Source organism: Sphaerodactylus townsendi, linkage group LG06 (assembly GCF_021028975.2).
Source record: "Sphaerodactylus townsendi isolate TG3544 linkage group LG06, MPM_Stown_v2.3, whole genome shotgun sequence".
Classification (NCBI taxonomy): Eukaryota; Metazoa; Chordata; class Lepidosauria; order Squamata; family Sphaerodactylidae; genus Sphaerodactylus; species Sphaerodactylus townsendi.
In genome coordinates, this window is record NC_059430.1 from 110,257,417 (window position 1) to 110,329,505 (window position 72,089).

Consider the following 72,089-nt stretch of genomic DNA (forward strand, 5'->3'; position numbering starts at 1 on the left):
CACATTCTCCCTTTAAATCCATGCTGAAGGGGGTGGATTTAAAAGGAGAATCTGGGGAAATTTGGGGGGTGCCTGCTGTCCAGGAGATTTTGGGGTGCAATTGTTAAGATAGCAGCACCAAAATTTCAGAGTATCTTTAGGAGACTCTCCTGATGATATCTCCCAGGTTAGGTGAAGTTTGGTTCAGGGGGTCCAAAGTTATGAACCCTCAAGGATGTAGCCCCCATCTTCTATTTGCTTCCATTGGAAACAATGGGGATGGGGGCACCCCCTTTGGGAGTCCGTAGCTTTGGACCCCCTGGACCGAACTTCACCAATCTGGGTGGTATCAGTAAGAGACTCTCCTAATGACATCACCGAGGTTTGGTGAGGTTTAGTCCAAGAGATCCAAAGTTATGGACCCTCAAAGGTGTAGCCCCTATCTTCGATTAGCTCCCATTGGAAACAATGGGGGATGGGGCACCCCTTTTGGGAGTCCATAACTTTGGACCCCCTGAACCAAACCTCACCAAACCAGGGTGGTATCATCAGGAGAGTCTCCCAAACACTCCCTGAAAGTTTAGTGCTGCTAGCCTAAAAACTGAGCCCCTTGCAGGCCAAAAACTGAAAAACACTAAAAATACAAAACAACTCCACAAACAGAGGGCGGAGCTTTGGACATGCAATGGGGGTGTGTGTGTTTTGAACCTGAGAACCCCCCCTTATCTATGTCCTTGGCCCAGCCACTGAGTCACAGTCCCTTCCCAAGTAGCTTCTTCAAATATTCTGAGTGGTTTGTTTTCATAGCTTATTGTTTCAGTTGTGAGTCACCTTGAGGAGGACCCTGCAGAGGTGGAATTAAAAAACCCCACTGAATAAATAAATGTTACTGCCATGGCCTCTCTGGCTACTCTCTGACTGAAATCCCTCTTCTTTCTCTGAAGTTCATAAAATAACAGGCTGTACTTTGCACAGGGTTTAACGGGAATAATCAACCTCTCTGGTTTCCAAACTCTTTCGGGTTCAAATCAAGGTTCAGCCAACTTCTGGCAACCCCGTGTGGTTTTCAAGGCAAGAGAAGTTCAGAGACGGTTTGCCATTGTCTGCCTCTTTGTAGCAACTTCTTAGGGAGTCTCCCATCCAAAAACTAACCAGGGCCAACTCTGCTTAGTTTCCAAGATCTAACAAGAACAGGCCAGCCTGGACCATCCAGGACAGAGTTTCACCAACTAGATTAGAGATGCTCAACCTTTTGGAGCCTGTGGGCACATCTTGAATTCTGACATGGCCTGGTGGGCACAGCAACAAAATGGCTGCTACAGGAAGCCACCAAATGATTGCCACAGCTTAATTCCAGTGACACAATGGAGATCCTTGTGCTGTGGCCAGAAGCTGCTGTCAAAGCAACTTTTAAAAGCACGTGCACAGCCAATCAGAAGTCTTGCTTGGAAAACCTGGCCAGAAGGTGCCAGAAAAGGTGTTGGGGGCACCATATTGGAAACTCCAGAGGTAGATGTCCTCTATGGGCAAGGATTGCATAGGTGATGAGAATGCCCAAGAGCTGAAACCTAGTCTGAATTGCTAGGCTTTCTCCCTTTTATGTGCAACAGACCTCTCTCTGTGATACACCTCTGAAGATGCCAGCCACAGGTGCAGGCGAAACGTGAGGAACAAGATCTACCAGACCATGGCCACACCGCCCGGAAAACCCACCCCAACCAATTATCAGCTTGAGAACTCTCTCAGTCGCACCAACCTCACAAGGTGTCGTGGGGAGGGGAAGGTGATTGCAAAGGTATAAAAATCAACTCTTCTTCTTCTGAACTAAAAACTCCAAACTGTTTAGCCTTTCTTGGCAGGGGAGGAAGAGGACGATGCCCACTGAAGCCAGCTGGTGAGCTTAGATTAAAAGGAAATTCCACACAGTCAGTTAAGTGACTCAAGTTCTTGGCAGCAGAGAGGGTATCATTTAATATCCCTGTTTGGTTGTACATACCTCGTGATTCTCTAAAAGCCCTGGAATGGAAGACTCACCACTTTTCAGGATTTTGCCTAAAAATATCCCACTTTCTCCGAACCCCGATAACAGATTGAGAAGAATACACTTTTTAAAAAACCTCTTAAAAATCTTGCTCCTCAACATGGCGGGGGAAAACCCACAAACACTGACTGTAAAAGTTTAGAAAGACTCCATTTACAAAATATATAATCTCACAATTTTCAAAAATCCATTCTCGGTACCTTGGGAAGCACTAGATACTCATTAAGATACTCATTAAGATACTCATCCATCAGTCCCCAGGAATAGTTACCCAGTCGCAGCCCTATCAATGAGGTTGCAGAGGGGACTGAACTCTTGATGAGCAGTTCTCAACCGATATCCCTGCTCAAAAAAGTAGAACTTTTTCCCATTTCTTTACCAAGGATGTTCACAGGCAGAGAAAGGGAGAAAGGTTGAAGGAGGTTCTTATAAGGCAAGAAGAAAACAGGCCCTGGAGAAACATCGATCCGTTAAGTGGCCTCTGACCCATGTCTTCTTGGCTGGTCTATGCTTGGCATTGCAAACTGGCTGAGCATTCATCACTGCTAAGTCAGTTTCAAAATAGATGTATATTTATACACGCTCACACACTTACATCCCCTCTCAACCATACCCAAGATGACCCAGCGGACCACATAGAAGAAATCACCATCAAATATGATTCCCCTGCCGCAAAATCAGACCTTGGAACCTGCTTCCATTATAACCTCCGGCAAATTCTGTCCACTCTCACCCCTGCTAAAATCCCTGGCTGCTTCCAAAAGCCGGTCAGAGGATTCGCCTCTGCTTCCCAGCTTCGTACAGTTGACTAAGCCAATCTGGTCAAGCCTCGGCCAGCTCCTGTGTTTCCTCTCTTTGACCGGGGCCACTGAGCGCACCCCTGGCTGGCCAAGATCCAGGGATCTGGAGTGACCTGGCAAAGGGATCTGAGTGTCTGAGCCGAATCTTCTCTTCGTGCATTCAGCATGCAGGAGTTTTTCAAACGAGTCGGCAGCGGGAGATCCGTTATCCATCTCAATCATGACATGGCTGCCACGGAGGTTGTCTCTGCTGGAAGCAACGCTGCCACAACCGGGTAAGACGGTCCACGAGAGCCTCAGCACTTCCTCTCTCTCCTCTGGCAACTGGATGGAATAGCCCTCTGAGTCCTGGATGGGGGAGACACCCTGGTTCTCAAGAAGACAGTTGTTGAGTTTAATGAGAGGCAGCGACAGGGCGTTGACTGCTGAGGAGATGACGGGCTCTCCTCCACAAGCAAAGGACAGGCTGGGGTTCCGGCTGAGGTTCCCTTGTGCGGAGTTACCAGAGTCTGAGCGGATGCTAACAAGGGAGGCAGAAGGTGAAACTTGGTGAAGAAACTGAGCTGTAGTCTGAAGTCTACTGGATCTGTAAGCGTTAGCCCACTTCTTCATCGGGCTGGGACAGGACTGGAAGCCATCTGAGGAGAGGTCCACTTCATAACAGCTTTCCACACACTTGGTGTCGGCCTCAAAGGTGGATGGGGTAAGCCTCTGCTGGAAGTAACTGCTAACGGGGCTAGTATCCTGAGGGAGACCCAGGGTCATGGAATAGAGTTCCCTCTGCATCAACAGACGGGTCTCCATATCCCTGTTCTCATACAGCATGGTGTTGGCACAGATGAAGATGAAGAGACCAATGCCCATAATAACAGGCCCAATAAGCTTTAGCTTCTCGCTGTACAGGAAGAGGCGGGGATGGGGAGAGATTTTAACTTCCTTCTTGAGATCGTCTGCAGTGCTGGAGTTCCCCGGCCTACTTCCAGATCGCGTCCCGGGTGGGCCACGGTGAGGCCAGTACCCGATCACAGCTATGGTCATGCCCACAAGGACTACTGAGATGCCCACCATCACAAAGGCCCCCGATGGGGAGCGCATCCGCAGTTGTCCCTTTACAGTCACCTCAGAGGGAACCTTGCGCCTGAATCTGCGCCGGTGCCATCGGGAAGGTCCCCCTGACTTCTTTGCAGGGTTATCGTTCTTCATGGCTCTTGAAGCTTCACCGCCTCTTGCTGCCTTTGGGTCATCCGCAGGCCATCTTTCAACAGTTGGAAGAGAAGAGAAAGAATTAGTGCAAGACAAAAAAAAAGCTGATGATTATATTTATTTATTTAGATTAGGGTCCCCAATCTTATTGAGCCTGTGGGCAGTTTTGGAATCTGGACACACTGTGGTGGGCATAGCCACAAAATGGCTGCCACAAAACAGCGAATGCAGGAGGCACAGTCAGCCACAAAATGGCTGCCACACATCACCTGTAGGCACACAGTGAAGATCCTGGTGCTGTTGTGAATAAGGCTGCGCATCCGAACAAAGCTGAATTGAAAATAAACCTGAAAAAAAGTGGTTTCTGCTTTTTTCGGCTTTATTTTAGGTTGAAAAAATTGTGGTAATTTCAGGAAGCTGAAAAGTGGATCCTGAAAAATGCCAAATTTTTCCAGTTGTTTTTGGCTGTTTTGGCACCACTGCCATTAAAAAATGGGGGGGAGCCCTCCTCCCCCACCTCTCTTTCTCACTTACTTGCTAAACAGCACCTCTGAAGTCCACCTGGGCTCAGAGGTGGCAGGCAGCAGAGAGCCGAATGATTAGCTTGGCCTGGCTGGGCCCAGCATTTCGCTCAGCACCACTGCCTCTGAAATCCACTTGGACTTTGGCGACGAAGGAGGCTCTAAGCTTCATGAATAATGAATGCCAGGTTTGGCTCAACTCTGCAGCTCGGAATTTTTGAGGATCAGGTTTCAAAGGACCTGAACGTTTTGGGAAAGCTGAAAAAATCAGGAGAAACAAAAACATATTGATATGGGGTTCCACTTTTTTTTAGTTTTTCCAAAAAAAATCTGGGTTTTTTAAACCTGCACCTGAAAATACTGAAAAAATGGTGCACATTCCTTGGGGCATTGCATCCTACCTGAAAGATCTACCTGTAGAATGGATGCGTGCAGGTTTCCAAGCTCCACCCACCAGCCTACATAAGAGTCCTGCTGAATCAGGTTCACAGTTGTCTCTCCCTCCCCTCCCCACACCTGCCCTCCCTTTCCTTTTATTATTACACCCCTCTGACTAAGGGCCTTGGACAATGTCAAAAAGAAACAGAAGATAAAATACAAAACAGTAGATATTAAAATACAACGTGACAAATTAAAACCCATCTCTGTAAAGGAATACAAAACCCACAAGTGCTATTTGGTAGCAGAACGCAATATTTCCAGATTGGTGTTTGCTAGTAAAAAAGAGTTTATGTAGAATATAACGGGCATTTCCCTCGTAAACTTCTAAAAGAAACGTATCTTGGTCAATGTAAAGCCCCCTGTCCTGGCCTGAGTATTGAGCACTGAAAAGAGAGACTTCAGTTTAAAGCTGAAGCCCTTATCCAGACCCTGGACTACAATGAAGTCTGTACAAATTCAACACAGCGTGAATCTGGTGTAACAAATGAACAGTCATTAGTGACACACACACACACACACACACACACACCCCGCACACCAGTCTGATCAAAGCACCAAAGACAATTTTTCCAAAGGAAAACTATTTTCTGCTGAAAGAAAGAAAAATGGCACAGGTGGTCTCTCAAGAAAGGAAGAACTCTCCGCCGCCAGGAGCCATCTTCGCTTGATTGTTCTGCTTTCCCCAAACCTAAGAAAGCTTCGGATACAATAAGGAAAGGAGATCCACCTTTGGCACCCCTGAGTTGTTTGGAGGAAGGATGAGCGGAAATTACACAAAACCTTTTGAACGTTATTGTAAAGGCTTGCCTTGTACAGTGGGAAAGGTAGTATGTGCGTTTGTGCATGCACACACAGAAACAAACAGTTGAGCACAATCAGCAGGACGTTTTGTAGAAGGATGACCAAGACAGATATTTGTAAACAAAGCCTGCTGCTTTTAAAAAAAATGTTTTGATTAAGCTGCCATGCTCCTCACGGTCATGGTTAGGGTGGCATTTTTTTTTTTAAAGAGCATATCTTGCCTACAACATTCTTGGTACTCCTTATTAAGACAAAGAGCTGTACTGTGTGACGAGGACTGTAATAATGCCTGAAGTTAATGTTATTTATCAATAGATTTTATAATGGATTTTACAATTTATATTATATTTTTGTATAAATGGAATGCTATGTATTCACATGTATTCTGATCTTAAACTATTGGCTGGCCTAAAGGCTGTAATAAATATCTAACTTGGTACTCCAAAGCAATTGGCATATATGATAAGGGGATTCAGTCCAAAATGCTGGCATTGTGGGGGAAAAGATGCAATTTACATGCATATGTGGTTGGAATGTAAGGAGGTAGTGCAATTTTGGGAACAGGTATTGAGGTATATAGAGAAATTTATGAAAGTTAAAATAGCGTTAAATAAAGACTAATTGTTCATGGGTATTTTGGAGGATAGTAGAGTAGAAATAATACAACAATAATGTATGAAATAATGATAAGAGCTGTACATGCAGTTATAGCGTTGGGCTGGAAAGACAAGAAAATATGGACAATACAGAAATGGCTAGAATACGTTTGGAAACAAGTGCAGTTAGAAATATTTGAAATAATGTCTAGAAATCAATTATGGAAAGATAGACAGACTGATAGGATGAAGATATGGACTGGCTATGAGGACTGGATGAGAGAAGTCGGAGTCACTGAAGGAAGACGGGTGAAGAGACTGGAAAGAATGAACCTGCTGCTGCTAAGTTAAGAAAAGAAGAAGAATTCAACTTTTGGGGGGGAGGGGATAAAAAGGGGGGAAAGGATGGTTTGGACATAACACAAAGTATTGTATATGTATGGATGGAATTATTCCAGCTATATAATAAAACATTTTAAAAGTACAACATTCTTGGTTTATCAGGAGTGGGGAAGCGCTGCACAGCTGCTGCAGAGTTCACACTGCCGGAAAGGGAAGTGTCAATTTTGCGGAGGGGGTGTGAGTGCGTGTGTGGCTGGGATGGCTCTTGACTCTCAGAGCTGCCGGCAAAGGAACACCTGCCAAGCCGGCATTCTGAAACTCCTCCCTTGCCATTTTCTTGGTTTTAAAGGTATTATTAGTCTCCCGCAGAGAAAAAATGAAATGTAAAAACTCACTTATGAAAAGTGTGGGCCTGAGCCAGACTGCTAGGCGATGACAATTTCAGGAGGAAGATTAAAGGGAAGGAATTTTATTTTTTTTAAGATGACATTTCAAAGAAGTCTGGGGAAAACTCCGCTAATCCTTTTGTAAGGTACGTCCGCAGTCGTGCCTGACGATGGAACCACCCCTGAAGCCGGCCTTTTGTGTCCTCCAGGTGCCACTGAACAAAAAAAGGCTGTGTTTTAAACTCCCCCCCCCCCCTGGTGCATTCAAGCTTGTTTTCTCCCCTTCTTTTCAGTTTGCAATTGCTTGTCCCCCAGATCTCTGCTGAGAAGGACTTGGCCTTAATTGCTATCTGAGATGTGACCTCCCTTATCAACTGGTATTAAAGCGGTCTAGTCTCCTGCTGGGATGTGGGTGGTCCCAGCCCACTGGCATTTTTTTTAACAACAATCTGCTATGTGTGTGTATATGTGGCGAGGGGGTCGTAAGGGACAGGGAGCACTCTTAGAACTCATTTCTTTTGATGGGATTCATGACCACTGCACACTGATCCTTACCAAATAACCTACACAGCAGCCTCGCTTCTGGTTTGCAGCCACTGCAGGACAATATTCTCTCTAGTTCACACTGTGCCACCCATTGAGGGATCAGGAGGATCTGGGAGACCGGGTTTGGATTTTCACTCTGCTGTGGAAGTTTGCTGTGTGTGACTTTGGGCCAGTCACACAGCGCAAGCCTGACCTACCTCACAGGGATGTTGTGAGGAGACAGTGGAGAAGAAGGTGCTCTGGGTCCCTACTGGGGGGAAAGTTGAGGCATAAATAGTTTGGTTGTTGTTGGTTTTCCGGGCTGTGAGGCAGTGGTCTGGTAGACGGTCTGGTAGACGGCCACACAGCCTGGAATCCGGCCGTGAAAGCCTCCCACAGTACATAAATAGCTTATTTATCTGTGACTGATCCTCCGGCGATGGCAGCTAGCTGCTTAAAGGGGCAATTCTTTGGGCCCCTCAAGAACCCCAAACCCTGAATTTTACAGCAACTGCCATCTGAAGGACGGTCATGTCAATTTTATTAGTATTTTTCACTAATCCATTGACAATAATCTAACAGGTCACAGTTCCCATGTGCCGCTATGGAAAATAGAGTGATTTCTTTACTTCACTTACATACCGCTTTTCTCCCCAGTGAGAGGACCCAAAGGAGCTTAAGTCCTTCTCCTCGGCTCCATTTTATCCTCAAAACAACCCTATCAGGTAGGTCGGGCTGACAGAATGTGATCGGTCCAACAGCACTCATCAAGCTTCCATGGCAGATTGGGGATTCAAACTTCAATCTCCCAGATCCTAGGCTGACACTACAACCATTACACCACACTGGAGAAAGCCAAGCTGTCTTATGGACAGGGGGCCGCTAATCCATCCTTGGACTCCAACTGACAGGAACCTCTACTGCAAAACCTTCATTTAAAAAGAACAGGAACTACCAGCAACCTGACGCTCTTTCACAAGGCCTTGCATTCAGATGAGCTGCTTCCGAGTCAGTGCTCTTGCACAGCTCCCATTCAATCAGGATTCAGCGGTATTTACGCAGGGGAACTTTCTACCAGTCGGGGGACAGAGCAGCAAGAAGGCCTCCTGCACAGGCCCATTTAAAAGCACTGGAGGGGTGTTTCAATTGGTGCTCTTGTGCACATATTCTTTCAATGAAGCGTGAATGGGAGACCTTAACGCTGGACCACTTCCCATAGCGATAACTGCTCAGAAGTTATAAATCATCACCACTCTTTGTTCCGAAGATAAGCCTTTAATTCTAGAGCTGACGTTTTCCCTGCAAGGTGGCATGGGATCCTCCCTGATCTCTGCTTTTCATTACAACCTGACTCAATGTCGCATTCGACCTAGCAGCGTTTAGGCACACAAATCTTATCCCTTGAGATGAAGGAGGCCAACTCCACTGCCTTCCCAGACTGCCTTACAGGAAACGGAAGTGTCCAACAGGAAACGCAGCTCCTGATTGCCTTGTACGGTCCACTGCAACAAACTACTTTGGTCCTACTTGTGGGAAAGGCTTCTGGCAGAATTCAAACTATGTGAAAACTGGATTAAATTCAAGCTATGTGAAAAAGTCTGGAATTTAAGCTGTCTGTTCTATGCAGGAGCCGGACTCTTTTAGTTACCTGGGTGCAGCTCATCTTGCAGGCAGAAGGTTTGATCTCTGGCATCTCCATTAAAAGAATCAAGAGTCAGGACACATATAAAGGGAAGGAGTTCTGCCTAGACTCTGGAGAACCACAGCCAACTTCAGTATACACAACGCTTACCTCAATACTTATTTAAGATTTTTTAGAGAAAGACAGTATCGTGTAGCAGTTAAAGAGTCAGATTAGGATCTGGGAAACCCAGGTTTGAATTCCCACTCTGTCATGGAAGCTTGTTTGGTGACCTGCAGCCAGTTACATATTCTCAAACTCGCAGGGTTGTTGTGATGATAAAACAGAGGATGGTAAGCTGCTTTGGATCCTCGCTGGGGATAAAGGCTGGATATAGACAAAGTAAATAAAGTAAATAAAGGTCTGTGCTACTTCATCAGAATCTTATTCAAGGCAGCTTACAATTATTTATTTACATCATTTGCTCCCCTCCTTCTCCCCAAAGAAGAAAAAGAGGAGGGGTTTGGATTTATACCCAACCTTTCTATCCTGTGAGGAGACTCAAGGTGGCTTAAAAGCTCCTTTCCTTCCTCTCCCTACAACAGACACCTGGTGAGGTAGTGGGGCTGAGAGAGTTCCAAAGAACTGTGAATAGCCCAAGATCACTCAGCAGGAATATAGGCATGCCGAAACACATCTGGTTCACCAGATAAGCCTCTGCCTCTCAGGTGGAGGAGTGGGGAATCAAACCTGGTTCTCCAGATTAGAATCCACCTGCTCTTAACCACTACACATGGGAACACAAAGCACCTTACATCATTGTCCAGCTTTTCCACTTCACTTTGGCAAGGCCCCTGTGTGTACCTGGCCCAGTTTGCCAGTGAAGAGGTCCCTGCCAGCACACAAATTGCTGTGTGATTGTCCCAGAAGTCCTCTTCCACTCCCCCCACACACCAGGAGTTGATGGAAACAGCTATCAGCATTTACTCGTTAATCTACTTCCCCATAATGATTAAACTGCATAGAAAACAGGGCTGGAAAGCTTCACGTATCGGCCTGTCAAAGGCCAGATACAACTATCTAGGAATGTAAAACATTTCTTCTGCTCTGCAGAATCTCTGCTTCGGGCTGGACATCCAAAGAAGGGGCCAGTCCATACAGGCATACCTTCCCACAACCACTCTGCAACGGAACTATTAATCTAGTTTGAACTGGGTTAAAGCAGGTTGACTTTTAATCTGGCTTCAAGGGGTATGCCAGAAGATTTGCCTGGAATGAACGCAACGTCACATGCACATTTCACATTAGCTCAGGGACTTCTGGCTTTCTGTGCTGGAAAAAAAACCCATGTGGAAACAGTGTTTGTTTCTTCAAGTCGGAACCACTAAGGGCGGGGAGAGAGTGCAAAACTAAAGTCTGCCTTCCCTCCTTCTGAATCATTTCAAGAGGATTCATTTCTCCTCTATCTGAAGCACTGCAGTATGACTTTATAGAGAAAGTGAACATAAAGGGATGGTATCAAGGTCATGCTTGGGAGAGGGAGGATGTCCCAGCAAGATTGCAGCTTCCCCTGTGCTTTGATGTGTGCGTGGCAGGGGAACAGGGGCAGCAAGAGGTAAAGGAGAGTGCAGACACTGGCTGATTCCACATAGGCAACTTGGGTTCATGGAACCTGTTTCTGTTGCCTGTGCCTCTGTTTGCACAACGGCTGCAGGAGCCAGCAGAGATCGCTGGGATCACAGGAGGCAGGAGGCAGCATGGTTCACAACTGTGCAGCCGAGAATCTCCCCAGCTGAGAACCCCCCCCACCCGAGAATCCCCCCACCTACCTGAATGGCATGGCAGCCGCCCATTAAAGTATCCACTCTAATGGTAACCACCTGAGGAATCCACCACAATGGTGGATGAAAGGGGGCGTGGATTGTGAGGTAGGTGGGGCTGAGAAAGTTCCAAAGAACTGTGACTAGCCCAAGATTACCCGGCAGTAATGTAGGAGTGCAGAAACACATTTGGTTCACCAGATAAGTCTCCGCCACTCAGGTGGAGGAGTGGGGAATCAAACCCGGTTCTCCAGCTTAGAATACACCGGCTCTTAACCACTACACCACGCTGGGTCCTGTAAGAGGTGGTTTCATCTGGCTTGATGGCAAAGCATAAGAACATAAGAACTAGCCTGCTGGATCAGACCAGAGTCCATCTAGTCCAGCATTCTGCTACTCGCAGTGGCCCCCCAGGTGCCTTTGGGAGCTCACATGCAGGATGTGAAAGCAATGGCCTTCTGCTGCTGCTGCTCCCAAGCACCTGGTCTGCTAAGGCATTTGCAATCTGAGATCCAGGAGGATCAAGATTGGTAGCCATAGATCGACTTCTCCTCCATAAATCTGTCCAAGCCCTTTTTAAAGCTATATGGGTTAGTGGCCATCACCACCTCCTGTGGCAGCATATTCCAAACACCAATCACACATTGTGTGAAGAAGTGTTTCCTTTTATTAGTCCTAATTCTTCCCCCCAGCATTTTCAATGAATGCCCCCTGGTTCTAGTAGGTCTCTCGTTCAAATCCCAGCATCTAGGTCTCTCGTTCAAATCCCAGCATTGCCAGTTACAAGGATCAGGTAGTCGGTGATTTGAGACTCTGGACAGCGGCTCCCTGAGTAGACAATACTGACTTTGATACACCAGGGGTCTGACTCAGTAGAAAGCTATTTCTTGTATCCGTGTGTGACTCCTCCAGGCGCTTGGAAGTAACAAAAATACATCTTTTTAGAAATGAGAAGCGGAAAGTAAGTGAGCGCTGAGCTCCGGAAGGCTGTTCTTTGTATGAAGCTCAAGATTACTTTATTATTAGAATTCCCAAGAAAGGTTACATAATTTTTTTTTTTAAATCTAACATTAACTTCTAGGTCTCATTGACATTGTCACTCAAGCTAATTGATTAATTCCATATTTTAGTGCAGTACGTTCAACCTTGCTCAATACGAAGTCAGTGGGTGAGGCTGTTCTCTGTTGCCGTAGTTTGCCATTCATTCCCAGGGGCAGTTTCTTCACAAGCAGAATCTATCTGGCCTACAGAAGAGAAGAACAAGAGTTTGGATTTATTCCCTCCCTTTCTCTCCTGTGAGGAAACTCAAAGGGGCTTGCTGCGAACGCCTTTCTTTCTTCTGCCCACACAGACATCTTGTGAGGTAGGTGTGCTGAGAGAGTTCTGAGAGAATTGTGACTAGCCAAAGGTCACCCAGCAGGCTTCATGTGTAGGAGCAGAGAAACAAATCCGGTTCACCAGATAAGACTCCTCTGCTCATGTGGAGGAGTGGGGAATCAAACCCAGTTTTCCAGATTAGAGTCTACCTGCTCTTCATCACTACACCTCGCTGGCTCTTTGCTTTGTGCAGCCTCATACCTGTATTTTCATTCCTTTGGTGCCCAAATGTAAATGCTCTTAACATCAGGAAATAAGAGAAAAGCTGCTTCTTCTTGGCAGAATTGATGCTTTCAGGCTTTGCAAGAAATGCTATCTGTTAAAAAAAAAACACAGCAGAATATTTCCCTAATGCAGAGCATCCAAGTTTTGATGGATTTATCTGCATCATCCTATATTTTTTTTAAGAAATCCCTTTGATTTGTATATTACACTAGAGAGGATTTCACATGGAACTTGTAAGAATGGCATATGAACACAGGTGAGAAATTTAATACCTTGCTCACTCATCTTTTATCTAAAAAAAAGGCAAAACATTTTTAATAATAGTGCCCCTGTATATATTGTTCCCAAGGCAATAAAGGTGCTTAAAGCCAGCATGGTATAGCCCAGGTAGACTCTAATCTGGAGAATTACGTTTGATTCCCCACTCCTCCAGTGGCGTAGGAGATTAAGAGATCGTGTATCTAATCTGGAGGAACCAGGTTTGATTCCCAGCTCTGCCGCCTGAGCTGTGGAGGCTTATCTGGGGAATTCAGATTAGCCTGTACATTCCCACACACGCCAGCTGGGTGACCTTGGGCTAGTCACAGCTTCTCGGAGCTCTCTCAGCCCCACCTACCTCACAGGGTGTTTGTTGTGAGGGGGAAAGGGCAAGGAGATTGTAAGCCCCTTTGAGTCTCCTGCAGGAGAGAAAGGGGGGATATAAATCCAAACTCTTCTTCTTCTTCTTCCTCCACATAGGCGGATTCTTATCTGGTGAATTAGGTTTTTTTCCCTGGCTATTCTCCACATAAGTGGCAAACTCTAATCTGAAAAACCAGATTTGTTTCTCTACTCCTCCAATGAAGTCTGCTGTGTAAACTTGGCCTACTCATAATTCTCTCAGAAATCTCTCAGTCTCACCTACCTCCCAAGGTGTCTGTTGCGGGATGAGGAAAGGAAAGCCCCTTTGAGTCTCCAAACAGGAGAGAAAGGGAGGGGGTATAAGTCCAAACTCTCCTCTTTTTTTGCTAAAGGTGCAACCTTGCAAATGGGTAAGATTGACACTTGCATTCTCAGTGGTGGAATGGCCTACCTGAGGACCTTGTGGAATGGCCTACCTGAGCAGGCCGGGAAGGCTCCTGTAGTTTTGTCATTCCACAGACTGTGCCAAAACCATAAAGCTCAAGAGGGCATTTATTTATTTTTTAAACCCTAAATTTACAGCAGTCAGAGAATTAACAGTCCAGGAAGGCACCTTTAAAATGGAATAGTCCATTGTAATGATTATTGTAGGCATCACCGGCTTTTACTGCATTGTCTTTACCTTGCAATCCACTTACTGTATTGCTTATAGTTTACTTTCTTCAGATAGTTTGTGGTCTGCATTGTTTCCTAATTCTGCGATCCTAGCTCATCACTTGTTTTATGCAGTCTGATTGCACAGTTTATCTATAATCCATGCTGAGTCCCAGCACGAAAGGTGGACTGTGGTGGTGGAAAAAGCTGTCAAGTCACAGCTGACTTATGGCAACCCCTGATTGGGGTTTCAAGGAAAGAGACCTTGGGGGTAGTTTGCCATTGCAGAGGTGTGGGGGGGGGGAGAATGGCACCTGGGGCAATACCTGCTCCAGGGGCCCCCCGTGCTACACACCCCCCGCACCACACTTACCTTAGCCAGCGGGAGCCTGATGCAGGCCAAGGAGCACCCAGCGGCGGCCTAGCCAGGCTGCTCCTTCGGCTGGTGGAGGCTCCACTGGCAGGGCCGGGCCAAAGGGAGGGGGGTGGGGGTGATTCTCTGCCCCCCCCCCACATGACCAGCTGGCGTGTGCCTGGGGACATGTGACCCAACATGTTCCTGTGAGCGCTCCACCTCTGCAGCTAAGGAATGTGAATTCTGTCAGCTAAAGTTACTGACTATAAGCACATGCACTGATATCATAGAAACCACCAGGAGCAAACAGTTTACTTGTCATATTATCACAGCATCAGTATGGGTATATAGGTAAGCACATGACTATGGAAATGGAGGGGCTGGGATAACCAGGTTGGACAGTGCTTATGGCATCAGTGGGACTTAATCCAGCCCTGCCGATGGGGGACAGAGTATTTGATCTGCAGAGTTGTGGTTTCCCACCTTAATCTCTCATGAAACAGGTGCTCCCTCCCCTCTTCTTGGCATACACACAGACATGGATTTCACAATGCAAGCATTGCAGAAATCATCTCTTCTGGTTCCATCTGTTAGCCTAGATGATTCCCAAGTAGCAGCTAATTCCCTTCTATCCAGGTACTGTTGTCTACAGTAAATGAACCAGATTTAGGGGAAAGGATGTGGTTGCGGAGCAGAGCATTTTGAAATCAGAAGAGACACCAAACAAACATCGTTATAATGATCTTGTCTCTGCCCAAGAGCACTGAGATTTTACCACAGAGGTGAAGGCATGGCTGAATCAAGCCCTAGTTTCCCATTCATCCTAAACAAATTATTCCCTTGACCCCAGAGAAAAATCTGGAATCCTCTGGATTACCCTCGGTAAGTCATTAAGCAAACATTTATTTGATAGCTTGCACGAGAAGATCTGTGACGTCCACTGTCTTTTAGAATAAAAATACTGGCTTTAGAAAATAGGGTACCTAAAGAAAGAAACGGCCTGATTTTCCCTTCCGGAGAAATTCTGGCCCAGAACTCAAGACTGGTGATGCTTAAATATCCATCTCTACCTGCAGCTGTTTCCCAGCTGGTTGGGAGAGTCCATGACAGAGGTTGACCCAATAAGATATCTTGATATCCCACAATTCCATTCCTGCTCATTGGCCAGATTGCCCACAGCAAAGGAGCAGAGGATATGAACACAGACTGTTGTTCTACTGAAGGCAGTATGGTCCACACCAGTGGTAGCTCTACTGAAGACAGTATTGTCTACTCCAGTGGTACTCACCCTGGAGCTCAGAGACAACTACTGTACATTTGCCATTATTATCAACTTCAAGTGTCACATTTACTTCCATCTTTGGCATGAAGTCTGTACATGAAGTCTGGCTGAGTCTCCCAGCTTACTTATTCTTCCAGCAACAGCTGTTCCAAAGTGGAAACTACTTACAAACCATAAGCCCCATCAGGCAAGATTCTTGCCCACTTTCTCAAAACACAGGGGATGGGTGACCTGAGGAACAGTGCTCAGCAGTCCCACAAGTGGAAATGTGGCTCCTTAAAAAAAAATACCCCTACAGAAAAATGATGGGGGATTATTGTCAGTTTCAAGTCTACGCTTTCTGGATGCTACACCTGAACAACTCCTAGTCATCTTGGACAACTCTTCTGCTCTGGACCCTTTTCCATCCGCTTTCAGGCTGGGCTATAGGATATATGGCTTTGGTTGATAATCTCTGTCTGAACAGAGGCAAAGGCCACATGTCTTTATTGCTCCTACTTTATGTCTTTATTGCAGCAGTGGCGTAGTGGCTAAGAGCAGTGGCACTCTGATCTGGAGGAACCGGGTTTGATTCCCAGCTCTGCCACTTGAGTTGTGGAGGCTTATCTGGGGAATTCAGATTAGCCTATGCACTCCCACACACGCCAGCTGGGTGACCTCGGGCTAGTCACAGCTTTCCGGAGCTCTCTCAGCCCCACCCACCTCACAGGGTGTTTGTTGTGAGGGGGGAAGGGCAAGGAGATTGTAAGCCCCTTTGAGTCTCCTACAGGAGAGAAAGGGGGGATATAAATCCAAACTCTTCTTCTTCTTCTACTGGACATATCTGCACTCCATGACACAGTGGACCACACCATCTTGTTAAGGTATTTAGAGGCAGAAGCAGGCATCAGGAGACATGTTCTGGACTGGTTCAACTCATTCCTCATAGACTGCACTCAAAGGATTGCCATCAGAAACCAGCTGTCATCAGCGTGGTAGCTGTCCTGTGGGGTGCCACAGGGCATAGTCTCATCCCCTTTACCTCTATGTAAAGCCCTGAGCATCACAATCTGTGGGTTGGCTGTCATCAATATGTTGATGACCCCCCTCCACCTCTTTGCCTCTATATCCCAGTCACCAGGTAGAGTTTCTGAATTTTCACCTCCCTGCTGTAGCTCAATGTAGTTAGATAGCTAGGACTGATGTAGTTAAATGGCTTGTGATTGTGTGATTGTGTGATTGTGATTGTGAGTAGTTAAATGGCTAGGAGTGAACAAGTAAATCCTGCCAAGAAAGAGGTAATGCTGGTTGGAAAGATGGTGGTCTTGAAGGACCTTTGATGTAGCTCAGCTTCCTGTCTCAATCAAGAGTTTGGGGGTTATTCTGGATCCAACGATATGAACAAGTTAATGCAGCTGCAGAAAATGCCTCTGTCAAGACCCCAAGACCCCATGGAGTCCAGGAGCCTGTAGCACCAAGCCATTCTTGCTTCTGCTTGCGGTTGCTTGTTTAGAGTTTAGTTGTTTTCCCTAGCCAGACAGCACCTGGCTCTTATCGGGCTTCTGATCTTGGAGAATCTGCACAGGCGGAGAACGGTTTCACTTGTTGGAAAAAACCGTTAGAGACGTTCAGCACGGAATATAGGCTGAGAATGTTAAATCTAGCAAAGAATCTCTGAAGTGAACCTGTTTGTTTACTCTGATGCAATAAACTGATTTCCGTGAGCCTGAGTCTGATTACTGGGAGGTTGGTGGGCACAACAGCTTGCTTCCAACGTCATTTAGCCAGAATGGAGGCCTCCTATCTAGATTTGACCACCTGGATCCAAGCCACAGTGATATTAAGGTTGATTCGGTTGAGGCCCTTTTTAAAAGTGGGAGGGACATTCTCCCCGAACACTTCTAACCCATTATATTTGCCAGAACCCGGGTTAATTGAAAGTCGTTAAATTAGTGACTTTTCCCCTTTAACCCGGGTTTCAAATGCTTCCTGCTTGCCTGTGAAGCATTTTCTAATAGGCGGCCGCCATGCCGTGCCAGTAGGTGGGAGGGTGGATTCTCAGGTGGGAGTGGATTCTCGAGGGGTGGATTCTTGGGTGGGGGGATTCTAAGTTGATGTAAACCCAACAAAAAAGAGCATGATTTCCCTACAATAACTCTTATTTTAGGCAATTTTCCTATTCCTTGGAAACCAGACTTTCTCCTGCGTGGTCGCCCCCCAAGAGAAACAATCTGGGGAAGGAACTACTTTGGCTTGTAGTGGAAGACCATTTGGCTGGCTGAAGTGCCTTTTATGGCGCGCGCACACACAGACACACACACACACACCAAAAACCCCACAGCAACTATAGAGGCAGGACAAGCCACGCCAATAGCTGCCAGCTCATTGTCAAGAGTCACCTCCCAGTGAGGAGAGACAAGTGTCATAATCATAGCCTGCTCTGAGACAGGGCATTTAAAAATAGTTCCTTTCCGACGTCACATCCATATGCCACCCACATGGAGTGAGCAAGGGGGTGGCACTTAAAGCTCCACTGCCAAATTGGCAGCTTTGTTAGGCAGGCCAATAATTCACTTTTTGATGCTTCCAGGTCACAAAGCTTGTCCACAGGAAAACACCGGGGGTGGGGGGGGGGTGTGTGTGTGTGTGGGTGTGTGTGGGTGTGTTAGATCTGCAATTATCCTGACGGACATGTAAATGGAAAGATGGGATGCGGTTTTTTTTTCTTTTTGCTAAGCGACCAGCATGGTATAGCGATTAAAGTTTTGGACTAGGATCTGGGAAACCCAGATTCGAATCCCTACTTGGCTAAGGAAACTTTGCTAGGTGACCTAGGGCCAGACACACAGTCTAACCTACCTCACAGGGTTGTAGGGAAGATAAAACGTTGGAGAAAAGAATGATGTAAACTATTTTGGGTAAACTATTTTGCGGAGAAAGGCAGGATATAAGTAAAAGTTTTAAATACAAATAAATTCAAGGCCGGGTTATTTTTCACTTAAGTTTGTAAGCATCCGGAGAAACAATTATCTACAAAAGCGTGTGCATGTGTATAAAAGGCCATCAAGTCACAGTCAGTTTATGGCAACCACAGAGGGCTTTCAAGGGAAGGGATGAATAGGGAAGTCCAGGATTGCTATGCAGAGGCAGGCAATGGCAAACTACCTCTGTTCATCTCTTGCCTTAGAACAGGGGTCTTCAAACTATGGCCCTCCAGTTGTTCATGGACTACAATTCCCATCAGCCCCTGCCAGCATGGCCAAATGGTAGGGCTCATGGGAATTGTAGTCTATGAACATCTGGAGGGCCATAGTTTGAAGACCCCTGCCTTAGAAGAACTAAACTAGGGCATATTCTGATTAGCTCCTGAGAATTAGTGAGATTGGGCTAGCCTGGCCCAGTTGAAGTATTTCCAAATGAAAGGCCAAAATGAAAAAAACAGAAAGAGAATACCTTTTTAAATGTTATCTTTCAATTAGATAATACCTAATTGCTTCATCCTATCCACTGGGTTATAAAAATGAGCCAATTGTACAGGGGCCAGCTAGTGAAACCCAGTTTTATAGCTGCCATCTTCCTGCACACAGTCCGGCACGTGTTTTTCTGAACTCTGGGCTGCAAACCAATGGAAGTTTTTTTTAAAATTGATTAGCTGTCTGGCTCTTGAACAATTAAATCAATGCATTTAACAAGCAGGTTTAAATACATTTATGTTTCATAAATACCTGAGCAAAGCATTCTCCCTAGGATAGTTTCCCACAAGTACCTGCCAGATAGACACCAAAGGGGATAAATCTTTTTGAAGTAACTTGTCGGAGGGAAAATCTAAAGATCTGGTGCAACAGCGCAGCCCTTTGAGAGCCACCGTTCCGGAGTATTACTTGCTTTACATCCATATTGATTAACAGAGAGGCCAAGTTTACCTGTATATACTCGTGTATAAGTTGACCTTCATATAAGTCGAGGCACCTAATTTTATTACAAAAAACTGGGAAAACTTATTGACATGCGTATAAGTCGAGGGTGAGAAATGCAGCAGCTACTGGTAAATTTCAAAAATAGAAATAGATACCAATAAAATTACATTAATTGAGGCATCAGTAGGTTAAATGTTTTTGAATATTTATTTCAAAGAAAAACAGTAAACTAGCTCCGTAAGTGGAAAAGGGGGTCAACAAGAACAATATGGTGTCAACAATAACTTTAAAAGTACAAAAACCTTCGCTTTTTTGTAAGGAAGGGTTTTAAACAATGGATCTTACAATAAAAACTGGAATGAGCATGCCTGTTCACTGTGACTCAAAACTATCCTGCTTTTTAAAAGAATAGTTCATTATTTTTAGTGTACATATTTTTAAAATTGCACATGGCAGGTGTCATTTTAGAAGGGACATTCACACAACCTGTGTCAGAGGAGGAATATTTGATGTTGTAACTTGGTATCAACATTTCCAAGGTATCCTTAGGAGCCTCTCACAGTGATACCACCCTGGTTTGGTTGAAGTTTGGTTTAGGGGGGGGTCCAAGAGATTCACTGGACCCTCAAAAGGGTAGCCCCATCTACTAATAGCTTCCATTGGAAACAATGGGGGATGGGAGAACCCACTTTGGGGGTCCATAACTTTGGACCCCCTAAACCAAACATCACCAAACCTGGCTGGTATCAGCAAGAGATTATTCTGATGATACGACCCAGGTTTGGTGAAATTTGGTTCAAGGGGTCCAAAGTTATGGACCCTCAAAATGTAGCCCCATCTACTATTAGCTCCCATTGGAAACAATGGGGGATGGGGCACCTCCTTTGGGGATCCATAACTTTGGACCCCCTGAACCAAACTTTACCAAACTTGGCTGGTGACACTCCTGATGATATTCTGAAATTTAGGTGCCGCTAGCCTAAAAACTGTGCCCCTGGCAGCCAACAAAGTAAAAACCCTAAAATATTTTTTTAAATACAGCTGACTCATGTAGAAGTCAAGGGGGGCTTTTTCAGCACAAAAAATGTGCTGAAAAACTCAACTTATACACGAGTATATATGGTAATCTTTAATCAAAACAACTGATTAATTGCAATAATGTAACAATTGTTCACCTCTGCTCTTTGCCAAGAAGTCATTTATTCACCCGTCTTTAAACGAAAATCAGAGTGGTATTTGACTCCCCCCATTTTTATTTTCACAACAATCCTGCAATGTGGGTAAGGCTGACAGAGGGTTCTCCAAAGTGACTTCCCCTAGCTAGAGGGGCTTGTGTTGCAGGAAAAAAACCACTTGTAATTTGGAGGAAGGCTCTGTAGGATGGAAAAAGGCTGAGTGAAATGGGAGCAGATGGGTAGGATCCACACCAATTGATAACCCTGACTAGGGTTCACAACCTCCAGGTCAGGCCTGGAGATCTCCAGGAATTATGAAGGACCACAGAGACCAGTTCCCCCAGAGAAAATGGCTGCTCCAAAGGGTCTTTATACTCCACCATGATCCCCCCCTGCCTAAACCCCACTCTCCCCAAGTTCCATCCCCATGACTTCCTCAATAAACTTCATAGCAAAATAGGGACTTGAAGAGAATCAGTGAAGCATAGTAGTTAGAGAGTCCAACAATGCCAAGAGATCCAGTTCCAAACACTGTTTTGGAACTCAGTGGGTGGCCTTGGGTCACACACATACTCTTGACGCCCCTCTCTCAACCTAGCTTACCTTACAGGGCTGTTGATTAACATAACATGGAAGGGAAGGGAAAGATGCACATCCCTCTAAGCCACAGGTGTCAAATTCGTGGCCCTCCAGATGTTATGGACTACAGTTCCCATCATCCCCTGCCAAGATCATGCTGGCAGGGGATGATGGGAGCTGTAGTCCATAACATCTGGAGGGCTGCGAGTTTGACACCTATGCTCTAAGCACTCTGGAAGAAGGATGGGAGGGGTTTTTTTTAAAAAAGAAAGATGCTCTAAATAAATAAATAATGAGAGCCAGAGTGGTGTAGTGGCCAAGAGCAGGTAGAGTCTAATCTGGTGAACCAGGTTTGATTCCCTGCTCCTCCACATGGGCTGCAGACTCTTATACGGTGAACTAGATTGGTTTCCCCACTCCTACATTCCTGCTGGGTGACCTTGGTTTAATCACAGTTCTCTCAGAGCTCTCTCAGCCCCACTGACTTCACAAGGGAAAGGAGGAAGGGAAAGGAGTTTATAAGTCGCTTCAAGACTCATTGCAGGAGAGAAAGGCAAGGTATAAATCCAAACTCCTCTTATTCTTATCTCATACTGCCTCATGACCCATTTTAGGGTATAACTATTGGTCCTTTGGCCATTCATTGTGTGTTTGTGTGTGTGTGTGTGCGCGAGCACATGCTGGCTCTGTGCAAGTCGCCACATTTATGTGCGGGCTCTTCTTTTTACTCCTGGAAACACTGGTTGTCTTCCTCTTCAGCCCTGCTATTCCTGGACATCCCTTCAAGATTGGTAACTATCACCCATCGCTGAAACTCTATCCAATTTCCTCCCTTTTCACTTAGTCAGCTCCTGTATATACGCTGTGTGCATATGTTCATTGCTTGGAATATATTTCTATATATATTGGAATATATTGGAATATATTCTTTAATAAAAACCACTTTTTAATTATATAACTGCCTGCCCATTGGAGAGTTTTTACCTAGGACTATGGCAATATACATAGGCTATCAATCCCAGTTACCCCCTGTCACTCTCTGTCTCTGGCTAATTGCCCCTCCTAAAGTAGAGACAATCTACTTAGAGGAGGGGTGTCCAACTCTGGCGCTTCAGATGCTCGTGGACTACAATTCCCATCAGCCCCTGCCAGCATGGCCAATTGGCTCCAACACTCCAATTGGCCATGCCGGCAGGGGATGATGGGAATTGCAGTCCATGAACATCTGAAGCGCCAGGGTTGGACACCCCTGACTTAGGGTAACAACCCTACCAGGGTAACAACCCTACCAGGGAATCCTGCACACTGCACACTCCTTCAACCCCACTGTTCTTGAGGAAATGCTTTTGGACAAGAAATTACACTCACCTTGCAAAACTGTTTTAATATTACAGACACTTGGATTTTGGTAGACTGTTTCAAAAAATCATATCCTTTACAAGAGACAGACTCCTGTGAAGGGCAGATCCAATGCACGAAGTCTTTCAAAAAAGATCTGCTTTCCTCCCCAATAGGGACCCCAAAGTAGTTTACAACAACATTCCCCTTCCCTTCATTTTATCCTTGCAACAACCACCCCGTGACGTAGATTATGCTGAGAGAGACTATGTGATTCTCCCACTATGTGAAACTTGATTCTCCCAGATCCTAGTCTAATACACTAATCACTGCACAGCACTGGCTCTCATAAGGCCTTATCTGGGGAACAAAATGAGATTCACAGCTGAAAGGGGATCCCAACACATCAAGCTATTCCTCAGCAAACAAACCAACCTGCTGTTCCTGACCCTCACTTGAAACTCTAGTCAATACCCCATACTGACTCATATTCATTTGCCATTTTAATACTGTTTCTACACCGTTGATACACGATCAACCACTTTAATGCTCTTTATACGGAAAAAACAAGTGTCCGTTTTCACTGCTATCAGATTTCATTAACTGGCTTGGGAAGAAAAAGACAGTGGCACAGAGAACCTGTTTCTGAACAAGGAGATTTCACACCAAAACAACCTGCATGCAGAACCTGGTAACATCCCCAGCTGTGTTCAAGGTACACACCTGGGACTGCCACAAGGAGGACTAACAGCAGCACACGAAGCCAGAGTGGTTTATGGTTGAAACAGGGGGTCTTAACATGTCCCCAATGGATACCACGGTGCCCGTTGACACTTTTCCTGATAGTGGGCAGGCCCCTGTCAGGCTTTGGCTCAGCAAAGCTGCTGACTGGGCATGGGAGATTTAATTGCCTGGACAGATTTCTTAAAACAGTGTTTTGGCAGCAGCTGCTACCACTGCAGAAGGGTCTTCATTGTGTGACTGAAGGCAAGCTGAAGAAGCCACGGCTTCATCTACTGCAATGGTCACTGTGTGGTGGCCATTTTGTGGCTCAGCCCACCATGCCATGCTGTGTAAGAATTCCAAGAGTGCCCACAGGTTGAAAGAGGTTGGGAGCCCCAAGTCTGGGACACTCAGGTTTGACTCCCCACCCCCTCCGTTATGGAAGGCAGTGGCAAACCACCTCTGTTAGTCTCTTGCCCTGGATGGTCATAAGCTGACTGCAAGTTGATGGCACTTTACACACACACACACACGCAGCACTTTACCACACACACACAGCACTTTACACGCACGCACGCAGGCACGCACACACACAGAACTTTACACACACACACACAGAACTTTACACACACACACACACACACACACACACACACACACACACACACACGCACACACACACACACCCCTTGCCACGGGAACTAGCTTGGTGACGCCAGCTCAGTCACCCTCTCTTCCAGTCTAGTCTACCTTGCATTTTTAACTCTCAAAAGCTTAAACCCTGGAGATCTTTAAAGTCTCTTGCTCATTAAACCCTGGAGATCTTTAAAGTGTCTGGGTCTTTAAAGTGCCACTGGACTCAAATTTAGCCCTTCTACTGTACAGGGTTGTTGTGAGAATAAAATGGAAAAGAGAAGACTGGTGTCAATCGCCTCCAGCCTCCGCTGGGGAGAATGGCAGGGCATAATTAAAGCAAATAAGGTAATAAATACTGGGTCACACAGAAAACAGTCAGAGAATTATGCCTTCTGTGGGCTCCTATTATGCAAAAGAAAAATAATAAAGGCTTTATTTTTAGCACCCATAATGGGCAGGCAACCTCAGCAAACACCCACAGCCTTGCAGCGGGAGATAGGAGTTCAAGCGAGTTGCAATGAGACAGGGGATATTGGGGGGCGGGTGGATTGAACCAGTTTGTAGAGGCTGCCGCAGAAACTACTCCATTCAGTGGATGTGTTTCTGTTTCTTTCTCAGGTTACCAAAACGCCCCAGCCACGTGCTGGCGGGACGGGGGAGGCCGCTGAAAAGGAGAGAGCTAAGAACTGCTAAGGAAATAAAAACCGTAGCCCACTTTCTCGCCGCTGGCACCCAAATCCCCAGCTTTGATCCCCAGCCCAGATTTGTCTGAATCTGCAACTCTGTCTACTTAGTATTCCTGATGCTTTGGAGGCCTCTGCACACTCAGCACCATTCTAGCTCGCCCACAAGGGGCATCTTCAGGCTGTGCCACCCTAGGAAAACAAGCCCTGTTTCAAACAAGATTTGAGTAGAAAGTCCAAAGCACCAGCGGGAACCACGGCAGTTCTGCTCTGAGCTCTCCTGCTGCTCAACCGAACACCCCCCACTGGCTTCAAAGAGATCGTCTGCAGTGGGGGGACGGGGGGGGGGGGGACAGCGTCAGTTACTGACACCTGCATTTAGACTATTTTCAGAGTCAGTTTTTCTCCTGCTCGGTCTTCAAGGCACTCAAGAAATGCACCGTTTCCCCCAGCTTCCCAATTTTCCTCACAACAACCCTGTAAGGTAGGTTTGGGTTAGAGTGACTGGTCTCCGGTGCCTTCCATGAAGATAATTTCAGAGGGTAGCCTAGTGGTGGGATTCAGCAGGTTCGCACCACTTCGGCAGAACCGTTTGTTAAAATGGTGCTTGTAAGCAAACAGTTGTTAAATTATTTGAATCCCACCACTGGGGCAGCCGTGTTGGTCTGCAGTAGAAGAGCTCATCAGAGGTGCTATGGGGTCTCCTATCTGGCTGGTCTGAGTCATTGCAGGGGGCTGGGGCTTTCAGCTGGGTCTGCAGACCAACACTCGGCCTGCTTTTCCAAACAACAACAGGAACCTGCCTCTCCAAAAAGATCTCGCCTGAAGCAGCCAACAACAAAAGCAACACACAAAACAGTGAGTTGAAACTGTAAACCAATTTAAAATAACAGCTGATAAAATGCTTAGCAGCAAAACAATAGCCATTGAAGCCAGTGCTTTAAAATTCTATGTTTGTTTGTTTGCTTTATGGATCGCCTTTCCTCCCAAGACTCAAGATGGATTACAAACCAAAAACAATAGCATCGGTCAGCATAAGACATTCAATAAACAATGCCCTGGGACAGGGATTATTATTATTATTATTATTATTATTATTATTATTATTATTATTATTATTATTATTATTATTATTTTATTCGATTTTTATACCGCCCATCCCCATTAGAAAACGAGGTCAACAAAATACTGTTTTAAGACAGGGGTGGCCAACCTATGGCGCTCCAGATGTTCATGGACTACAATTCCCATCAGCCTCTGCCAGCATGGCCACCCCTGGTCTAAGACATGGCACACCAGAAACCAGGGCGCAGCATTCATTTGTTACAAGGTTCAGATATGACATAAATGTAACTTCATTGGGCAACCTGGGGAGATGGCTGCCTCAGTTGTAAGCCCCCCCCCCCCCCAATAGGCTCACCAGTCCAAATCGGCACATGGGGGTGGGGAATGGCTGCCTTGGCTTTTGAGCCACCAGTGGGCTCACCAGCCTGAAATGGCACTGCAGGGGGTGGTCAGTGTGGGGTGGGGAGGGGGTGGCTGTCCCAGCTTGTGAGCCCACAGCAGCCTCGCCAGCCCAAATCAGGACTCAGGGAGGTGGTTGCTACAGGGAGGGGTGGCTGCCTCAGTTTGGTGGGTGCTTGGACACTGCAGGCCAGATCAAGAATGATGGAGGTGTGCTTAGTTGGCTTGTGGGTCTGATAAGTCCTGTCAAGAGGCCTGATCTGGCACCAAGCCCGAATGTCTGACACCTTTGCCACAGAACAAAGAGGGTCCGGCATGTTCTGTGGCGGAGGAATATACAACCTTACTGACATCTTTTTCTGAAACTCACTCTGGACTTAACTGAGTTGGAAAAAAAGTGTTTGTGCGGCTGCATTACCTTGTTTCTTGCGTAGTATTGTTGGCTGTAGTATAACCTCCAGGCACCTACCAGAGCCAGAAAGGGACAGCTGAACTGAACCCCACTGAAGATGGGAAGGAGAATGTTCTTCAAGATCTCCCAACCAGCATTACCTCTTTCTTATCAGGTTTTCGTTTCGATTTGTTCACTCTTAACTCCTTAACTACAGCAGACAGCCACAAAGTAACTCAGGACCTCTAGAGCAACACCAGATTTAGATGAATAAGAACAACCCCCCTCCCCTTTAATTTAATGCACGACAAGATATGCTCTAATGTTCCAGCACACAGAATGCGCCATTTTCTTATTTTGGAGATCTTCAGGTGACAAACCTAAGCCTGGCCCACAGCCCAGTCCAACCTGAAGAAAGCTACACAGAAAGACGATGCTTCCAAAAACCAATTAGGATGCGGGTCCACCTTCTCAGGAACTGCTACAAAGAGAGCTGGCAGGGCTACTTGATTTGCGTAAATGCCCTTTACTAAGCGGTACAACAGTTTGCTTTCCTCCCAGGGAGTTGTCAGTGATACTGATCTTTTATGCAGCTGGAACTTGGCCACAACTCACGACACCACAGCAACCAGCTTGGGGTGGGGGAGTACAGAGTGTCATTCCCCCCCAAACAGCCAGGATTTCCTGGGCTCCGTTCCCTGTTTCATTGTGCCTTTACTTGGAGACTCGCAATGAGATTTGTTATGTGGCCTTCTTCCGAGAGCCTACCCAGAGAGCCTGAACACGTAAAACTCATTCAAAAGGCTGATGGAATCCCATAGGCCTCCCGATGCCAGTTTTCGCATTTACGACCCTGCTCTTTTGCAGGGCTTTTTAAACAACGAAAAGCCTGCAGTGAAGCGAAGGGGGCTGCTTCCTTCAACCCATACTTGAAATTCAAAGGCTCACCACAGCCCCCTGCTTCTGGACCCTCTGTTGCTATAGTCACACTGCCCCAGTGGCACAAACATTCCCCCTTCTCATATGAGTCTGGCAACCCTCTACTCCGGGGAAGGTTGTCTATTTGTTACAAGGGCTGGATAGGATATAAATGTGACCTGGTCAGACCAGGCAGTGTGTGGGGGGTGTGTGTGTGTGTGTGTGTGTGTGTGCCTCAACTGGTGAGCTCACAGCAGGCTCACCAGTCCAGATTGGTGCATGGAGATGGAATGCCAGAACAGATCCAGAGTTGGGGGAGTTGCCTCACGGGCCTGATAAGCTCTCTCAAGGGACTGGATCTAGACCCTGGGCCACATATTTGACACCCCTGCTCTACTCCCTCAACTCCAGCATCCCTTGGATGTTGTGGGTTTTCCGGGTTGTATGGCCATGTTCCAGTAGTGCCACTCGAAAAACCCACAACATCCTAGTGATTCCAGCGATGAAAGCCTTCGACAATCCAACACCCCTTGTTGTTCTTTTTTTTTTCATTTTGCCCCACTTCTTAAAGCACCATTTTTAAAGAATCCATCTTAAAGCGTCACCTTCCCTCGAGCACACTGAGTAGCTCTTGAAATTTATTTAATCTATTTGTACCCCGCCTTTCTCCACAGTGGGGGCTCAAAATGGCTAACAATTGTTCCCTTCTCCTCCATTTTATCGTATCAACTACCCTGCGGGACAGGTTAGGATAAGAATGCATGACTGGCCCAAGTTCCCCCAGCAAGCTTTCACACTGCAAGTGGGGACTTGAACCCGAGTCTCCAAAATACTAGTTCAACAAAGGTTGCAACCCTGTGTGTGTGTGTGTGTCCTGTGGCTTTCAGCAGGACTTGTGTGCGCAAAACATAATGCAAGGTGGCAGGTGAAATGATCAGTGTGTCATCTATTCTGTGCTGCACTTGAGGTAATAAGGCCTCTGATGGGCTGAGCTGATGCCACTGCGGACGGTTCAGTTGCTCAAGGAGAGAAGTGGGCTTTGGTCCAGCAGTCAAGATTCTTCAGAGCTGCCTTTGCCCAGAGCTTCTGGCGTATCTGCCACAGGGACATGGGGGTGTCAATTGACCCCAGGTGCCACCCATTAGATCATGTGGGGGGCCTGCAGCAAGCTCCTGGCCCGGCCCTGCCAGGATGCCCAAGACCGCCACTGCCCTCCTCTGCCAGCTAAGGTAAGTGGGGCACGTGGGGGGGAGGCATGGGGGCCGCCCTGAGCAGGTGTTGCCCCAGGTGCAATTTCCCCCTGGTACCTGTCTCAGTCTCCTCTGTCCCCTTTTCTCAAGCCTCTTTCCCCGCCTACAGATTTTGCTTTCTCTACCACTTTCCACCCTATCTCCAACCTGCTTGCCTTCCATCTTCCCAGCTTCTGATCCGCCTCTTCCCAGCCCCTGCCCTGCTCCTGCGCGAGGTTTTAATCTCCGACAAACAGACAGTGGTCCTTCCCCTCCCAGGAGATGGACCACAAACTGCTTCTCTCCTGGAGCAGCTGAACATTCGGCAACATCATCAGTTCAGGCTTCGCTGCCTCAAGCACAACACAATACAGACGGAACGCTAATAATTTTGCCTGCCATCTTGCATTACGTTGTGTGTACACAAGTCCTGCTGAAAGCCACAGAGGTGCGCTACACACAGTGAACTGGGTGCAGGGCTACAACCTTTGTCTTCACAATGAAGGGACCAGCAAGAGCTGCCTGTGTCTTTGTAGTATGTCTAGATGGTAATGTATATCCACACACCTTCGCTCTCTGGCCCACACATGCAGAATAATGCACTTTCAATCCATTTTGCAGCTGGATTTTGCTGCGCAGAACAGCAATATCCACTTGCAAACAACTGTGAAAGTGAGTTGAAAGTGCATTATTTTGCATGTGCGGAAGGGGCCTATGTTGCGCTACCCCCTTCCCATTGAGTGACAGACCTCTGAGGAGGACAAAATTCCAACATGCATGCCCACAATCAACAGATTTCCACTGCCTTACATGTCATTCCACAGTGTTGATATGACCAAATGGTACAGGTGCTATTTCAACAGCCCTGGATGTGTCTGGTTGCTACAGATAAGGTGTTATTTAGGATATAAATGGCACACAACAAAAAGACTAGGGGGTGATTTAATTAACTCTAAATCGAGAAAAGAAAAACCTGTGCACAGAGGAAGACTGTTTGCCAGTGGGAAATAACTCTTTGCAGGAAGCGATCCCCAAAGATTGGGGGAATGAGGAGCCCCGGATTTCCACCAAATGGAACTCTGCCCAAATTTCCCTAACGGAAAGAAGGCTCTGGGACCTGTCTGGCGCATTCTTTTTAGTCTCGGGGCCAGCAGGCTGAACCATCCAGCCCTTTGCTAATTGCAAAACCGGCTCGTCCCCAACTGTCACACCACTAATTAAACTCATCTCTCCAGCTGGGAGATGCAGCTATTGCTTCTCATAAGCACGAGGTCACCTAAACCGTTAATTTGGGGCGATCCAATTTGTACCGAGAGTTCACAAACACCCTAAAGCACATTCTCAGTGTGTTAAAAAAAACAAAACCAATAGACATTCGCTGCTCAATTCCTCTGAGAAGCGTGCACACAAATAGTTTACGTAGGATGTGCAGCCCGATTCTCAAAGCTTTAGCCTAAACTTACTTGTAGCAAATTCTGGATGGGTTTTAAGTTGGAGGAAGGATTACAGAGAGTGTCAGAAAGCCATCCTTCAGTGTTACAGTGTTCTGAGTCCTGCGCTGTCACTCATAACTTACTAAAGAGAACCTGGTAAGGAACCATATAATGAAACTCATTGTAGTATAGCAGTTAAACTCTTTAATTGGGAAAAGGAAGGGCTAAATGTTATTAAATATTAAAATATTACATTTTATTACATTTTCGTAAATATTAAATATTAACTGGGTCATCCACAGCTTGTCATTTTCTCTCTCAGCCTACCTACTCAACAAGGTTGTTGTAAAAGTAAAATGCACAAAGGAAGAGTTGTATATGCTATGACAACTTCCTTCAGAACAGAATGGGATAAAAATATAACAGCTGTATCTCTCTCCATAATACTACAGCTACACGAAGCCTACAATCCTCAAGCTACCTTTCCCAATAGTTACACTAGACATATGATCTCTCACCTACTTCTCCCAATAGCTACACAAAGCACACAATCCTCTGGCTACTTTTCCCAACCGTTTCACAAGGCACACCGTTCTCCATCTACTCTTCCCAACAGTTACACGAGGCGTAGAATCCTCCACCTACATCTCCCAACAGCTTCACCAGGCTTACAGAAGGCATACAATCTCCCGGCTACTTTACCTGCAGGTTTCAGAGCCGATGGGCTGGGACGATGCAGAGTTATAAAATTAAACTTGTTTGAGATGACTGGATTACAACAGCAGCATATAAATCTCCCAGAAAGACCAGAAAGACCACTATCTGAGTGCTGGCCTCTGGGTCGGCAGGAAGGTTGGCTCTGTCTTGCAAGCGATTGCAGCACGGAGGTAGTAAAACGTCACCTTTGTGCACTGACAGTATTTCCAGAGAGTCAAATCTTTCTTTTCTCCTCCCCCGAGCTTTCTGCTGATGGTGGTTTTACAGTCCCTGATCTTTTCTGTTCCACCAGCCTGAACCTACTCAGTTGATTTTCTTCCCTGTGACTGTCCTACTTCTGTTTGTGGATGGCTTGCTGGTTTGGAGATTTTTTCTCCCCTGAATCTGTTACCAGGTTTAAGATACGTGCTGGCTTTATTTGAATGCTGCTGTGGTGGTAGTGATTTTAACGTGGGGTTTTAAATCCTATTTTTGCCGCTATGATGACTTGTGCTGATTTTATTATTTTGACTTTTTTTCCAGGGTTTGAGACTATTTCTCTTAAACCAGGGGTTTTCAGCCCATGGGCTTGAACCCTCAAGAGGGCTACGAGCCCTTACAGAACTGCTGGCAGATTTTTAGAAGAACCTGCTCTTAGTGTGCATGTGCAAAAAGGTCATGCTCCTGGCCTTTTTCTCATAAGCAGTGTGTGTGAAGTCTATGTTAGAGAAGGGGATCTCAAAGTTAATTCTTACGAATACCCTTAAACATTGAAGTATGAGAACTGATGAAGACTATCAAAAAATGCAAGTCTACCAGGGACAGCGTTCTTGTCGCTTGCCACCTTGATGGGAGAAAGTTCGATGCTTGCCAACTTGACTAGAGAAACTGAGTTACTAAGCCTTGATATACTGGACTTACCTACCGGGAGATTGTGCACAATCATCTGTACACAGAGCGGCTTTTTCCACCTGTGACTTGGGTACTATTGAATTTAAGACTGGCCCTGTGCATTTAGAGATTGTCTTAAGGCTTATCCTTTGTATATAGTGGCTGTCAACTTACAGAGATAGTGATGATGTCCCAATAGAGGTGTAATGGACGAAAGGCCATACCGTTCAAACAGCTATATTTATGCTTTGTACTGGATAGCAAAGATTGACCATGAACGGAACCTACTGAAGGGACGTCTGTATTTATTGTTCATGTATTGCATTTTGCACTTTCACATAAAGCACTTTTAGTATCACTAAAGCACCTGACACTTTGCAGGGTATTATTAGCAGCTTAGATATGGGGGTTACTTTCCTTTTTTGCTGATATGTACACGGTGTCTTCTGTGCTTGTTTACTGCAAGAACAACAGGATAGTGAAGCAATATCACTCTGCAATGAAAAGCATTCCTTTTCAATGCCTGCTGGTTCAGAGACTATGGGTGATTTCGCACAAGCCAAATATAACAGGTTCGAGCCCTTTTAAAAAGTATTATGGGGGAGTAGTTCCCACAGAACTCACTCCCCAAACAAGTCTGGCCTGTTATATTTGCCCGATTTAAATGAAAATCACTAAATCAGTGACTTTTCCCCCTTCAACCCAGGTTTCAAACACTTCTTCCTTGCCTGTGCGAACTACGGCAAGCAGGAAGCGTTTTATTCCCACCACCTTCCCTCCACCATTATGGTGGATTCTCCCGGCTGCTGGAATTAGAGTGGATTCTCTAATAGGCGGCCGCCATGTTATGCTGGTAAGTGGGTGGAGGATTCTCGGGTGGGGGGATTCTTGAGTGGGGGTGGATTCTCAGGTGGGGGGATTCTCAGCTGTGTGGTTTGCAGGGAAACAGTTGTGAGACAGCAGTCCAAAAATAAAGCGACCTGTAGTTTTTCTTTAAAAAACGTAAGATTTTATTGAGAACTGAAGCATGCGAGGGATAGACAAATTCTGAGGAATATAGAAAGAACAACACCTTAAATCCCAGCTGCCCTTGGCCCGCCCCTAGCCGGGCCCAAGAGTTACAGTAAAATAACAAAGGAAAGAATACCAACATTCAGATTCACAGTTAACAGGACAAAAGACAGGGCTTGGCCACATTTTGGAGAGCTGTGGCTGCATTTTAGCTTTTGTTTCCTGGAAGGCTAGCAGGGGGAGGGGGGATGAGCCAAGGGGCCCATCCTGACATTCCCCCTCCCCAAAGGCTTCCCTCACGGATGTGAGCGTTCTGGGTATGCTTTATTGAACACCCATACTAAGCGTGGTGCGCCAACATGCCCAGTGTCCACCCACTCATTCGTCCCCTCCGGGAAATGGGTCCATGCCACCAAGTACTGCAGTCTCTTCCGGTAAACTCGGGAGTCTGGCGTGAACTTGTCGCCTCCTGCTGCCAGGATCCCAGTGATCCTAGCTGGCCCCTGTACCTGCTGTGCAAACAGCGGCACAGGCAACACAAGTTCATTTAACCTGCTAGTGTTGCCTGTAAAGAATCAGCCGTTGCCTCCTCCACTTCCTGTCACGTAACTGTGATGTCATGTTATTTCCTGCCATGCGATTGCACCTCATGCCTAGAGTTAAAGGGTCAACAAAAGCGACACTGGGTGATGTTTTTAACTTCTCAGAAGCCACTTTGTAGGCAAACTGCAGAGAGGACAGATATAAATATTTTAAATTAGTCAGGGATTCCTACACGCATGCCATGAAACATGCTCAGGAATGCGTGTCAATGTTGCAATCCTACATATAAACTGGAGGTAAAACCTTATTTAGCTCCGATAGAACACAGCTCAGTGGTACAGAGCCAGTCCTTCATTTAGACGATCTCAGAGTCAATCTCTTCTTAAGGGATTGCTGGTTGCAAGGGCTGGGAAAAGCCTTGCTCTACTGGAGATCTTAAGACAGCTGCTGTCAATCAAAATTGACAACCAGACTAGAGGAATCGGTGGCCTCACTCCATAGGGGGTCATGTTCAAGTGGCAACAATTTACTGTTTATTGTCTAAGGCTTTCGCAGCCGGAATAACGGGGGTGTTGTGTGGTTTCCAGACTATATGGCCGTGTTCTAGTAGAATTTTCTCCTGATGTTTCGCCTGCATCTGCGGCTGGCATCTTCAGAGGATCCTCTGAAGTCACAGATGCAGGCGAAAAGTTAGGAGAAAATGCTGCTAGAACATGACCATACAGACCAGAAACCACACAACACCCCAATGTATTGTTTCTGAGTAAGCATAATAGAATCCTGTTTGGTGCTCCAACCTCTTGCACGCTATTTGGTGGGGTCTGAATTAGGACAAACTGTTCGGACTGTGCTCTTGGAACATTTTTGCGACAGAAGATCTCATATTTAGCTAATTGCTCCATCAACCGACGGGCTGATCTGAAAGCGTGCCACGCACAGAGTCCTTGCAACTGTCTCAGCACCACAAATCATGCCGGGAAAGATGAGCCTCACAGCGACGACGCACAGGCACAAACCACAGTTATGCAGTGATAACTTTGAATGACACTTCCCAAATCTCCCGTGCAAAGCATGCGTGCAGAAGAACAAAATAGCTTGGGTAGGTTCTGCCTCAAAAGAGGAGGCAATTTAAGGCTGAAGGTGCCCAAATTTAGATTTGTAGATCCAGCAGGTTTAAGCAGGGTACCCTCAGCCCACGTAGACACAGGCGGCGGCAAACCACCCCCGAATGTCTCATGTCTTGAACACCGTACGGGGTAGCCATAAGTCGACTGCAGCTTGACGGCAATTTACACCACCTATGAAACCAGTCTGCTCCTTCCTCCACTGTCTCAGGGCATACCTCCCTCCCTCGCATGTAATCTCTTTGATTCCACAACAGATGGATATTAGCCAAGGGGGTTTGTGGCCCACACATCCATACCTACAACACAGCTGCCTCCTTTTCGTTACAGACAGCCCAACATTATGAGCGCTCTCGCATTCCCGCTAGCCTCATAAAACTCTCTCTGACTTCCAGCCAAGAATCTGGATTTACGACTGCTAGACATTCGCCTCTTTACCTTCCCATCAACAAACTTACAGTCGGGCCTCAAGCATTCTCCTCACCACTCCTCCTCACCTAGCTCTTCCTGTAAAGGGGAAGATGGGGCGGAAAGAGCCCCGTTCAGAAATTATTCTCTGCCCCTTAAAATAACCTCCCCAGTTCCCTGAGCTACACGTGAAAACAGAGAGTTGCGTTTGGCGGATTGCAAAGGGAACCCAATCGTGGGCCATACTTCTGAGTAAGGCCGCATCTCACTCACTCTGGGTCCAGCAAAAATGGCTTATTATGTAAGGCAGTGGTTCTCAACCTGGGGGTCGGGACCCCTTTGGGGGTCGAACGGCCCTTTCACAGGGGTCGCCTAAGACTCTCTGCATCAGTGTTCTCCATCTGTAAAATGGATAAATGTTAGGGTTGGGGGTCACCACAACATGAGGAACTGTATTAAAGGGTCACAGCATTAGGAAGGTTGAGAACCACTGATGTAAGGTCTTGAGATTTGCACCCCCAAAAAGTGCATTGCAACAGGATCTTGATCCGCTCTACAGTTTCCAGATCTCTTCCTGCCTTTCCCTTGACATGCTTCTCGGAATCCCATGTCCAGGGATTGCAAACTCCGGGAGAGACGGGAGGAAAGACTGCTTCCTTCCCCACGTTGAGCGTTTATGGACCCAGCGTCCCTCGGAAGTATCCAGACAACCCCGCACACGCGTGCAACCTGCTCTCCCCGCATTGCAATGCACACGAGAATCGGCTCACCGTTAGCAACGGCCCCCGCCGTCCACCGCAATGGGGCTGTCGTTTATTCCCGCGTCCGTCGCCCAACCACCTGCACTCTGCTTTTCTTCCAGGGAGGGGGGAGCCGACGTGCAGCTTGCTGGAGCCCGGGCATCTAAAGGAGGAGGGGGAAGGCACAGGCAGGCTCTTAAACGGCAGCTTTACAAAAGAGGGCGAAGGGGGGGGAAAGACTTTGCAGAAGTTGGGGGGGGCAGACTTGGTAGGAAGGAAACGGGTCGGCGCTGCAGCCACGTGAAGCCGGCGATCCGGTCTGCGGCGGCAGGGGGCTTGCTCGATCTCTCTCGCTTTCAGGGCGGGGGGTGCATTACAGCCCCCATTCCCAAAGGGGGAGCGGGCGGGCCGGGCCGGCGTCGTGCCCCGAAGCCGTTGAGCCTGCGCAAGTTGGATACGCGCTCTGCGCAGAGCTGGGGAACTGGAATCCGATCTATGCAATAGATCGCTGTGTGTGTGCATGCGTGTGTGTGTGTGTGAGAGTTTATGATCTAGATGTGTGTGAGGGTGTCCTTTTGCCGCCGAGAGAGGACTCTGCAGGACAACTCCAGCCTCCTTTCCTTGCTTTCTGCGTGCACTGAACCGTTTTTTTTTGGGGGGGGGGGGCAAAAGGAGCGAGTGACGAAGTCGACTCCGAAATGACCGGTTGCAACGGCGAGGCGAAGACTCCGAAAGGACCGGTTGCAAAGTCCCCTCCTCGCCGCTTCCTCCGGCCAGCAGGAGCCACGAGGTAGCCAAAGGAAGTTGGGAGCGCGATCCGGGCCGAGGAAAGTGCGTGTGCGTGTGTGTGTGTGTGGGGGGGGGGGATCCCGGCAAGCGTCGCCTCCCTCCCTCCGTCCGCCCCGGGGGCTCACCTTCTCGCACGGGGCACTCGGGCTCCGTTGGGTCCGGGCGGCCGCTGCGCATCGGGGGAGCTCTGCCCCCCCCCCCCCACCCGGCTCCACAGGCTGCGGCTCCAGCCTTCGCGCCCGGATGGCAAAACCGGAGGGGCGGGAGAACAGGAGGAGGCGTCGAAGTCGTCCCAAACGGACTAGGGGATCGCAGGCGGCTGCCCTCCTTCCCCGGGTCGAGATAGATCCCTTTTGTGCGCCCTGCGCGGGATGCGCACTCCCTGGTTGCTCGGTTCCCGGTGCCCCTTTGCACTCCGACTCGTCGCCGGGATCGGGTTTCTCCGCTTCTCCCCCCGGGGTTGCTTGCCTGCCTTTTACTTGCCGGCTGGGCGTTTGCGCCAGAAACCGACCCCCTCGCCGCCCCTCCCTCCAAGATCGCCCCGCCCGGTGGACGAGACAGGCCCCCGCGCCTGGTTTGAGAGCCCCATCTTGAAACTTGGCGAAGGGGCAGCCAGGTCACATCGCAACAGGGAGGGCTTGGAACAGAGATGCCCGCACGCGCCGCCAGCCCCTTGGCGCCGGAGAAGGGAGGGCGGGGCTACTTCGTGGATTTTGCGGGTGGGGGCGGGGGCTGGCTGGGGAAATGATCTGCAAATGTTTGTTGCCGGCACTTCTTGGAGGTGGGATGCCCATCAATTGTCCATGCGCACAATGGGAAAGGAACTGGAGACAGTTTAACTTTCCTCCAGTTAAAGGATTGCATAAAGTGCCCCCAAGTCACAGCTGACTTATGGAGACTCAGTAGGGTTTTGAAGGCAAGAGACTAACAGCAGTTTGCCATTGCCCAGTAGCATCCTTGTAGGAAGTGGCTCCCAGGGCAAGTACTGATTGTGTGCCCCTCCCACACACAAATTGCACCCTTCCCCTCCAAATTGAGGCAGGCAGCAAATATGTCAGCCATGTGCGCCCCCGCAAGACCCAGGCAAATGGCACCTGGGTCTCAACATCTCATACTCCCCCCCAAGTATGCCATTGCCTGACTCTCTGCATAGCAGCCCTGGTATTCCTTGGAGGTCTTCCATCCCAGTACTAGTCAGGACCAACTCCACTAAGCTTGAGAGAGCGGATGAGATCTGGCTAGCCTGGTCTATCAAGGTCAGAGCAGGAAAAGGATTATGTTGAAATACCAAACACATCTGTGCCTCTCCATGTCTACAGTATTTTCGGTGCTGCCCTCCTTGTTTTATTCTCACAAGTACTCTGCATGGTAAAGCTACCCAGTAAGCTTCATGGCAGAGTTGCGATTGAACTCAGGTTTCCCAGATGCTATCATTCTGTTCCACAGAAAGATGATAGTACGGTCAGCTGAGGTGCAGTGGTTGAGAAAATTGTTTACTCCCGCATTAGAATATGATCCTGAATGAATATGAGGATTATCCTTTTAACACGCTGCCTTTGTGAAAACCATCATTGTGTGCATTACTGAACATAGTACTTTCATACAAAAGCATTGATAGTTCACTGAATGATTTTCGAATGGATCGCGCCGGCCGCCGCACAGGTGTCAAACTCGTGGCCCTCCAGATGTTATGGACTGCAGTTCCCATCATCCCCTGCCAGCATGAGCAATAAATCATGCTGGCAGGGGATGATGGGAACTGCAGTCCATAACATCTGGAGGGCCACGAGTTTGACACCTGTGATTCATTACAGGAAACTGGGCTAGGTAGGCCCTAGGACCCATGTGGAGCATTTTCTACAACAAAGAAGGTCTGATGTGCCTTTTTCTGTGGCAGAGGAATATATAACCAACTATCACTTTGCTGTGGAACAGATAATAGTCAAAACTCTGAAGCAAGCAGGACACTTCACTGGCTCGCTAAACGCCTGCAGTCAAGGAAACATCCTATCAGGATGACAATCCCTCATCTTCGATTCTTATATTAGCGCCTTTCTGTTCACATTTCCTAGTTTAGTTTTATCATTATTATTACCGTCATTGACCATTACATGTGATAAGTTTCAGAGCACAACAAATCGGAAACTTCCATTTCAAGAAAGCGTATGAACGCCAACCTATTCCTTCACGCACAAAAACATTAACATTTAAAATAAACCCATGAAACAATGTTTACTTTACTACCATCCATTTCAACATTTAACTTTAACACTCAAATGTGGAAGACTTTATACACAACTGCACAGAACTTTACAATTTGCACAGCAACTGGTGGCTTTTTGTCAGAAAGGAACTTTTCAACCCAAACTGCCTGAGCATCCTGGGATTTTATCAAGCAGTGGACAGATAGGTAGATCTTAGAACAGACAGTGTTATAAAGTGGACAGTTCCCAGGATTTACCTCCCTCTAACGTGCAAGGGAACATCAGCCGCTCTGATCTAGGAACCCTTTCTGTATTTCCCCTCCAGAACTGCGGATGGTAATGCACAGCATCTAGCTCAAGTCAATGCCCTTCTAAAGCTGTTAATTTCCAAGGACGAGAAATAGGGGGCCGGTGTGAGGGTGTATCTATTCTAGTCTTTCCTGGAGACATGAAGGCAGGTGAGCTCACAAGATCAATGTGGAGCTCTCAATATCTTTGACTTTTTGCCTTAGGACTTGTTCCGCCTGATCCCATCCTAGCTCTAATAGAGCGTGAGGAGAAAGACCCAGTTTATCAAGGTTGCCTCTTAACAGCTTTGAACCGCTTTGAAAGTTATTCCTTTGGGGATTAAGGTTTACCTTAAGCCACAAAAACAAGGATAAAAGGCAAACCCTTGCCTCTACTTTTAGCATGCCTGTCTCCAGGGGCAAAGCTAGGTGCTTGAAGAGCGGTACTAAGAAATTTAGACTGCACCCTCTCTAATGTGTTGAAACATGGTCAGGAAAGGTCTCATACAAGAAGTGTGCCAGTGTTTTGGCATAGTGGAAACATATTGCCCTCCCTTTGAGTGAAGGAATTTAATTATATGATGGGCTGATTTCACTCCCTGACCACTGTCCCTCAGCCTTCTATCCCTGAAATTCCTCTTCATCAGACCATTGACTATCGGCATCCTCTTCATTCACACAAGCTGGGATGCAAACATTCCATTTTCCTGTAAACTTGGAATATTCATAAACATTCCATCTCAACCAATTGGTGTAAAAGACAATAGAGAATGCTTTACGTAGGTGATCTGAAAATAAGAAAGAAGGGCAGATACTGCCCCAAAAACTGGTTCTCATTTTCTTTGCTTCAATGGAGACCTTGCATTAAATTATTGTGCTCAGTGTAGACAGAAAAAAGAGAGCTTTATATCAGGACAGGCTTAGTGGTAGAGGGAGGAGGAAGGGTGCCATGACCTGAATACACCAGGCTTGTCAGATCTGGCAAGCTAAGCAGAGCCCTCCCTGGTTAGTATTTGAGTGGGAGACCCCCAAGGAATACTAGGATTGTGATGCAGAAGCTAACAATGGCAAACCACCTATGAATATCTCTTGCCTTGAACACGCTACAGGTCGCATAAGTCAGCTATGACTTGACAGCAGAAAAAGAAAAGAAAAAGAATTGGGAGTAAATGTAGGGTTCCAGTCATGTTTTCATCTATTTTATGTCTTTTGAAAAAGTACAACAGTGGATCTCCCTTTTCCCAATTGGTCCATTTTCTGAACATTTCTGATTCATTCGTTTAAAGCTAAAGACCAGATTTCAAAAGCAGAAGCATTAAGACTCTGCTTAAGAAAACTAATGGCACCATCTTCAGATCCTAGGCTGGTGGATCAGTTGGCTACAACTGTTTGCAAAGGACATTTGATGGTATTTGATGCTGTGACCTTGATTTGCAATTAGAGGATGTCTGTAGTACCACTGTTAACAAAATTCTGGGTGGCTGTAAAGGTGGTCTATGGATTTCCGTGCCCACCAGTGTCATTCTGATGTCCCCTTCTGATATGTTTCTGTGCCCATCTCTCCTTTCCCCCATATCAGAATATGAATAAATTTGCTTTTTAAAATTTGTCATATACTCTTTTGAAGAATATTTTCAAATCTTGCAGTATTAACAGTCCCCTTCTAGTATTAATATCTTGATTCATATAGTATTTTTACTTCCCAATCATCAGTCCCTCAATGTTTTCTACATTTCAAACAATAACTTTTACTTCTTACCATCTGCCTCAAACAATATCCTTGACATAGTCACAGTTCTCCCAGAACTCTCTCAGTCCCACCTACTTCATAAGGTGTCTGTTGTGGGGAGAGAAAGGAAAGGAGTTTGGAAGCCATTTTGAGACTCCTTATGTTAAAGCAAGATATAAATCCAAGCCCCTCTTCTTTAGGGTCTGCAGAGCTCTTTTACACTGTGACTGTAATCAGTTAACACCCTTCTAAGCCCATGGATATCAGTAGCTTGAGAAGGATATAACTCTTACTGAGGATGGCTATATGAATGTCCTAGATCCAAAACAGGAGGGGCCAGGGGCTGTTCTGATCCAAACAGGAGACTTAGTTCTCATAGTGAACCTCCCTACGCATATCCCATCACAGAGCATCCAAAGGGAGCATGTGCACTTTCTCTGGCGGCTGATACCGCACAGCAAATGATAAAGGAACATATTTTCCTGTTTATCCATTCTCATGTGTTCCATTGAGGCAGCGATTGGAGCCTATGGGAACAATCTGGATTGTTTTCATGCTACATATTCTTTTTAAAAATTCCCTGCTACACATGCGTAGCTATGCAGGCATGCAGAGATGACTCCACACACACACTCAGTCATGCCAATTGTCCCACAGTATGACCGGCTGCACCAGTGTAGCTACGCAGATGCAACCCACAGTTTAAAAAAGGAAAAGAGGTCTCCCTGGAACAGCTGGACAATGGCAGGTGGATTCTCCCTGACTGTGGATGGTGTGGTGGAAGGGAGGGAAGTAAAGCGCCTCCTGCCTGGCTGTTCGCATGGGAGCAGCTCCAACCCAGTATTTTTTCAAAAGAATCGCTAGTTTAGTGATGTACAAAAAGGCCAGGTTGGGGAAAATAAAACGGGGAAGTCTCATTTTGGGGGCAGGATCTGTACAAAGTCCCCCACCCAAATAGGTTTTATAGTGTCCTACACCCATGGTTGTTTACCCATACGGAATCAGCCTGCGTTGTATGGCTGCCTGCTCCCTGTTATTAGGCTGAAACAGACCTTGGACTTGGGTCACGCTATGCCTGCCAAGTAGCCTGGCAACCGGCTGTGTTACTCAACACACTGACCGTGTCCAAAGCTTGACAAGAGTGCTGCTCCCACAGGTGTGGCTTCAATCGGAGTACAGCAGCATGTTCAGTTTGGTGACTCTCATTTCAGGAAGAGGTCCTAAAAGCGTGGAAAGTCCAGAGAACTATGAAGGTAATTGGCAAACAGGTAGCACCCTTAATTGGGTGTTTTTCCTCTTCTTGCCCACTCTCAGCACTAGGATCAGATCCAGGTTCAAATTATGACTCTGTCACGAAGCTTGCTGCCAAGGTCTTGGGCTAGTCGCTGTTTCTTTCAGCTGAGCCTACCTCACACAGTCGTCATAAGGATAAAATGGAGGAGAACAGATGGATGCGCCTGGCCATGAGCTCCTTAGCAGAACGAAGGGAGGAAAATAAACTAATGAATGAACACTGCAGTGAATGAAGGCCCTGACTTGGGTGGCCCAGGCTAGGTGGATCTCATCAGATTTCAGGGTTGGCCCTGGTTGGTATTTGGATGGGTGATCACCAAGGAATGCCAGGGACCTATGCAGAGGCAGGCAATGGCAACCACCTCTGTTCATCTCTTGTCTTGAAGACCCTATAGCAGGGGTCTTCAAACTATGGCCCTCCAGATGTTCATAGACTACAATTCCCATGAATCCTACCACTTGGCCATGCTGGCAGGGGCTGATGGGAATTGTAGTCCATGAACATCTGGAGGGCCATAGTTTGATGACCCCTGCCTTATAGGGTCATCATAAGTCAGCTGAGAATTGATGGCACTTTGCACACACAAAGTGTCACTCAGTCTGGATTGCTTCATGCATTACCCTGGTCCCGTATGAATCTGGGAGTGTGTGAGTGCCTGCACACACAGCACTCCCATAAAAGAACAGAGGAAAAGTAGTGGAGCATTGATTTCAGTCTTGTGAAGCAATTTGGAGAGTGGTTGAAAAGCAGATTAATTTTTTTCTTGGCCAGTTTCACAAGGTACATGTCAGCCCTGGTGCTGGAATTGATGCTGGGAAATGACCTGTCCTCTGGCCAGAAGAAGAAGAGTTTGGATTTATACTCCCCGCTTTCTCTCCTGCAAGGGGCTTACAATCTCCTCTCCCCCCCGACAACATACACCCTGTGAGGTGGGTGGAGCTGAGAGAGTTCTGAAGAGCTGTGACTAGCCCAAGATCACCCAGCTCAGCTGGCATGTGTTGGAGTGCACAAGCTAACCCGGTTCCCCAGATAAGCCTCCACAGCTCAAGTGGCAGAGCGGGGAATCAAACCCGGTTCTCCAGATTAGAATGCACCTGCTCTTAACCACTACGCCACGCTTTGGACCTGGAGAGCAGCAATGATAAAGAAATGTTTTGTCACCAAATGACATGCAGCGAATACCCCACCTGAGGAAGGAAGATTGGGCCAAAGGAGTGCAAGGGATGGCAATCAGAGAAAAAAAAATAGTGTAACCTCTCATAGCAAGAAAAAGCAGGAGAAAAATTGTCTGCAGGTAGTCCACTTTTCCAGAACTGTGTAAAACTGAAACACGTTCCCCCTTATGTTCTAAATCAATCTTGGAGTTACATTCCGTAACATGCCCTTTCTTCTTTTTCACCGCCTTTACTTTCTGCAATTCTAAACCCTCAGAGATTCTCTGAGCAATCATACTAGGAAGACTTTCCTGGGAGTGAGTCCCACTGAATAGACCTGAAATTTCTTTATATTGCCACAAGATTACGACATCCTAAGATTTAATGTATTTAGATTTTTAAAATATTTATGAGAAGTTTAACTTTTTACCATTAATGTGAACTTATTTCCTTGTAATAAAATGACTGTTAATTGTTGGAACTTTATCTGCTTGCTTGTATGTGTTTTATTTATTTATTTATTTATGGATCAATGACAGAATAAACATAATGACTGACTGACTGGCCTGAATAGCATTCTGAGTAAACCTGCTAAGAATTGATCTCCCAGTAGCTGGAGTGTCACACTAGGATATGGGAGACCCAGATTTGAATCTTCCACTCTGCCATAGGAGCTTGCTGGGTGACCCTCAGCCAGTCACACACTCTCAGGTGAACCTACCCTGGAGGGCTGTTGTGAGGATAAAATGGGGGAGAGGAGAATGATGTAAACAGATTCGACTCCACATTGGGGAGGAAGGTGGCGTATAATATAAATGAAGTCCATAAACAAATGAATTTTTTTGTGAGCTACTTGTTGGGTCAAAGAGTGGGCCTTTTTACCCAAATCTACTAAAATGTTTGTAAGATGTTTTCAATCCCCCTCTTTTGTTCGCACTCATCCCCTTGAAACAATTCCTGGCCACCATTTTCTGTTTTTCCCTGTGTTTTCTCAGTACATGGACAAATAAGGGGTCTGTGCTTCACAGCCTTGTGCTGCAATTCCTTGTGTCTTCTGTAGTTAACGCTGTGATTAAGCCCCCAAATTCTCAAAAATGCTCTAAAAACAGGGTAAGGATCTTTTGCAGGCAAGGAGAGAACGCACAGACTGGTGTCTTAAAGGGACAGCACACAAATAAAGCCTTTTCAGCTAACAAAATTGCTAGAAAAGGGTGCATTTAAAATGTTTTGAGGCTACAAATAAAACATTTTGGGTAGAAAAAAATAAGCAGAACTCACCCCCAAAATACTTTTATTTGAAAACGTTTTATTTGTGTTGTGCGGAAAGGGCCAGTGATTGGAGAAAAAAGCAACACATATTTCTTCTTTTGCTGCACTTGCAATCATCAGAGATTTTCAGACAAACACAAGGAAAGATTTGGAGCTTGCTGACACAGGTTTCCATGATAGCTGAAAACAAAGGAAATCTTCTGATGTAAGGATTGGTCTATTCGTGGCTGCCACCATGATTGACAAAATGGAATAGTAGCCTCAGTTGGAGGTAATAAATATCTATTAGGGTTGTCGAATTTCCCCCCATGGATCCTGTGTCTTTTAACAACTGCCTGACAAAGCAGAAGTTTAGCGGGTGATACTTTGTCCAGTATGCAGATAGGGAGGGGGGAAAAACTTTTTTTGCTATTTCCCCAGCCAAAAGAGCTATTCAAGGCATAGAATACCTGCCAGAAAAAAGCTGGCGACTGTAATCTCCCACTACCAGATGCCAGGGACAAGCAATAAAGAGAAGGCCTCCTCTTATGCCCTGCTTGTGGACTTTTCGTAAGTCATCTGGCTGGCTACAGCTTGAACAAACTGGCAGGGGAGTGGGATTTTTGCCATCTCCAGTTCTTTTGCCTTTAGGAGAAACTTGATCTGCAAGCACGAGCAAGAAAGGATGCTTATGTCCAACTTGGGAAAAGCTTCACTTGCTAGAAGCCCAGGTTACTATAGAAGATTCCCCACTTACCTTCTGCTGCGCGCTACTCTCCCCAAATAGTGCAAGGTCCCGCGGCACTCCCCACTACAGGGGCGGAGACAACGCAACCGCCCCGAAGCTGCCGCTTCCTATGGGCGCCTCCAAGATAGCTGCCATTCCCATGCCTTCAAAACGGCGCCTTTTGATGACCCCACACAAAATATTGTGCCAGCATTTGAGCTCACCAGAATTCTTCATCAGGTTTGACACTGCAAACAAATTAGGAAGGTGGGAAAAGCTGAGCTGGTGAGCTTGAATCTTGTCCAGCATTTTGTTTTATGTCAATCTGATAGGTTCTGATAAAAGATGTTGCATAGATGTCCCTGGGTTTTTTTATTTTCAATAAATCAATATGTCTGCATAACTTTTTCAATCCTTTCTTGGAGCCACAGTGGCAGTTCTTTAATGTTTAAGTCAAGAGTCATTCAGTTGACAGAAAACCAAACTGCCCTGGTTTGGAGTCGATCATCTGTGTCATCTTACAATTGGTAACAGGTATTTCTGCAGGTATGTGGATATACCAAAGATATACCATAGAGTTGTAAATGTCCTGGGACCAGACTACTTGTGGGAACACCTTCTGTCATATAGACCGGGCCTGGGTGCTGAGGTCATGAGGGGGTGGGCCTGCTGATGGTTCCTTCCCCCTCTGAGGTGAGGGGATGGGCGCTGTGCAGAGGGATTTCTCTGTGATAGCCCCCACTTTATGGAATGCCCTCACATTAGAGATCTAACAGGTGCCAACACTATACACCTTTTGGCATTTGGTTAAGATAGTCATTTCCACCCGGGGGGGTTTGACTGATTGATGCCATCTACCCCCCAGATCGCTGGCTTTTTTAGAACTTGCCCTTCACCTGTGGTGTTAGAGAGGGAGTGGGTTTTGGGTATTAGTTAATTACTTTTAGGTATGTTGTTAGGAGATTTTAAAATGGTTATGATGATGTTTTTACTGTTATGTTGAATGCATTTTTGTACTGTGTAACCCCATCTGGGATGTATTGGAAGGATGGGGAAGAAATCTACTAAATAAATAAATAATCCTATCAATCCACGGTCTCCAACGGAAGCGATTTAAAGAGCACCGCTTCAGCTGCTTTTTTTTTGGTCAGACTCTGTAAGTAGATTTCTGATTTATTGGAAGAGTTCTACTTTTGACAAGGGTGAGTTGGAAAGGTCTGGCTAAGTGGTTTTCAATAAGCAATTGTGCTTACCCTCTTCCTTGCCTCTGATCCAAAAATGTGGTAGAAACTTACAATGGGGATTTTGGCCCTACAGAACAGTAATAGAGCATACAGACTTGCAGGGCCTGCTGAAAGAAACTTATAGGACAGTCGGTGACTGCCTGCGAGTCAGAAATGCAGTTTAAAAACCACAGTGTGGAAACTGTTTTAGTTTACTCAAAGGGAAGTCTCATTAAGTTCAATGGAAATGACTTGCTAGAAAATGTATGTGGTTTGGCAGGGGCTGTGGTTCAGTGGAAAAGCCTCAGCTTCGCATGCAGGAGGTCCCCAGTTCAACAACAACAACAACAACAACAACAACAACAATAATAACAACAAAGAACCTTTATTGGCATAACAATATTATATACACAAGTCCACTTAACCAAATAGAGGGAAACTAAAATAAATGTACAAGAAAAAGTGCTGATAGTTATTCCAGATTTGTCTTCTAGATTTCGCTGCGATTCATATTCAAATCCAAAAAAATTTGGCAACTGCATCGGTTTTGCGTCACTACTGCAATGTCCAAACAGAAAGGTAATCTTTTGGTAAGTCAGATGCATTTACTCTTTTTTGAGAAAGTAAGGATGATGTTAGAATTTGACTCTGGGTACAGCGTGAAAGTGGACAATGAAAGCGTAAGAAAATACATCTATAGAGTTCATTCGCCAGTTCCTGCTGTATAGAAGCATGGCCTTTCATGCAGTGGTAAGGGGTTTTAGTAAATCTCCCTGGTCATTTCCCCACTTCAACAAAGAAGGAGATATGCACCGGGGTGGTTTCCTGCGGGACCTTTTGAGCGCGGTTTCAAGGTCCCCACGGCAGCTTCTGCCCCTCGAGCAATTCTCAGGCAGCAGCCACCAGGATTCCCCACTCTGAAGCTGTGGAACGCGCGCTCAGCTCAGAGGCCATCCTGATTGGTTGCTGCTGCTGGGCAGGATCTTTTTTTTCACTTTTCCCCTGTTGTATCCACATCTCCAGCCCACCCACCCCCCATTCAAAAATAAGCTGGGGGGATTCTCTAGAGATTAGTGCCTGTGTCAGCGTGTTCCTCCTGCACCTGTGTCAGGATAGAGGGGATCCATCCCGCTTGTGTTGTGGCTATGGGTGGAAACTTCCTGCCGGGGAAGCTAACACAGTTGCAGTTTCACGTTTCGGGGTTTTGTTACAATTTTGGGAACAATTTATAACTGAATAAATCAAATAAAAATAATAAGTTAGGGTTAGGGTTAGCGCGAGCCGTCAGTCTTGCCTCCTTTAGGTGTTACTGCTGAGTTCCAGGGCTTAGTCCAAGGAATAGGGCAGTCAGTTTCACATTTCGAGGTTTGGTTCCAATTTTGGGAACAATTTATGACTGAATAAATTCAAAAACTCCGAGAATAGGGCTATGGTCTATTTTAGGTTTAGGGTTTTTACTCCAATTTGGGAAACAATTTCTGACTGAATGAATTAAATTTTAAAAACAGTTAGGGTTAGGGTTAAGGCAAGGGCAGCTGGTCAGGCTTGCCTTAGTGTTACTAAGTTAGGGTTAATAATAAGTTAGGGTTAGGTTAAGGCAACGGCATAGGCTCTGGCTTGCTTTAGTGTTATATTGAGTTCTACAGCGCAATCTGAGAATAGGGCTAGGGTCATTTTCACGTTTCAGGTTTTTGTTCCAATTTGTTCACCAGGCTTGCCTTTTAGTAAGTTTTCACGATGCATTCTGAAGAACCGAGAATAGGCTATTGTCAGTTTCACGTTTCAGGATTTGTAACGGCGTTACAACGGCGTTACAACGGTGTTGTAACGGCATTACAACGGCATTGTAACGATTAGGGTTAATATGGGGAGCGCTCAGCTCTGGTTCTTTAGTGTTACGGTGCCCCAGGGTGCAGTCCGGAGAATAAGGTCAGTTTCATCGCTTCGGATTTTGTAACGGCGCTATAAATTATGTTATAAACCGCGTTACAACAGTAAAACAACGGTATCGCGAACAGCATTGTAAATCAAGTTGTAACGGTTAGGGTTAAGACAAGGGGAGCCGCCTTGTGTTTGCCTTAGTGTTACCGACAGCTGAGTTCTAGGTGCAGTACGAATAGGGTCAGTTTCATCGCTGATTTGTAACGGCGTTACAACGGCTATATCCGTATTAACGGCAAGCATAAACGGTGTTGTAACGGCGCTAGTAAGGGTTAGGTTAAGGCAAGGGGAGCGCTCAGGCTTGCCTTTTTTTAGTGTTGCCGGAGTTCCCAGGGTTTATCCTAAAAAATAGGGCTATGGTCAGTTTCACGTTTCAGGTTTTTGTTCCAGTATTGGGAACAATTTATGATTAAATACATTTTATAAAAATAATAAGTTAGGATAGGGTAAAGGCAACGGCAGCGATTCAGGATTGTCTTAGTGTTACGTGGAATTCTAGGTCGCAGTCCGAGAATAGGAGTAGAGTCAGTTTTAGGATTCGGATTTTTGTTGCTATTTTGGGAACAATTTATGATTGAATAAATTTTATAAAAATAATAATTTAGGGTTAGGGTTAAGGCAATGGCAGAGGCTCTGGCTTGCTTTAGTGTTATATGGAGTTCTACAGCGCAATCTGAGAATAGGGCTAGGGTCATTTTCACGTTTCGGGTTTTTGTTCCAATTTTGTTCCACCCAGGCTTGCCTTAGTGTTACTGGTTGAGGCTCAGAAGTGTCCCGGTAGAATAGGGGCCATGGTCAGATTCACGCTTCGGATTTGGTGGAACGGGCGTTATTAACGAAGCGTTATTAACGGGCAATACAACGGGTGTTACAAATGTATGCTATTAATGCTCGCTGTAACTGGCGAAATCACCAAGCATCGCTGTTGCAAGGGTTAGGTTAAGATAAGGAGCGCTCAGGCTTGCCCTTTATGTTAACATGAGTTCTAGGGTGCAGTCCGGAATAGCTATGGTCAAGCCTACATTTCTGTATTTTGTTCCAGTTTTGGGAACAATTTATGATTGAATAAATTTTATAAAAATAATAAGTTAGGGTTAGGGTTAAGGCAACGGCAGAGGCTCTGGCTTGCTGTAGTGTTATATGGAGTCTTCAGAAAGGAACCGAGAATAGGGGCTAGGGTCATTTTCGCCATTTCGGTTTCCTGTTCCACCTTTGTTCCAGCACTCCAGGCTTTGCCTTAGTAAGCGCTTTATGAGTTCTAGGGTGCAGTACGAGAATAGGGTCAGTTTCACGTTTCAGGATTTGTAACGGCGTTACAACGGCGTTACAACGGAATAAACGGCGTTGACAGCATAACGCTTCGTTGTAACGCCGCTGTAAGGGTTAGGTTACACAAGGAGCTGCCCAGGCTTGCCTTAGTGCTGAGTTCAAGGCACAGTCCGAGAATAGGCTATGGTCAGTTTCACGTTTCAGGTTTTTGTTCCAGTTTTGGGAACAATTTATGATTGAATAAATTTTATAAAAATAATAAGTTAGGGTTAGGGTTAAGGCAACGGCAGAGGCTCTGGCTTGCTGTAGTGTTATATGGAGTTCTAGGGCACAGTCCGAGAATAGGGCTAGGGTCATTTTCACATTTCGGGTTTCTGTTCCAATTTTGTTCCACTCAGGCTTGCCTTAGTGTTACGATTACATGAGTTCTAGGCTTAGTCCCAGGAATAGGCTATGGTCAGATTCACGCTTCGGGATTTTGTAACGGCGTTGTTAACGAGCAAAGCATATTAATCGCAGTGTTATACCGGTGTTACAATGGTTAATGCGCCGCTTGTAACGCCGCTAACGCCGCTGTATCGCCGCCGTAAGGGTTAGGTTAAGACAAGGAGCGTCCAGGCTCTTTGCCTTAGTGTTACGGAGTTCAAGGCACAGTCCCAGAATAGGCGGTCAGTCTTCATCGCTTCCAGGTTTTTGTTCCAGTTTTGGGAACAATTTATGATTGAATAAATTTTATAAAAATAATAAGTTAGGGTTAGGGTTAAGGCAACGGCAGAGGCCTTGGCTTGGTTGTAGTTATATGAGTTCTAGGCACAGTCCGAATAGGGCTAGGTCATTTCTCACATTTCGGGTTTCCTGTTCCTAATTTTGTTCCGAATTGTACCGCGCCTTAGTGTTACGATGAGTTCTAGGGCGCAGTCTGAGAATAGGGCTATGGTCAGTTTCACGTTTCAGGATTTGTAACGGCGTTACAACGGCGTTACAACGGCGTTACAACGGCGTTACAACGCTGTTGTAACGCCGTTGTAAGGGTTAGGGTTAAGACAAGGGGAGCGGCTCAGGCTTGCCTTAGTGTTACATGGAGTTCAAGGCACAGTCCTAGAATAGGGCTATGGTCAGTTTCACGTTCCAGGTTTTTGTTCCAATTTTGGGAACAATTTATGATTGAATAAATTTTATAAAAATAATAAGTTAGGGTTAGGTTAAGGCAATGGCATAGGCTCTGGCTTGCTTTAGTGTTATATTGAGTTCTACAGCGCAATCTGAGAATAGGGCTAGGGTCATTTTCACGTTTCGGGTTTTTGTTCCAATTTTGTTCCACTCAGGCTTGCCTTAGTGTTACGATGAGTTCTAGGGCGCAGTCTGAGAATAGGGCTATGGTCAGTTTCACGTTTCAGGATTTGTAACGGCGTTACAACGGCGTTACAACGGCGTTGTAAACGGGCGTTACATAAACGCTGCTACAACCGCTAAGGGGTTAGGTTAAGACAAGGGGAGCTGCCTTAGGTTTGCCTTAGTGGCAAGTTACATGAGCCCGCACAGTCCTAGAATAGGGCTATGGTCAGTTTCACGTTCCAGGTTTTCGTTCCAATTTTGGGAACAATTTATGATTGAATAAATTTTATAAAAAATAATAAGTTAGGGCCAGTTAAGGTACCGTGGCATAGGCTCTGGCTTGGTTTTAGTGTTAATATAGCGGAGTCTCTGCACGCACCTGAGAATTCAGGGCTAGGGTCATTTTCACGCTTCGGTTTTGTTCCACTTGGTTCCACCCAGGCTTGCCCAGTGTTGTTACGGCTGAGTTCCCAGGGCGAGTCCGAGAATAGGCCATGGTCAGTTTCATCGCTCCAGGTTTTGTTCCACCTTTGGGAACAATTAGCGATTGAATACCCAAAATAATAAGTTAGGGTTAGGTTAAGGCACGGTGCATAGGCTCTGGCTTGTTTAGTAAGTTATATTGAGTTCACAGCGCATCTGAGAATACTGAAATAGGCCATTTTCTACCGCTTCGGGTTTTGGTTCCAATTTTGTTCCGCACTCAGTTTGCCTTAGTGCGACGCATGAGCCGTACGCAGTCCGAGAATAGGACTACGGTTTCCACGCTTCAGGATTTAGAACGGCGAAAAGCATAACGGCATAGCGTAACAACGCTGTTGTAACGCCGTAGTAACGCTGTTGTAACGCCGTTGTAAGGGTTAGGGTTATGACAAGGGAAGCAGCTCAGGCTTGCCTTAGTGTTACATGGAGTTCTAGGGCGCAGTCCGAGAATAGGGCTATGGTCAGTTTCACGTTCCAGGTTTTTGTTCCAATTTTGGGAACAATTTATGATTGAATACATTTTATAAAAATAATAAGTAAGGGTTAGGTTAAGGCAACGGCAGAGGCTCTGGCTTGCTGTAGTGTTATATGGAGTTCTAGGGCACAGTCCGAGAATAGGGCTAGGGTCATTTTCACATTTCGGGTTTCTGTTCCAATTTTGTTCCACTCAGGCTTGCCTTAGTGTTACGATGAGTTCTAGGGCGCAGTCCGAATAGCTACTAATAGTTTTAAATGCTTCAGGATTTGTAACGTATAAGATAACGGCAAGCATAACGGTGGGGTTAACGGGCATTACAACGCATTGTAAACCACACAGGGTTAAGACAAGGGAGCGCTCAGGCTGTCTTAGTGCTACTGAAATTCAGTGCGTCCGGAGAACAAGGCCAGTTTCATCGCTTCGATTTGTAACGGCGTTACAATGGCGCATAAACGGCAAGCATAACAGTAGTTAAACGGCATTACAACAGCATTGTAACGCCAAGCAACGTTAGGTTAAGACAAGGGGAGCGCTCAGCTTGCCTTTAGTGTCGGCTGAGTTCTCGTAGCACGAATAGGCTGTCGTTTCAGGATTTGTAACGGCGTTACAACGGCGTTACAACGGTATTACAACAGCGTTACAACGGTGTTGTAACGGCGTTGTAAGGGTTAGGGTTAAGGCAAGGGGAGCGGCTCAGGCTTGCCTTAGTGTTACATGGAGTTCTAGGGCGCAGTCCGAAAATAGGGCTATGGTCAGTTTCACGTTTCAGGTTTTTGTTCCAGTTTTGGGAACAATTTATGATTAAATAAATTTTATAAAAATAATAAGTTAGGGTTAGGGTAAAGGCAACGGCAGCGGTTCAGGATTGTCTTAGTGTTACGTGGAATTCTAGGTCGCAGTCCGAGAATAGGAGTAGAGTCAGTTTTAGGATTCGGATTTTTGTTGCTATTTTGGGAACAATTTATGATTGAATAAATTTTATAAAAATAATAATTTAGGGTTAGGGTTAAGGCAATGGCAGAGGCTCTGGCTTGCTTTAGTGTTATATGGAGTTCTACGGCGCAATCTGAGAATAGGGCTAGGGTCATTTTCACGTTTCGGGTTTTTGTTCCAATTTTGTTCCACCCAGGCTTGCCTTAGTGTTAATGACATGAGTTCCCAGGCTTAGTCCGTGGAATAGGCCATGGTCAGATTCCACGCTTCGATTTGTAACCCATGCTACAACGGCGCTACAACGGCAATAATGGTGCTAAGAATGGCGTTACAGTGCCGTTGTAACGCCGTTGTAACGCCGTTGTGACCGCTGTATCGCTGTAAGAGTTAGGGTTAAGACAAGGGAGCCGCTCAGGCTTGCCTTTAGTGTTACTTACATGAGTTCTAGGTGCCAGTCCGGAAGAAGTATGGTCAGTTTACCAAGCCGCTTCGTTCCAGTTCTTTGGGGAACAATTTATGATGAGTTCTAGGCAGTAATGGTGAATAGGCTCAGTTTCAATGCTTCAGGATTTGTAACGGCAAGTACAACGGCGCTATTAACGTAGAAGATAACAGCGCATAAATAGCATTGTAACGCCGCGGTAAATGGTTAGGGGTTAAGACAAGGGGAGCGCTCAGGCTTGCCTTTAGTAAGCTACTGGCGAGTTCTAGGCCAGTCTGAGAATAGGGCTATTGTCAGTTTCACGTTTCAGGATTTGTAAATCGGGCGCTACAAACGGCGTTATTAACGGGTGTTAAGCAACGCTGTTGTAACGCCAAGCTAAAGGGTTAGGGTTGCGACAAGGGGAGCGGCTCAGGCTCTGCCTTTAGTGTTACATGTGGAGTTCTGGGAGACTGCACAGTCCTAGGGAATAGGGCTATGAAGTCCAGTTCTTACATTCCAGGTTTTGTTCCAGCCTTTGCAGGGGAACAATTTATGATTGAATAAATTTTATAAAAATAATAAGTTAGGGTTAGGGTTAAGGCAATGGCAGAGGCTCTGGCTTGCTGTAGTGTTATATGGAGTTCTAGGGCACAGTCCGAGAATAGGGCTAGGGTCATTTTCACATTTCGGGTTTCTGTTCCAATTTTGTTCCACTCAGGCTTGCCTTAGTGTTACCGGCATGAAGTTCTGTAGGCCAGTCCGGAGAATAGGGCTATGGTCAGTTTCATCGCTTTCAGGATTTGTAACGGGCGCTGGTCAAACGCCGTTATTAACGGCATGCTATTAACGGGCGCTACAACTTGCCAAGTTGTAACCGCTTGCCGTTGCTAAAAGGGTTAGGGTTAAGACAAGGGGAGCGGCTCAGGCTTGCCTTAGTGTTACATGGAGTTCAAGGCACAGTCCTAGAATAGGGCTATGGTCAGTTTCACGTTCCAGGTTTTTGTTCCAATTTTGGGAACAATTTATGATTGAATAAATTTTATAAAAATAATAAGTTAGGGTTGAAGTTAAGGCAATGGGTGCATAGGCCTATTTGCTTTAGTGTTATATTGAGTTCTACAGCGCAATCTGAGAATAGGGCTAGGGTCATTTTCACGTTTCGGGTTTTTGTTCCAATTTTGTTCCACTCAGGCTTTGCCAGGTTTAGTAAGTTACCATGAAGTTCTAGGGTGCAGTCTGGAGAATAGGCGTTATGGTCAAGCCCCATCGCTTCCAGTGATTTGTAATCGTTACAAGCATAATTTACGGCGCTACAACGGCGTTGTTGAACGGGCGCGGCGATAAACGCCATTGTAACGTTTGCCGCTGTAAGGGTTAGCGCGGACATTGGGACAAGGGGAGCCGCCTCAGGCTTGCCAATTAGTGTTACATATGGGAGTCTGCCGCAACAGTCCTAGAATAGGGCTAGTGGTCAGTTTCATCAGCTCCAGGTTTCTTTTTGTTTCCAGTTTTGGGGAACAATTTATGATTGGAATAAATTTTATAAAAAATAATAAGTTAGGGTTAGGTTAAGGTAATGTGGCATAGGCTCTAGCTTCGTTTTGAGTGTTATACTGGAGTCTCTGCCAGCCGTTAACTGGAGAATAGGGCTAGGGTCATTTTCACGCTTCGGTTTTTGTTCCACTTTGTTCCACTCCAGGCTTGCCCTTTAGTGTTTACAATGGTTGAGCTCTAGGGCGCAGTCCCGAGAATAGGGCTATGGTCACTTTCACGTTTCAGTGATCTGTAACTCCGCTACAACGGCGTTGTTAATCTGCGCTACAAACGGGCGCTTGTAACCGCCGCAAGGGTTAGGTTAAGACAAGGGGAGCTGCCTTGGTATTTCGCCTCAGTGTTGCTACGGAGCGCTTCAAGGCACAGTCCTAGAATAGGCCATGGTCATTCTTCACGCTCCAGGTTTTCGCTCCAATTTTGGGGAACAATTTCATGATTGAATAAATTTTATAAAAAACAATAAGTTAGGGTTAGGTTAAGGCAACCGCGCATAGGCCTCTGGCTTGCTTTAGTGGTTATATTGAGGTTCTTACAGCCAATCTGAGAATAGGCTAGAAGGGTCATTTTCACGCGTTCGAGGGTTTTTGTTCCAATTTTGTTCCACTCAGGCTTTGCCTTAGTGTTACCGGCTGAGTCGGTGGGTGCAGTCTGAGTAATAGGGCTACGGGTCAGTTTCACGTTTCAGGATTAGGGAACGGCGTTAACGAAGCGCGCATTTGCTGCTAGTAACAATGCTGTTGCTTGCTTGGTCTATGCCGCTTGTAATTATGCTAGCCGTTGTAACGCCGTTGTAAGGGTTAGGGTTATGACAAGGGGAGCGGCTCAGGCTTGCCTTAGTGTTACACGTTTCAGGTTTTTGTTCCAATTTTGTTCCACCCAGGCTTGCCTTAGTGTTAAAGAGATGAGTTCTGTATAACAGTCCGGAGAATAGGAGCTATATGGGCGGTCAGTTTCACGTTTTCTGGATTTGTAACGGCGTTATTAGCAGTTACAATGTTAACAGAATATTAACGGCAATAGCAGTTACAAGCGGGCGTTGGCTAATGCCGTTGTAACGCCGTTGTAATGCCGTTGTAACAATTTATGATTGAATAAATTTTATAAAAATAATAAGTTAGGGTAAAGGCAAGGGCAGCGGTTCAGGATTGTCTTAGTGTTACGTGGAATCCTATGTCGCAGTCCGAGAATAGGAGTAGGGTCAGTTTTAGCATTCGGATTTTTGTTACACTTGTTAAATTAAATAAAAATAATAAGTTACAGTTGGGCTTCAATCAAGGGCAAGCGTTCCGGCAAAACCTTGAAACCTGAAACTGACCATAACCCTATTCTTGGAGTGTGCCCTGGAACTCAATATAACACTAAAGCAAGCCAGAGCCCTGCCCTTGTCTTAAACCTAACCTGAACTTATTATTTTTATTTAATTTATCCAGTCGTATATAGATCCCAAAATTGTAATAAAAAAATAAATTATATAACAAAATTGGTTAGGGTTAGGGTTAAGGCAAGGGCAGGGGATCAGGTTTGCCTTAGTGTTACATGGAGTTCTAGGACGCAGTCCAAGAATAGGGCTATGGTCTATTTCACGTTTTGGTGTTTTGTTACAATTTTGGGAACAATTTATGACTGAATAAACTAAATTAAAATAATAAGTTAGGGTTAGGGTTCAGGCAAGGGCAGCGGTTCAGGATTGCCTTAGTGTTACGTTGAGTTCTAGGGCACAGTCTCAGAATAGGGCTATGGTCAGATTAATGTTTCAGGTTTTTGTAACACCATTGTAATACCATTATAATGTTGTTATAACGCCTTATAACTCCGTTGTAACGCCGTTGTAATGCAGTTTCAATGCCGTTTCAATGCCGTTACAATGCCGTTGTAACGCTGTTGTAACACCGTTATAAGGGTTAGGGTTAAGGCAAGGGGAGCGGCTGAGGCTTGCCTTAGTGTTATGTTGAGTTCTAGGGCACAGTCCGAGAATAGGGCTATGGTCTGTTTTAGGTTTCGGGTTCTTTCCTTTTTGGGGGGGAACAATTTTTGACTGAATAAATTAAATAAAAATAATAAGTTACAGTTGGGCTTCAATCAAGGGCAAGGGTTACGGCAAAACCCTGAATCCTGAAACTGACCATAACCCTATTCTTGGAGTGCGCCCTAGAACTCAATATAACACTAAAGCAAGCCAGAGCCCTGCCCTTGTCTTAAACCTAACCTGAACTTATTACTTTTATTTAATTTATTCAATCATAAATTGGTCCCAAAATTGTAACAAAAGATAAATTAAATTTTAAAAATTGGTTAGGGCACACACAGACAAATAGAGACAATGCATTTCTCAACAACTACAGATGTTAAACATAAGCACTGAGCAGTGACGTAGGTATATATATTTTTTATGGGGTGGGTTCGGTGACTGAGGGCTTTCTGGCTGTTCTATTCCATGCATTGTTTCAAGCAAGCTGGACATTTACTGGGAGGGGTTTGAACCCGAGAACCCCCCCCTCTTACCTGCGTCCCTGGCACTGAGGCTGAATTAGAAGAAATTATAGCTGTTGTGAATGATCATTGTGCTTTTATTTCCTTTTGAGTTTGGTACAGATATTTCCCAGACTGCTCTTCTTTGGGATCATTGGTTCCTTAGTTCATCCCACCTCACCCCTCTAATGCATGTTAACTGAATATTCTTTTCAGGCTTTAGGGTGTCACAAGACTTGGTTTGCCAGGTTCCCACCCCCACCCCCCCAGCTACCAACAGGAAATGGGGAGGGGGTAGAATTTGCCCTACAGATTTATGGAGGAGAAGTCGATCTATGGCTACCAATTTTGATCCTCCTTGATCTCAGATTGCAAATACATTAGCAGACCAGGTGCTCAGGAGCAGCAGCAGCAGCAGAAGGCCATTGCTTTCACATCCTGCACGTGAGCTCCCAAAGGCACCTGGTGGGCCACTGCGAGTAGCGGAGTGCTGGACTAGATAGACTCTGGTCTGATCCAGCAGGCTAGTTCTTATGTTCTTAACCCAGGGGAACTAATCTCTGTAGTTTGGATTAGCTGTAATTCTAGGAGATCTCCAAGGGATCTCCAGGTTCAGCCTGAAGGCTGGAATCCCTGCCAGACTCTTAATTTCATATCATGCTGAGAGTTCATGATTGAATCTCCCAAAATTTATGTTAGCTGTAAAAAGTGGCCACTGGTGTGTGGACAGGGGAGGCGACGAGACACAGACAGACAGAGAGATTTGATTGGAGCTGTAGTGCATTCTGGGGGTGTCTTTCCTTCCATATTGTTTTCTAAATAGAAATCAGGGGGTGCTTAACTGGAAGCACAACTTGGAATAAAATAAGGGCACCACCCTGTCTTTTTACCAACTGGGGCTAATAGCAGCTGAGTTGAATTCTGCTTTTCTTTGTAAACAAGGCTGAGAAGTTAATTGACTCCCTTGCCCTAATGCAGCATTAGTGTCAGAATTAGCTGTACCTTGGTTGGGAGAATGGTCCAGCCACTGGGAGGACAGCAATTTTGGAGAAACAGCAGGTGAGTTTCTACTACTGGACACTGATTTCCCCTCATGGGACAGGCCGGACCAGAACAAAGCTCTCTCTTTGCATTGCAAAAGAAGCTCAGGAACCACACACTGACAAAGAAAAGCCTGGGTGCTTTCCAGTCCTGTGGTTGCTGTTGCAACTATGCAAATCCCTTTCGTTTGTACCAGGGCAGCCAGCAACAAGCGCTGCTTTACAATAGCCCCACTCGGTTTGTGGAAAAACTTCTGGCAAGTGCTGTGGTGCCCATCAGCACCATGTTGGGGAACCTTCGACAAACACTGAACGGTAGCTTTTTAAAAACAGCATTTATTTAGGACTGATTTATATGGATTGTGGTTCATTTAACGAGTTAAAAATTGCTTGCCGGGAGGCGCGCCATGGATGAGGCATGCTAGAAATCCATTGGAATGAGCGGGGCCATTCATGCACGAAAATTCAATTGACCTGGACTGTACTGTTGGGAAGGAACATGTTGAAAACAACCTGCTGAACAGCCCAAAGCGGATCAATGGACGGAAGAACCGATCAACAACCAGTCAGCTGCCTGATCCCAACTAGCAAACTGTACATGAGCTAAACAGGCAGGCATGCAAACATCGCTAGCAGCAGCCCTCATCGCGAGGGGCCGCGAGGGCTTCATTCCAGAGCACGTTGTTCCCAAAACTGCTTCTCCAACCTTGGCCAAGTTTCTGTAAGACTTGACAATTCCCAGCCTTGCATTTAAAACGCTTAATGCCACATTTAAAATCCCCTTTCTTTTATCGATTGGGGGCCTGTCTCCATTCTGCATACACCAGGAAGGGGAGAGAAAATCCCGTACCACACTGTTTTTCAAAAAGGGAAATTAGAGCAATATTCAGAGCCCTTAAACAAGTATCAGTCAGCATCTCCATGCAGTGTGCAAAAGACTTTGCATCTGATTCGATTCCAAGAGTCACCTGCAGCCTTTGTTAGCAAAAGATCTTTGTTAGCTTGCTCCTGGGTCATGTTTATTATCAGCCCTCGGTTTTAAGCCTGTTAGATGGGGCTGACTTCAGGCTACAGGTGATGAACTTGTAGGCTGGCCCACAAAAGGTTTACCTGTTTAGATGTTGTTGTTGGGTTTTTTTAAACAAAAGCGTACCTCACTTCTTTAGTTGGTGGTTCCCAAGGCAGCTCCCATCAAATTCTAACCATAAACCAGACACACTCCGTCTAACCTACCTTATAGGCTTATTGTGAAGATAAAATTAGGGGTGGGGGATAGAAACAATGTTTTGGTTTCCCATTGAGGAGAAGAGCAGGGTATAAATTAAGAAAGTAAATAAATAAAACCACAGCTACAGTATCTCAACCCATGTAATTGTGTGCTTCTAGGCAGAGTTATTCCATCTATCTATATAAAAATCTAACAGTGTGTTTGTCCCTGATGGTCTCCCTCAGAAGCTGCTGGACAGATTGCCCCCAAATTTTCACATGACGTCCCTCCCTGTTGCTGTCAGGTACTCGGACCTTCAAACCGCCGAAAGTCCATACCTGAGCCAGGTAAAACGATTTTTTCCTGGCGCACCAGGCCATGAAGCTGCCTCTGTTTAACTGTCACCCTTAGAATGTTCGTGCAGCCTGTCTGTCTGTGGCCTGAGGGGTTAGAATGTTCATGCAGATGGGCAGAGATGAGCAGTGAAAACAGTAAATAGGTAATACTGTTGGGTAATATGAGTGGAAGTGAAACACATACACACTTTGCCATGTGAGATGTCAGGTGGGGTCGTCCCCCCTCACAGGCAGGTAACTTTCACTCTCTGTGCCTCACCCACTGCTATCACACAACACACATCCAGCTCATCCTCACACACCTCACTCTGCCCTCCCTCACATCCAACCACCACTTACCCACTTCCTCACCCATATTCGCCACAGCTCTCTTTTACTAAAAGCGAGCTGGAGTTTGCCTTTTTCTTCTAAGAAAATCCACAGGGTGGGGGCGAACCAACATTACTGGCTCCGCTGCTTTTGCACGTGGCCCTTTAAGAACCCAGGGAGCTGGCCTCGATCTGAGCGCCTCACCACCCTGCCTCTGCTGCCTGACTGGGATAGCCTCCTTGCCCCAGTTCTGCCTTACCCAAGCCAGGACTTTGCGTGTCAACCAGCCTCATGGACAGCGGGATTCGCACTCTGGACAGTTCTGTTGTGGAATGGGAAGGGTTACCTTATACTAAAAAAACACGACAGCACCAAATAACGATGTGCATTGAAAAGGGAAAGAGGGATTCCATTTGACCACCCCAAAAGGCTATGCTGCGGATCATTGGACCTGCATGGACATCTGTGTGGGTTGCGGACTGTGATGAGAAGGACAATTGCCACAGCAACACGTGGCTGGGCCCACTAGTTGATTTATAGAATTGTACTGTCCATTTAGCAGCAACAAAAAGTTGCAGAAATTAGAAGCAACTATAAGAGGCTGAGGGCCTCTTCTATTCCATAGAGTACCTGTTGGCTCCTGAAAGTAGTTGGAAGTAGGCGTGGTTTGGGCTGTCTGCTGCTCGGTTTTGCAAGCCCCTCTACAAAAGTTATGTAATGCCTTTAAAAATGGCGCAATACCTTATTACAGTGACATTCACTCACAAAGGGCTTCCTTGTCAATTTCAAGACCATATGTTTTTGTTATGTGCTGTTGAGTCACTTTTGACAAATGGCAACCCTGTGAATCAATGGCTGTTTCCACATAGCGCAAATAAAACATTTTAAGACAGGAAAATAAAACGTTTCCTCCAGGAGTTCTGTGCAGCTTTTAGCTCAAAACATTTGGGAAACATTTTATTTCGCTCTCAAAACATTTTATTTGGATCCGCTAAACTAGCGACCTTTTTCCCACAAAAACATTTTCAAAACATTTCCTGTTTGCCGGGTGGAGATCAGGATATGTTTTATTTCTCCTGTCTGATTTTGAAGCTCTCACTTCTCTGCCGCTTCCGTGAACCTCTGTGCTGTTGGCCATTTGCTAAAGTTTTTTGCGGACATTTTGTCCTCTGGCATCATGGTTGCCCGCCATTTCCATCATTGCGGTGAACTAGTAAATTCATTTTTGCCTGCTGATTACACAAACTCGCCGTTTCCCCTCTTTTTCAAATTCTGTGTGTGGTACATTTGATGCTACATAGATATACAACATCCATATTCACAAGGCTGCACAGATTTCATGTCTCTGCAGCTTCGAAGATATGTCTGCATGTGTGTTTTTAAGGGACTGCTTTCAACCGAAACATTTCATTTTCCCAGGCTATGTGGACTAAACCCACAAAAACAATACTTTTCAAAACGTTTGGCAAACTTTTAAATGCTTTGTGCGGAAACAGCCAATGGCCTCTGAAACATCCTATCACAGTGGTGGCGAACCTTTGGCACTCCAGATGTTATGGACTACAATTCCCATCAGCCCCTTCCAGCATGGCCAATTGGCCATGCTGGAAGAACTGATAAGGAGTATAGTCCATAACTATCTGGAGATAAAGGGGGCCCTATCCGCTAACAGCCTTCTTCAGCTCTTGCAAGACCAAGGTCACAGCTTCCTTTACTGAGTCACTCGGTCTCATGTTAGATCATCCTCTGCGCCTGCTGACTTCTACTTTTCTGAATCTTGTCTTCTCATGATGTGAGCCAAGTATGACTGATTCTGCACAGGCAACCAAAACAGGTTACATGAACCTGTGTTGCCTGTGTCGCCATTTGCACAGCAGGTGCAGGGGCCAGCCCCGAATTGCTGAAATCTCGGTGGCAGGAGACAGCACTGTTCATACAGGAAATACTGTGTTTCCATGCAAACAACTCAGCAGAGAATCCCCACACCTGAGAATCTACCCCCGAGAATCTCCCCACCCACCCACTGGCACAACATGGCGGCCACCTAATAGAGAATCCACTCTAATGGCGGCCACCTGGGGAATCCACCGTAATGGTGGACGGACTGGGATGGGAACTGAATGCTTCCTGCTTGCGGTAGTTTGCACAAGCAAGCAGGAAGTGTTTGAAACGCGGGTTAAAGGGGGAAAGTTGCTAATTTAATGACTTCCATTTAACTCAGGTTCAGGCAAATAGAATGGGTCAAGAGCATTTGGGAGCAAGATCTGTGGGAACTTCTCTGTCCAAATGTTTTTTAAAAGGCCTGTTATATGTGGCCTGTGCAGAATCACCCTGTGATAGCCTTAGTTCAGGCTTGATTTGATCTAAAACTTCCTCATTTGTCTTTTTGGCAATCTATGGCAGGGGACGATGCCAGCCACCAGGTGGATCCCTGGAATTATAGCTCATCTCCAGACTACAGAGACCATGATGTTGAATGCTCCTCCAGGTAGAAAAATTCCCACTTGTGAAAAGCTACCATATGAGAGTAGGGAAAAGGTAGTTGGATGCACACATTAAAAAATAACTTGAGTCACAATAATTTGTAATGGGGACATCCAATTCTGTAATCCTGCTCCCCTTCCAGAAATCTGAAGTGGTACAAACCGGACTGGACTGCCACATGTAATATTTTTAAACCTGCAGCCCAGCTGTGAGCTTCTGAGTCTCGAGTGCGTCTCTTGACAGTGGGGTCCTGAGCAAAGCATTTTGGCAGTCCTGGTGGAGATCAGGCTACAGCCCTTAAGCTTCTAATTTGCAGCACCTCGTTTGGGAGATGGAAGCATCCAGCTTGCAAAGGAGGGAACGTGTGCTAGGAAGGCACTCCATTTCAGCCAGGACCTGAGATCATGGCAAAAGAATGCGGTTCTGGAAAGGCACTAAGCACAGTGGGGGATGACTCACATTCAGCAATACACAGCTGGAGTTCTGCTCTGGCTGGTGTCTTGGGGAGATGGCAGAGATGCCACTTTAGCCAGGATCCACATTCCTGGATTCTACTGAATGTAGCTGGTTCTGGGAGTTGGCATTGCCAGACAGCTGGCATGACAACATGGAAAGCATGAGCTAGTGACTATTTCCAGCCTGTGTGGCTGTGGTCTGGTAGTTTTTGCTCCTAATGTTTTGCCCACATCTATGGCTGGCATCTTCAGAGGCATATCACGATGTGCCATACCTTTGAAGATGCCAGCCATAGATGCAGACAAAATGTTAGGAGGAGCAAAAATTATTAGACCACTGCTACACAGCCTGGAAAACTCACAACACCAAGTTCATTTCAGCCATACAAGCCTTTGACAGTACACGGTATAGTCCTTGACGTGTAACTTGAGGATCTGGAAGACCCAGGTTCGAATGTGTGTTTGTCATTGGAAGTTCACTGAGTGATCTTGAGCAAGTGGCTGTCTGACACATTACCTTACAGGGGTGTTGTTATGAGTGCAAAACAGAGCAGGGGAGAATATAAGCCACTTTGGCTCCTTACTGGGAAGAAAAGCAGGCTGTACACTTAACTAGGTGACATTCTCTGGGTGACCTTGAGTCAGTCATACACTCTCAGCCTGCCCTGCATCACAAGGTTGTTGTAAAGACAAAATGAGAAAGGAAGAAAACACTGGCAGGAAAAAGGGAGGTTTAGAAAGTAGGGCAAGTCCTAGCACATGCAGATTCCATGTACACGTACTCATTCGTCTCCTAGAAATGGATACAGATTTTAAAATTAATGTATGTTATCTCTGACATAATACGTAATACTTCTAATTCTTTGTAATGTCGGTTGATAGCAATAAGACAGTATCCCTGTTGACAATTTACTGAGAACACACATATAATCCATGCAGTGTATGCACTTTATGTTTCTTTATATGAGTGCTGTTGCTGACCAATTCTCATTTGACATTCACATCATGTACAATTGATTATAAGAACATAAGAACTAGCCTGCTGGATCAGACCAGAGTCCATCTAGTCCAGCACTCTGCAACTTGCAGTGGCCCACCAGGTGCCTTTGGGAGCTCACATGCAGGAGGTGAAAGCAATGGCCTTCTGCTGCTGCTGCTCCCAGGCACCTGGTCTGCTAAGGCATTTGCAACCTCAGATCAAGAAGGATCAAGATTGGTAGCCAGAGATCGACTTCTCCTCCATAAATATGCCCAAGCCCCTTTTAAAGCTATCAGGGTTAGTGGCCATCACCACCTCCTGTGGCAGCATATTCCAAACACCAATCACATGTTGCGTGAAGAAGTGTTTCCTTTTATTAGTCCTAATTCTTCCCCCCAGCATTTTCAATGAATGCCCCCTGGTTCTAGTATTGTGAGAACTCTGTCAGCATTTTCTATCCCATGCATAATTTTATAGACTTCAATCATAATTGTGTGTTTGAAACCTCCCTCGTATTTGAGGATTGCCCCCCAGTTTCACTGGCGAAGTGAACACAAAGTTGGGTCTTTTGTACAAACACACATTAGTGCAGGGTGTGCTGGTGTTCATTGTTAGATACACAGGGTTGCTGTGGTTTAGTGGATAGGATCTGGGAGGCCAGATTCCCCACTCTGCCATGAAGCTTGCTGGCTGATCTGAGCACAGTCACTATCTCAGTCTCTAGCCTACCTTGCAGTGGTGTTGTGAGGACAACGTGGAGAAAGGCGAACCCAGCATGTCACCCTGATCTGTTGACAGGAAAGAAAGAGTTAGAATATATTGTTCCTTGCTAAAATTACAGCCATTCTATTATCATTCAAACCCCCCCCTCCCCCGCTGTTTTCTGGATCTGGAGCAGAAAGCTTATACTGATTATGTAAAGCTAACTTTATTAGAGACTCGCTGCCCGGAAACCTCAGGGCACATTAAGATGAGCAGAGTTCCTGGGATTGCATTCTGTAAATTAGAAAGTCCCAGTAGATTTGGGGTGGCGGGGGGAACACACGCAGGCAGCCTTGAAACTCTTGATTGACAGTGGCTGGTCAGATGGCAGATGGTAATATAATCAACAACATGGAGTCATGCGAAAAAAGGAAAACAGAGAACGGAGAGGAGGAGGCGAAGGAGAAGGAGAAACACCTACCATTCAGCTGGCAGCCAAGCCGGGACTTGTTTCTTACAGTTCCCCTCTGGTTGATATGACTGTTTTCACATCAACATATACAAACAAGGTTAGGTCCTTCTGCAGGGATTGTCCGTCCCACGCATCAGTTCTTTGGGTCCAAAGCAAACTTGTAACATGGTCCTCCTCCTTGTTCCTGTCCTATTCATATAGAATGATTAAGTGCCATCAAGTGATGTATGGTGTCTGTCCGCCTTATGGGGTTTTCAAGGCAAGAGATGAGCGAAGGTGATTTGTAATTCCCTTATCTGCATAGCAACCCTAGACTTTGTAGGTGGTTTCCAATCCAAGTATGAATCAAGACCCACCAGAGCAAGTATGAATCAAGACCCACCAGAATCAAGGCTCCAGAGCCCTGATGAGATCAGCTAGTTTGGGGTATTTGTTTTCAGGCTACTGTTAAGTTCATACAACCTCCAAAAGTACAAAAGAAATAAAAGTTTCTAAGACATAGCAAACAAACCGTACTGTGAAAATGCCCTTGTGGACAAAATCTATGTAGTACCTTTTATTAGTATAATAATTAAGTGCCTTCAAGTCACAACTGATTTATGGTAACCTCCTCATGGGGTTTTGAAGGCAAGAGATTAAACAGAGGTAGGTTGCTATTGTCGCTTTCATGTAGCAGAAGGAGGCGGAGGCGGAGGCGGAGGTGGAGGTGGAGGAGTTTGGATTTATATCCCACCTTTCTCTCCTGTAAGGAGACTCAAGGTGGCTTACATGCTCCTTTCCCTTCCTCTCCCCACAACAGCTTGTGAGGTAAGTGGAGCTGAGTGAGTTCTGAATAAATTGGATTGCCCCAGGGATCGGCAACCTTTACCACCCAAAGAGCCATTTGGACCCGTTTTCCATGACCCCGAAGATCTACCGAGCCAGAGAGGTGGCTCCACACAGAGCCGCCTTTGGTTGGGCCCCTCCACTCACTTTTCCTTCCAGCGCTGGGAGGCGAAGGCGCCGGGCAGGAAAAACCCCTCTGCCTAACAGGGCAGGCAGAGATGCTCCGTGTGGCGGGGGGGTGGCGGCTGCAGGGATGGCAGAGCAGAGATGGCGGCTGCTCTGGAGGGACACGCCCACACTACCCTCCAACCTCCAGGGGCCGGAGGGCAGTATGGGTGTGTCCCTCCAGCCCTCCAGAGCAGCGCTGGACGGAGAGGTGAATGGAGGGGATGTGAAAAGTGGCGCCCTCACGCACGGCGCCGCCTCTGGTTTGACCCCTCCACTCACCTTTCCTTCCAGTGCTGGGCTGGACGGACACGTCCACTCTACCCTCCAACCTCCAGGCCATGCAGAGCCACAGTATTAGGCTGAAAGAGCCGCATGCGGCTCTGGAGCCGCGGGTTGCAGACCCCTGGGCTAGCCGAAGGTCACACAGCAGGAATGTAGGAATGCAGAAACATATCTGGTTCACTAGATAAACCCCTGCCACTCAGGTGGAGGAGTGGGGAATCAAACCCGGTTCTCCAGATTAGAATCCACCTGCTCTTAACCACTACACCATTCTGCTCTGTGTATGGTCCATAAAAGAGAACCATTCCCACTCACATATTAAGAACAAGCACTCTTCCCTTCCCCACAGCACTTGGGGTGCAACTTTCTTTAAGAATCTGAAAAAATCTTTTTAAAAATTGCTCTAGTGAACTGAAAGGCATGAGAAGCCAATAGGATTTGGCCTTGCGATGATATCATTGAGGCAGGTGAGGACATTGGAAGGCAACTGGAATCACAAGAAGCATCAATAGTCAACGGAGGTGTTATTTAAAGCCACCAAAAAACAATTGGCAGAAGGAGGGAGGAATTTCAAATAGGCCATGCCTGCAACTAACCAGAGACACAGGAAGATGGTAAAACTTGCCACCTGACATGGTGTGTGTAAAGTGCCATCAAGCCACACCCCAAATATGGCAAACCTGTAGGACTTTCAAAACAAGAGATGTGCAGAGGTGGTTTGCCATCGCATGCTTCTGTGCAGTAACCCTGATTTTCCTTGATGGTCTGCCATCTAAGTACTAGCCAGGGCTGATCCAGCTTTAGCTTTCCAGAGCACGGGCCATTCAGACCAGGGTTCCTTACAGTGTGGGACTTTGTCAAGCTTCATTCTTGATTATAGACAACCTCAAAGGTTTGCACAAAATAAAGAATTGGCCCGCAGTCATTCAGCCCCCTTAACGGGAGCAGCAGTGGCGTAGGAGGTTAAGAACTCGTGTATCTAATCTGGAGGAACCGAGGTTGATTCCCTGCTCTGCCGCCTGAGCTGTGGAGGCTTATCTGGGAAATTCAGATTAGCTTGTGCACTCCCACACATTTCAGCTGGGTGACCTTGGGCTAGTCACAGCTTCTCGGAGCTCTCTCAGCCCCACCTACCTCACAGGGTGTTTGTTGTGAGGGGGGAAGGGCAAGGAGATTGTAAGCCCCTTTGAGTCTCCTGCAGGAGAGAAAGGGGGGATATAAATCCAACTCCTCCTCTTCTTCTTCTTCTGCAGGATCCATCTCCCAGTTTTCTGGAATTTTCTACACTGGAGTTGGCAACACTAATGGGAAACAATGTGACTGCTTTAAAAAAGGTGAGCAAAAGAAGACAAAAAGAGATAGAACATGAAAATAAATACTGCTGAATGCTTTCTTTCTCTCCTTTTCCTGTTGCCTATTTTTCCCCTTTCCTTTCCTTTCCTTTCCTGTCATCCTTAGGTCATTCCTTTGCCATTTCTCCTTCTTTCCTTATCACTTTTCCTTCTTCACTTTGAGACTCCTTATAGGAGAGAAAACTGGGGTATTAATCCAGGCTCCTCCTCCTCCTCCTCCTCCTCCTCCTCCTCCTTCTTCTTCTTCTTCTTCTTTTCCTTGATATCAGGAACATCCTCATCCAATGCATTTTATTTATTCACTGTTCATTTATCTGGAACATGTAAGGCACTGGAAGCAGTTGTTTAAAGTTTTAAAGCACCAAATTGCAAGATGATAAGATGTTGCCTAAAAACAGGCAAAGGAATCCAGGAGTAAAACCTGAGCTGTCTTCTCGGCAGAAGAAATATTTCTGCCAGTTGAAGGACTTCCTCCTTTGATGGACTACGTCTTCCAGTGGGAGATCCCACCCTCCAGGAGAAATCTAACCCTTAATTCACTTTACCAAGTGCAAAAGAGATGTTAACGTAGGTGCCGGCAGAACTTGACTTCAGGTTCACAAACAGGGTGGACCCAGGAACCACCCATCTAACTTCAGAAGGTGGGGACACTCAGGTATGAGTCTTTAATAAAGATCTGGTGGGAAGCTGCTTCAAAAATGCTTGGACTAGAAATCCAGAGCCCTGCAGTCTACATTTTGCTTTTGGCTCACCGACTGTTATTTGGGAAGATGATGATCCATCCTAGCCAAATCAGCAAGAAAACAAAATATACATTATTAAACGGAGACGTAATTGAGTCATGCATTTTCTCCAGACAGTATAAAAGATTTCGTTCTTATTTGGCTTTAGAACATTCTATTATTTATCTGCAGATAAAATTTTATGCTACAGCCAAAAAGAAATGGGGGAAAAACAGGCACACGTGCGTGCAAATGTCATCCAAATATTGAGACATTCCGAAGAGGAGATTAAAATGGCTTGCTCCTACAAGCTCCCCCCCACCCCTTCTTTTTGGCATTGCAGCTAATTTTCTGCTCCTCTCTCTGTGCCCTGACACCGCATCTATGTTTCCAAAGCTCCTGCAAACCTTCAAAGTGGGAGTTTAAAACCCAGTGATCTACAAAAACATAATCCATCAACACTGTATATGGTAAGCGGCCTTAACAATAAGAGCGCATCTAACATTACGGATGCAATTTCAGTACAGAAGCTCATAAGAAAATAAGAACATACGAAAGAGCCTGCTGGATCAGACCAGAGTCCAGCTAGTCCAGCACTCTGCTACTCGCAGTGGCCCACCAGGTGCCTTCGGGAGCTCACATGCAGGAGGTGAAAGCAATGGCCTGCTGCTGCTGCTGCTCCCAAGCACCTGGTCTGCTAAGGCATTTGCGATCTCAGATCAAGGAGGATCAAGATTGGTAGCCAAAGATCGACTTCTCCTCCATAAATCTGCCCAAGCCCCTTTTAAAGCTATCAGGGTTAGTGGCCATCACCACCTCCTGTGGCAGCATATTCCAAACACCAATCACATGTTGCGTGAAGAAGTGTTTCCTTTTATTAGTCCTAATTCTTCCCCCCAGCTCAGATGATACCCCTGTTTTAAAAACCATTTGTGGTTTTCTTGCCAGGTATATGTGCTTCACTGATATTTAGGCTAGACTTTATGCACAGGGCTTCCATTGGAAACTTCAATCCTTCAACTATTTTATCCTGGTCTCACTGAACTATTCATTGATTTGATACATTTGTGTTCTGCCTTTACTCCACGCAGCTCCAGGAGGGGCTCATAATAAGACTCTTGTGAGTTGGGTTCAGCTGAAAAGAGAGTGAGTGCCTCAAGGTCATCCTTCAAACTTGCTTGGCAATTAAAATAACCAGCGCAGATCCTTCTCTGAGTCCTTCTACCTTTGGAATCCAGATTGGTGTCTACTAGGCCCCTTCCGCACACGCAAAATAATGCGTTTTCAAACCACTTTCACAATTGTTCGCAAGTGGATTTTGCTATTCCGCACAGCTTCAAAGAGCACTGAAAGCAGTTTGAAAGTGCATTATTCTGCATGTGCGGAATGAGCCCCAGTGATAGGGGCCTTTATCTAATTCAGGGGTCTGCAACCTGTGGCTCTCCAGATGTTGATGGACTACAGTTCCAATCAGCCCCTGCCAGCATGCAGGGAATTGTAGTCCATCAACATCATGGAATTGTAGTCCATCAACATCTGGAGAGCCACAGGTTGCAGACCCCTGATCTTGTTGCACCCCTCTTATGGAATGCTTTCCTGATGTATGGCCATCTGTCACACTGTGTCATATTTTACACACTGAGCAAAATTTCAACTGTTTGTGTAGACCTCTGGGACACAAGGTTGTTTTCTGCTTCTGTAGCTCTTATCAGGTTTGTTGCTGCTTTTTGTATTGCAGCTGATTTTAATGCTGCTACTCTTTATATTTTTGATAATTTTAATGCTACTGCTTTGTATATGAGGATAAATAAAAATATATAAGGGATATACCGGTATAGGGGGATATAAATAAAAAAACTCTTCACTATAAAAAAAATCACCAATATAAAAGCAGCAGCATTAAATGGCTGCTCATTTTAATGCTGCTGCTGCTTTTATATTGGTGATTTTTTAATTTTTATAGTGAAGTATTTTTTATTTATATCCCCCTTTCTCTCCTGTAAAGAGACTCAAAGGAGATTACAATCTCCTTTCCCTTCCCCCACCCCACAACAAGCACCCTGTGAGGTGGGTTGGGCTGAGAGAGCTCCAAAGAACTGTGACTAGCCCAAGGTCACCCAGCAGGCTTCATGTTGAGGAGTGGGGGAACAAACCTGGTTCTCCAGATTAGAATCTGTTGCTATTAATTACTTCACCACACTGGCTGTCAACTGAAACCAGAGACTAAACCTGTTTGGATTTTGCATACACAACCTATCTGCAAAAGCTAATGTCTCAAAGATGAGGGTTCTAGAACATCTCCTGTGACATGTTCATTTCTAACAAGGTATTTCTGGTCTCGTCTATCTGACAATCTGATAAAGGAGTGATTCACATGTGTGGGTGGCCCAGGCTGGAAGTGTAAACCGCTCCTGTCAGTTTGAGGGCTCCTGTGTCGCAAATCAAGAGGTACCTTTGGGTTAATGTGAGATGACACAGAAGTTCTCACTGAAATGTTTGTCCTGCTGTAGCCTCCTTCAACAGAAGTAGACCATCAGTGTGACAGTCATCTATGATGGTTTTGCAATGAGACTGTAAATAAATCCTGACCTATATATGAGAATGGAAGCTGGCCTGGTACTTTTGTGCTCTACAGTGGAACGTCCTTCCCATAATGGGTTGGATCCAGACTAACATTTCCAAAGGCATAAGGGCATGATTTTCCTGCCTCCACCAATTCTCACTGTCCTAGAATGGCCCTGAAATCAGTTTCTGGTGTCTATTCTCCAATCCAAGGACAAGATTTGGGAGACATTTCATGCTTATTTGTAGGAGAAAATCATGCTTCATGGGGGGAAATAGCAGTCTGCATGTGGAATCATGGAACTCATGATATGTGTAATAAGCTCATGGAATTTTCTGTCACCACGGTAAGTCCTTATCACTAATTTGGTGACAAAAGCCATGGAGCTTCCACACCCAAAGGCAATGTTACTAAGAGGCAACAGTGACGAAGAACTATTATTTCATGTCCTCTTTGTAGCCTTTCCCAGATATATCTGGACAGCCATTGTGAGGGAATGAGATATTGGACTAAAACAGGTTTTGGCTTGATCCAGCTGACTCTTCTTACTGTTTAAGTAGCCCTCACTAGCTCTCACCTAGGGGCTTTCCCCACTTACCATTTGCTGCGCGCTAATCCGGGAAAGTAGCGCAGGGTCCAGCGGCGCTCCCCATTGGCAAGGGCGGCAACCACGCAGCTGCCCCGATGCTGCCGCTCTCCCGCCCCTTCAGCGCGCGTCATTTTTGGCGCTGAAGGAACGGCACCTTCTGAGCGCGCGGGGCAGTGGGAAACGCAACCCCGTGGCATAAATCACTCGTGCCGGGAGCGCGCTGGGAGTAGAGCGCCGCAAATGGTAAGTGGGGAAAGCCCCCTAGATGGCCCAGGTACCCCGATCTTATCAGATTTTGGAAGCTAAGCAAAGTCAGCCCTGGTTCATACCTGGATTGGAGATTGCCAAGGAAGTCCAGGGTTGCAATGCAGTAGCAGGCAGTGGCAATCCACCCCTGAACATCTCGTGCCTTGAAAATCCCAAGAAGGATCGCTATAAGTTGACTGCGACTTGACAGCATTACTAAAAAACCATCAGTGTTATCGGGCCATCGGTGTGAACAGTGCCTACCTCACAAAACTCCTGCCCACGTAATTAGAACCATAGCACCCAAAATCATCTACCCCAAACTCCTC

The 72,089-nt window shown here is 46.1% G+C and overlaps 1 protein-coding gene across 5 annotated transcripts; it reads right to left on the minus strand.

The window, feature by feature from the left end:
- Positions 1-1,926: 1,926 nt before the first annotated feature.
- Positions 1,927-36,929, minus strand: TMEM200B (transmembrane protein 200B). 5 transcript variants are annotated; one of them, XM_048502047.1, is made up of 5 exons: positions 36,383-36,929; positions 35,499-35,631; positions 12,222-12,320; positions 4,558-4,802; positions 1,927-4,075 (listed from the first exon to the last, which is right to left on the minus strand). In XM_048502047.1, exon 5 carries the CDS (start codon positions 4,021-4,023, stop codon positions 2,698-2,700), a length of 1,326 nt encoding a protein of 441 aa, XP_048358004.1. In that variant the 5' UTR covers positions 4,024-4,075; positions 4,558-4,802; positions 12,222-12,320; positions 35,499-35,631; positions 36,383-36,929; the 3' UTR covers positions 1,927-2,697. The 5 variants fall into 5 exon arrangements, 4 of the variants coding, with proteins under 4 accessions (XP_048358004.1, XP_048358003.1, XP_048358005.1 ...); XM_048502046.1 differs by lacking the exon at positions 12,222-12,320; XM_048502048.1 differs by lacking the exons at positions 35,499-35,631; positions 36,383-36,929 and adding an exon at positions 12,655-12,748.
- Positions 36,930-72,089: the final 35,160 nt, after the last annotated feature.

What these genes read in the sequence shown, in the direction of transcription:
- TMEM200B (XM_048502045.1), bottom strand. Translation starts at nt 4,023, where the DNA reads ATGAAGAACGATAACCCTGCAAAGAAGTCAGGGGGACCTTCCCGATGG.